The sequence below is a fragment of the Gavia stellata genome, chromosome 6 (genome assembly GCF_030936135.1).
Source record: "Gavia stellata isolate bGavSte3 chromosome 6, bGavSte3.hap2, whole genome shotgun sequence".
Lineage (NCBI taxonomy): Eukaryota > Metazoa > Chordata > Aves > Gaviiformes > Gaviidae > Gavia > Gavia stellata.
The window spans coordinates 9,734,763-9,806,851 of NC_082599.1; the positions used below are offsets into that span (position 1 = coordinate 9,734,763).

At 44.4% G+C, this 72,089-nt stretch overlaps 1 protein-coding gene across 1 annotated transcript; it reads right to left on the reverse strand.

Moving 5' to 3' along the window:
- Window positions 1-4,894: 4,894 nt before the first annotated feature.
- SHH (sonic hedgehog signaling molecule) lies at window positions 4,895-14,618 on the reverse strand. The gene is made up of 3 exons (XM_059818974.1): window positions 14,310-14,618; window positions 9,178-9,439; window positions 4,895-5,601 (listed from the first exon to the last, which is right to left on the reverse strand). The coding sequence occupies exons 1-3, from the start codon at window positions 14,616-14,618 to the stop codon at window positions 4,895-4,897; spliced, it is 1,278 nt and encodes a 425-aa protein (XP_059674957.1).
- Between the last annotated feature and the right edge of the window lie 57,471 nt (window positions 14,619-72,089).

A 72,089-nucleotide genomic window follows, 5' to 3' on the forward strand; every position in this document is an offset into this window, starting at 1 on the left:
CAACATAATTCCCTGTGCACCCAGATCATCTCTGGATGCCGCTCTTGATTTTTTTTGGAACCAGGACAGGATTATTAAACTCATATTTCCTGGATTTGCTCGCTTCTTTTCAGTACTGAAAACCAAAATTATTTAAATACGTAAGCCTAAAATATTAAAAATTATATTTAACAATCTTGGCATAAACAGTGCCTGCGGGCCTCATCCTGCTCCCATCAAAATCTGACACAATCCCATCGCTTGTAAAGATGCACTTTTTAAAGAGGTTTTTTTCCCTTTTAGGCTGCGTAGACCAAGGATCGCATTAACACCGCTCCGTTGAAGAGTCTGAAATGTTCTGTATGTGGAAAATTGACCTTTTGGGGGGGGTAAAGTTTGCACTAGTTTTAAGGCAGAAACTGCTGAAGAAAGAATTTCAAAAGCTTGGGAAATCTAGTGCTCCCTTATGGCTTGCAGTAATGAGTAAAATAAAATGCTCTTTCTGATTTCCTTCCCCCTGTGATTGAAATAGATGTCGTACTGGAGTTGCAAAACTGCTGCCCAATTATCACCCAGCTGGCCTGATTTACATCGCCTGCTCAACCTCGGCGTGATGTGAAATGCTCGGGAGGGCCAATGTAAACGTATTTATAGCCCAGTAGGATATGCTGAGCTCTTAATATAGGGAGAATAATATTATATATGTTTACATATATGTGCGTATATATATAAAAAGATACAGCTAAGCAAACTTTCATATGTGAGGGCACAAAGAGCTTCTGGCCGCGGCACGGCACAGCTACCAGGCTGTGAAAGACCTGGTTTACTCCAGTGCTTGGCTTGGATTTTAATCGAACTGTGGATGTGACCCTTTTTCACTGGCGCATCCAAGCTTTCCTTCGGTTGGTTTACGTGGCTTCTGAGCACCGGGGCACTGCGTGAAAGACCAGTCAGATAAACACGAACTAGCCCCAATCTCATTAGGGTCACTTCTCACATTGGCTTGGATGGAGGAGGCTAGGGAGGACAGGCAGCTGCTGATGGGCTGACCTTCGGGGGATCTCTGTCTCCCCACAAAACCCAGCCAAATGAGTTGGCTTTGCAGATCCATGCGGTATTTCACAGGTAAATGTTAGACTGTCTACGTGGCTCTAGGTGGGAGAAGAGGGAGGTTGCCACCACCACGTGAAGTGGCATGGGCACAATTCCTGCCGTGTTGGAAGGGTCTCGTGCCAAATCCCACAGGACCGGGCGCCGGGCTCCCCACCCCTTGTTTCAATGTCACCAGAGGAAAAACCGCAGAGCTGCGAGTGTGCGATAGGAATGCCGTCACATAACAGACATTTCAGGAAGTCTCTGTAATTTCTTTAATTAGTCAGACAACAGAGCACAAGGATAATAGCTTCAAGTACATTCTTAAACATTATTTTAACAGTAATAGATATGTATTTAGTCATAAACTATTCTGTAGCCACCACTATGTGTACATTTTATACAAACTATTGCCATACTTGGACCCTGAAAACAGACGGTGACATCTCCTAGACGTTTTGCACAATGTTATGACAGTACATCCTTCATACGAGAGCTGTAGCTATAGGTTGGATCGGTCCATCTAATGAAGCACTTCTAATGCATACCACGGAGGGGTGATCCGGACGTGAGGCGCTGAAGCAAGAGATGTAATAAATATACGGTGAGAGAGAGGCATACAGTCACTTGAAATACGTGCGATGGAGAACACGGCACAGCATTTCTTTGCTTGGTGAAACAGGTTGATCCTAGCATAAGACAGCATCTTAGCTTCTCTCACACCCCAAAGCTCTGAGCTCATCTCAGCCTTTAGGTGAAGATTAAATGCGGCAATGTCTGATATGGTCCCTACCGCGGCACGTACCCTGCCCTGACACAAGTGTGGGCTCTGGTCTAACGGGTCTTTTTCATCTCAGTTAGGATTTAGACCGAAGCCCCCAACCCAACGGCTTTAAGTTTGATCACTGACATCCCTAAGCAACTCCACCACCTGACCTCTGGAGAAGGTGGGCTCCAACACGGTTGGTTTTTGATTGTAAAGGCTTTACAAAATGCCAGCCGCTGTTCAGAGGTAGGGGTAAGAGAGCTCAGATGCCCAGACGCCGCCATACAAAGGCCAGACTTTTACAGCAGAGACTCATTTGTTCCACGATCACATTTTTACATGCCCCAAATGAGCTGTGTTTGCAGCCCCCAATGCACCAGCAGACCCCAAAGACATGGAGGCGGCAGAGTCCAAGCCGGGGCAGGTAGCAGGTCCCCGGCACCCACCAGGCCGTCCGCAGTCCCTCGCGATGCCCCACACCATGTGGGCATTAGGGTGGCTTGGTTCCTATCCCGGTGGTCCACATGGGCACTGCAGCACGCCGGTGGTCGCACCGAAGTCTCACCACCCCAGCCATGTCTGAGCTTTGGAGGGTGGAAGTGGCCCTGGACTAGAAGCTGCTGGGAAGGAGAGACCATATCCATCTGTTAGGGCTTGACACGGGGGTGCTCATGCCTGGGGCTCGGCCACCAGCTCCTGGCACCACTCCGGAAGCTCTCAGGCTTTCAGCATGGAAGAGCATGGTCTACGCTCTCTGGGGGTGGCCCCAGTCAGGGACGTCCTGGGAGGCCACCTGGAGCTGCCGTCCATCCCAGTGGAGGATGTGGCTGCGTCTCTGGAGCAAAAGGCTGCCAGATGGATGAACATCCTCGACCGGCGAGTAATGGAAACCGAAGAAAAGGTGAGAAGACATTCAAGGAAAGCTCCCTTCCGGCACGGTCCTGTCGCAGATGCGCACACACAGGCACACACAATGTTTTGCAAAATTTTTAAAGGGATCCTGGAAACCACCTGGGGAGGAGCACGCGGCGCAGCAGAACCTCACTCATCGGCACTCGTCAAGGACGAGCCCCTCGGCAGGGCTTGGGGCTGGGACCAGGCAGAGGATGCAGCACTGGCCCCACCACTTGGCTCCTAAAACACTTATCCAATACATTCACCCATCAATGGCTCGGGACGGACTTCGATGCGTTACAGCTAAGGAACGTCTCTCAGAATAAATGAACACATTTTTTATCCCTTTTTTTTTGTTTTGGTGCAAAGGGTGTTTTGTTCTTTTCTTGGTGGCCCCAAGCCCCACATTGTTACTCAGGCAAGGTGGCCGGTGAAATCTGGTGGCCATCTCCTTCTTCCAGCATCAGCCACATAAATACCGGTTAATTCGCCAAAGTCACTGTCTCTCCCCCAAACTTCCATCTTCTGGGCACCCAAATTAAAGCAGATTAAAATCCTGGTGCCGCCACAAAGTGAAGGCAGTGGCCTGCCTTCAGATTAACATGCTTCAAAGGGCAAACTTGGTTTAACGCCCTCAGAAATCAATTTTAAGAGCCGTCTGCGGTCTCTGGACCAGACCAGGAGGTGGACACGGAGCCAGGGCTGGAGCTGGAAGAGGGGAGCATCGCCTGAGCGCGGACGGGGAGCTGGGGCTCTGGCGAAGGGAAACCGCCTCTCCCAGTCGCTCGTGCGAATAAGTGAGGTTCTGCTGTTAGTACAAGAGATTCCAGGTTACGCGCAGATGTGATGGATTTGTTTCCTTAATTAAAGTACCAAAATTAAAAGTAATAAGCAACACATCTAAATAAAATAACGGGCAGTCCTTTAGGCATCACGTTTCCTAAACCAATAAGCAAAAAGGAAAAAAAAAAATGGGATGCACCAGGAACTCTTAGTTATTATATACTAACCAGACTGTGCATGGCACATTTTATTTCTATAAAACTATTAAAACTATTACAAAATATTCAAAAATACATTTTAGTAAATTTACAGCAGTTATTTCTCAATTTATTAATGCAAAACATCCTTTTCTCCCCTCTGTACAAACTACCGTCTCCATCGTCACAGAATTGCCGCCATGTGCGCTTTTTAAAAAATATTATTTTCTAATAAATTTTTTTTGAAGTTAAAAATAACAAAGTTTCTTACGGTTTTTGCAAATAAAAAGTTTGTGTAACAGTCTTGACTTCCATGAACGTGGCCAAATGGTGTTTTTACAAAGCAAAACATGGAAACAATACAGGAAATGACGTTACATTTGAAACTATTTAAATTAAAATAATATATTCTCATATTTTACACTATTTCAAAAAACGAAATGTGATTCAGTTAAGTATTGATCTCTCAAAAAAATCTAATTTACAATTCTGTGTATAAAAATATAATTTACGGACCCCCATGAAGTTTGTCTTTTTTTGTGTGTTTGTTTGCTTGTTTTCAGAATTGCTGAAGTGAAGGAGCAATGTAATGGAGAGATGGGAAAGTACAGAATTTTGCTTTCTGAAAGTCAGGACACACGTGACGTAGAAAAATAGACTCTGCGCAGTTTTGCTTGGCCTCACAAAATAATTTTTTCCCCTGTGAGTACAGTTCACATGATAATAAATTATCAAAGAAACTATTTAAGGCTCTTGAAGGTCCGGTTCATATCATTTAAAACATCTATTCAAAATACCAAAGAAATAAATATCCAGGAGAGGAGCAAAAAAAAAAAAACAAACAACCAACAAACAAAACAACAAAACAAAAGAACAAATAAAAATATATATATATTTATAAACTAAACAGAACAGAACTTCCCGGGGTCTTTGTTTCCCTTAAAGTCTACTTTGGACTGTCCTACTTAATTATTATTATTTTATTATTATTATTTTTAAGTCTTAATCCGTGCTCTCTTTTAAAAATATGTAATTTTTTTTCCTTTTTTTTTCTTTCAGGTTTTTCTTTTCTCTTTTTTTTTTTTTTTTTTCCTTTTTTTCTCCTTTCTCTCTCTCTCTCTCTCTCTGTGTCTCTGCCTCTCCCTCCGAAGCTGGCGGGCGGCCGGGGCAGCGCACGATGCTCTCAGCTGGACGGCACCACCATGCCCAGTGGGTGCAGAGAGTCACTATCCAGCACCCAGCTGCCGATGCGGTAAAGGAGGCGAGAGTACCAGTGGATGCCAGGGGTGGCAGGGGCACCCACCGGGGCCCCCCCGCTGGAGGGGCAGAGGGCGGCCAGAATCCCCTGGAGCAGGCGGAAGGGAGCGAACGCCCAGTGCGCCCAGCTGTGCTCCTCGATGACGGCGTAGCAGGAGGCCAGCACTCGGTTGATGAGGATGGTGCCCTGGGCGGTGAGCGGGGCGTACGCCCCAGAAGCCTCCTCCCGCAGCGAGACGCTGTGTACGGCCGCTGGCAGGAGCTGCCGCCCGCCCTCGCCCAACACATAGACCCGTTGGCCTGGCCGTACACGGCTGGCGAAGAGCGCCCGGCTGCTGGGGGTCCCCTCCTGCGACTGGTTGTGTTGGGGGGCAACGAAGAGGAGGTGGGCGGCCGTGAGCAGCAGCCGGGCCCGGGGCTGCCGCGTCTCGATGACGTAGAAGAGCTTGTGGGAGCCGTCCTCCCGGTCGAGGAAGGCGAGGAAGTCGCTGTACAGCAGCCGTCCCTCCGCATCAGCCACCAGCACCCGGTCCCCGGGGCTCAGGTCCTTCACCAGCTTGGTGCCGCCTTGCTCCAGGTGCACCGTGGCCGAGCCAGGGAAGCAGCCCCCCGATTTGGCTGCCACCGAGTTTTCTGTGCAAGGAGAGAGGCACAGTGGGGTTAGAGGAGGCACCCTCCGGGCCAGGGCATGAGGGCACGAGGGCATGAGGGGGCATGCCACTTCCCCAGCCACCCCAACCCACCCAAGAGGCACCGGTACAGGATGCAGCCTCTCTCCCCTCCAAAATTCCTCCGTCCTCATCTACGAACATGCCCTGTTTGCACTCAGCAGGTCAAGTGAGAGTCCCCTTCCTGCCAGATTTGAGCCGGTGCATCTCCCTCTGGGTTAGGAGTTACAAGGGTGGTTTTTCTCATTAAGGAAATGGGCCAAAATATTTCCACTGAGAAAGCTCTTCCAGAACAAATCGTTTCTGGAAGAGCTTCCCACATGGCTACTGTTTGTCCTGCACCGACACCTGATGCCAGATAATTCGCAGGCTTTCAAAGCCAGATGGTTTTACTGGCATAAGGTTTCTCCTCTAAGTGAGTATCCATGCTCTCAATGCTCGGGGTCCCCACGCAGCTCTTACTCAAGGAGCCCATCTAGGGCAGCAAACAGCAGAGAGCAGGAGGAGGCTTTGCCCTGAGGAGTACATGAATTTGCCCATCACCTCACTGGAAAGCAACAGCCTGGATTACCCGAGCCCCCTCCATTGGCCTGTGCATGACCCCGTGCTGCCCCCCAGCCCTCGCTGCCCTCCTGCTCGGCACGGTGGCTGCTGGGACACACGTCACCCCCCGGTAACACCCCTGCCTGGCATCCCCAGCACTCCAGTTCACTCCTCTTTCCAAAAGAAAGCATCTCCCTCGCCTCTCCCACCCCACTGGAAGAAGGATGCTGTTCCCTGGCCCAGGGCATGTGATCCCCGGGCAGCCCCACGCCTGTGCCAGACCCACGCACATCCCTCCTTCACCTCCTCCAGCTCTTGGAGTTACTCAGAGTTTAGACACTAAATGCTGTTGTCAACTGCTGCTGCTTTCCAGTGCTACCGAGAGGAGCAATCACAGGTTTAAAGAAAGTTTCTCTTGCACATCCCTTTCTGGAAGCTCAGCCATGTGCGGGGCGGTGGGAGAGGAGCTCTGCCCTGTTCCAGGCTGGTCTCTTACTTAACCGAGGGACTCTGCAGTGTTCCTAAAAGCTCTGATTTTCTATATGTTGGGTAGTAGCCCACAGTACGTCACGGTAGCAAGTGTCTTTGCTACATCTGTTGACATTCCTCATCCCTCCCTTGCCTTTCCCTGCTTTCTCCCAGTTACTCCCTATGCCAGTTTAGAGTCCCGGAGATTTATCTCCTAAAGGCAGCCAGATTTTGTATTTTGCCTCTGTGGCTGGTACTGAAGCTCTTATGATTTAAATAAATCCTTGGAGTGTCTCCTAATGACTTTCTCAGGAAGGACAGGAAGGGCGAAAATTAGACCGTTATTGATTTGCTAACGACTTTATCACTTCTCCTTCAGAAATGAAGCAGCGAGATCTCCAAGGCCTCTTCAGGGAGGACATGGCAACAAACAAGCTATGTGCTTTATGTGGAGCCCTCCGCTAGCAAACTACACCTTCCTACAAGCCGGCGGTAAAGGTCTGGCTAGAGCTTTGTTTGCATATTCAGGGACTTGATGAATAGATCTAGTAGTGTAGCAGCTCTACAAACATGCCAGTGAATTGGCAGAGGTGTGAAAATCTGCTTCTTTGAGCAGTGCTTGTTTGGGTTCTCTAATTAAAATCCAATAAAGGATCAGCATTGTCATTCTGATTCATGTAATAAATGCAGACACTCTTGGAAGAGAGGACACTTCCATTTTTTTCCCAGCTTCTTCCCCCCCTTTTCTCTCCCTCCCTATTTGTTCAGGTGCAGAAACCCTATGTGCCAATTCACACACATACTCTCCAAAAAACCCAGGACCTTCCAAGCACTATTTGCACAGCAGAGCCACTTTTCCAAGGCACTCAAGATCTGTATTTGAATTTTAAATGTAGAAGCTTGCTCTAAATACTTGCTGTAGCGCATTATCAATGTCCCTTTTACCACCCCTGCCTCTCCCTCCTCTGTCCTGGTGACAATAATTCAGGCCTTGGGGGAACTCTTCTTTGCATTCCAGTCTCTGGGATCATACTTTTTGCAAACAGAGATCTAGATAAAGAATCTTCCTGCCTGGCATTATGCGGTTTAATCTTCTCATAAGATGCTCTGTCATGAAATGAGGTTTGGACAGTTTGAAATCAGGCTGAGCGGGTGGAATTCAAGCCTGCTCCCTTGCAGCCCGCCTGGTACAGTCACACGACCCTGCCTGACACCCTCTAAATGTTGCCCCCGAGTCCGTGTGTGCCGAATCTCAATGAGCAGCTTGGGGTTACTCCTCTCCTATGAAATACCCGTGGGGGTGGATTAAGGGGTGCGCTTGGGCTAAGGTCATTGCGCGCCACAATCGGACACCTTGCGCTATAAAGCCCATCTTCGCTATTGAAAGGGATGTTTCATATCACCGCACAGCTGATAGCTTTGCAGGGCCTCTTTTTGGCTAGAAAGGACCGGGGAGCTGAACAAAAGCGGCAGCAGGCGCTCAGGACAAAGCCTGAGCAGGCCGGGAGAGGTGCTACCTCGGCTCAGCCCCTGGGGAGCTTCGGGCTGGAGTGGGGGGATGAACCCCTCTTGCAGACAGGCATGGCGAGGCCAGGCCAGTTTCCCTGCCATGGGGCTGCTGGTTTCGAAGCAAACGGCTATATTTAAAGAAAGCTCATTATTTTCTTTTGCAACCAAGTGTTTCTTGACACTTCCAGCGGGCTGCTGGGCTAGAGGATGCTATTAGAAAGCGCTTTAGCTGCCATGCAGCTGGGTGGAGGGAGGAGGCAGGGCGGGGGGGGGGGAGCGGCTGGCACTTGCCAACTGTTTTGCTCCCTAAAAAAGCGTCAAGTGTTAAGAAAATGAACTCGGCGAGTCGGGGTTTTCTTGCGAGCTGTTCCCGGGTTGAGACAGCGTGTGGCGTTGTAAGCACAGGGGAGGGGAGGGAAAAAAATTATATGTATGTGTATCCCTATCTGGGAATTTCCTAGCGGCTACCCCTGCAGAAGGCAGGGGACCACGTTACTTATTTATTTTCCTGGCCGGCTCCCACTCGGAGATTAGCGATCGCGAGTAAGGCGTGCAGCCAGCGGGGCGGCTGGAGACGGCCACTAGTGCTTGTGTTGAACACGCTCTTCGGACGGGGAAAGCATCAGACCCCACGGGGGGAGGAGAAGGGTGTGTGGCCGCGGCGCAGCGCTCGTGGGAAGGCTGGGCAAGCAAATCACCCCAATAAAACGCTGTCAAAAAGTGCTACAGCTGGCTGGGCTTTTTTTTTTTTCTTTCTTCCCCCTTTCTTTTCCCGCTCTCCTTCCTTTCGCCACCCCTGCGCCGGCGGGATCACTAAGAGGCTGCGCCCTCGGGGGCTCCGCTCGGCATCCCCGGAGGAGCCTCGACGGGGCGGGCAGGGCTGATGGGGACCCTGCGGGGACGGGTAGGAGGGAGCCCGGGCGGCACCGGGCAGGGCGGAGAAGGCTCTGGGGGGCTGAGCCGTGGCCCGGGGGTGTGTCCCCCCACCCCGACGTGTCCCTGGGCAGGCTGCCCGCCTTACCTGCTTTGACGGAGCAGTGGATGTGCGCTTTGGACTCGTAGTAGACCCAGTCGAAGCCGGCCTCGACGGCCAGGCGGGCCAGCATGCCGTACTTGCTGCGGTCCCGGTCCGAGGTGGTGATGTCCACGGCGCGGCCCTCGTAGTGCAGGGACTCCTCGGAGTGGTGGCCGTCCTCGTCCCAGCCCTCGGTCACCCGCAGCTTCACCCCGGGCCACTGGTTCATCACCGAGATCGCCAAGGCGTTCAGCTTGTCCTTGCAGCGCTGCGGGAATACGGGCATACGGGGAAGGGCGCGTTGCGGGGGGGCACTGCTGCAGCGAGGAGCAGACCCCCCCTTCACCATCCATCCCCCCAGGGCCGCATCCTGCCCTCCCTCCCCGGCCAAATCAGCGGCAGTCGTCCTCCACCCCCCCGCAAAACGCGCCGCAGGATGGGCCGAGCCCGGGCTGAGCATCCTCTCCCCCGCTGCCAGGGAGGGACGGGAAGCAGGTGAGGAGGATGAAACTTGGGGACACGGGAGGAAGAGGGGGTGAAACACCGCGAAGACCCGCCGGGGCGAAGCCGCCCCCTCCCCCGGCACCTGCCGCAGGGGCAGCGGGACCCCCCGCCCCACCACCGGCGCTGGGGTGTGAGTGTGCCGGTTGAAAGCCACCTGCACGGAGCAAATTCCTGCCGCTAAGTGCCCTGTCCCCTTCCCGAGAGCGAAGTTTCTGCCGAGAACAAACACTCGCCATGTGTCTCGGAGTCACGGATTCCCCCCCGGAATGTCTCTCCGGGTCTTTTCAGCTTAATTCTGTGTTGAAAGGGGTCTCAATACATGTTAACAGCCTTTATGTGCTGGAGGGAGGGGTGGTTGGGTTTTTTTTTTCTCTCTCCCTTCGTCCATCACTCATTAGAGCCCTCAAAGCAGCATGGGCTGGGAGCATTCACTCAGCTTCAAACATACATCCGCGCTCGCCTACAAAGCCGAGCAAATCCATACAATAATATAGCTCTTAGTGGGAAGATGAAAAGCAAGGGAGGGCCGAGGAGGGAAGTTAAACGAAGCAGGGATGCTATGCAAGCTAGGAGACCCTTTGTGTGGAGTGAAACCTTTTCCAACTCCGTGGACAAGCACTACAGGGTTTTCCATCGCCCCTCCGGAGCCGCCGGCCTTCCCCGGGGCTGACCCGGGCCCTGCAGCACCGGGGGCCTGAGGGCACCGAGCGAATGAGGGGGACGGGATGGTGGGGAGGGAGGGGAAGGGGGGCTGCAGCGGTGGAGGGGGGTAAGCTCTAAATGAAACCCTGAAAGTCTGGGGGGGAGGATTCCTATTTTAGCCAAGGGCGGGGGATAAACAAACCGACGGTACAGGAAAAGGACCGGCAGCCCCCCAGAAACAGGAACTCAGCACGGACAGCAGTGAAAAGTGCTTGACTAAAGGTACAGAGTTAGAAACACACACGTTGCCAACTTTTTTCCCCCTTTTTTGAGAGGAAAATAACTCGTGGATATACAAGGTGTGGGTCGCTTGATGCAAATATCGACGTGGATGGATTAAAGCCACGCTGGGATGCAGTAAGCTGCTCTTCCCTCACTTTTGCTGGCCTGACTGGGATGCTTGGCCTTCGGCAGGACCATTCTCCCAAGTGCTCTCCCAGCACGGCCGGTAACAGACCGCAAAGGCCTCCTTCATAGCTCCCGGAAAGGCATAGCCCCTCCATCATCCCGGCGACGCTACTTTTAGGGACGTGACAAGTTCGCTCAGCAAGAAAGTTCCCGTGTGTCTATCAACAGCCATAAAAAGCAATTCCGGCAATACACAGGTCCCCGAGAGATATAAAACGCAATCGTGAGCTCACTTTGGACTCTCTGGCCTACCGTTCTACGGAAAGAGCCGGGTGTTGGGGTTTCGGCACCGCTCCCGGCAGCAAAGCGCAGCAGCACAAGGAAGCCGGGTTTGATTCCCCCCCCCCCCCCTCCCTCGCACACCCGAGAGGATGGATACGCTCCTCCGCCGGTTTACAGGGCCAGGGGGGCGAAGGATCAAACGTCTCAGCTGCTGATAAGGCGACAGCCCTGCGCGACACGGCGATGTCTTGCCCCGCCGCTGCGCACGGGAGGCAGCGGGCGCGGAGGGGCGGGCGGCGGTGCGGGCAGCGGGGCGGGCAGCGCCGAGGGGCTCCTGCCTCTCCGGCCCTGCCAGCACCAGCTCCCGGCTTCAGGCGAAATAAAGAAGAAGAAACGACCTCCTAAAGGGCTTTCCCCCCTTTTATACTGCCTGAGCGGGATTGTCAGAGTCAAAAGCCGTGAAGCCCAGACTATTTATTAATTCATTGGGTCGTGTGCCACAAATCAAGCCCAATTCTGTTCAGCCACCGTGAAGCTCAGCAGGGCTGCCTCCACTAACGCTTTGTGTGGAGGCAAAGTTGTTCAACAAGCCCTCTCCTGCCAGCTCCTAATCTCTTCACAAATGAATTGCTTGAAGGAAACACTTAACAGGTACCTGTCAGTGTAAACAACCTGGTGGGCTTCCTAAATGCCAAGTTGATCTCTAAATTCCTCACATCACGCACCGGTTGTGTGCCTGCGTTACACGAGATCGCTATTTTATTTCATACAAATTCCAGCTTTATCATACTGACCTGGCCTCCTTATCTCTCCCCCGGATCCAGCCAATGGCTGGGGTGGGGGGGAGGGAGAGGAGGAAGGGGGGAGCCTTCAGCAAACTGCTGTTGTCACCTGCAAAGTTGAGAACCTGACTTACCCACCTCTGTTTGCGTTTCCCCCCCTCCCCTTCTGGAGTTAATATTAACTAGCGGCTAATGCATTCGGCAACTATTCTGCAAGTTTAACGATTCTACTCAGGGAAGATCTCTCCATGGTTGAGGGGCTCGCGAAGCAGGCGGTTAAGGGCTGCGATTTAACGAGAGGTTGCTGGCCGAGGGAGAGAGGGAAGGAGAGAAAAGCGAGGGAGAGAGGGAAGGAGAGAAAAGCGAGGGAGAGCGAGAGGGAAGGAGAGAAAAGCGAGGCAGGGAGGCCGGCGGCAGGACGGCACCTCGGGGCGCTGCGGACCCGGCCGTGCCCGGGGCAGGGTGGGCAAGGGCAGCCCCTCCGGCCCCTCCCCAGCCCCGCTCCGCTTCCCCGCTCCCTGCCTCGCCGAGGGGTGCCGGAGCCCGGCTCGCTCCCCTGCTCGCTCCCCTCTTCGCCGCCGGGTACCCGGCGTTGCGGCCTCCCCGTCCCCGCCGCCCCCAGCCCACCTCCCCCCTTTGTGTCTAAGGCACGGGAATAAGCACTGAAGGAGAAAGAAAAAAAAAAAAAAAGTATTTGTTTTCGTTTCGTTCGTCTGAGGGAAGTTGACAGAAGGTCAGGAGTTCAGACGCTGCCAGCTAATGCAGCGAGAGCGGCCAGCCGCGTAGCCGGCGCGGCGTGCCCCGGGAGAGCGGCGGGGCCGGGGTCAGCCCGCACGCCGCCCCCGGCCCGCAGCCCACCTCTCCCGACCGGCTGCCGGCTCCCCCCTCGCCCCGCCGCGCCGCTCACGCCCCGGCGCAGCCGCGCAGGGAGGGATGCGCCGTGCCCCGGCGGGAGCCCGTCCCCCGCGGAGCCGCCGCCGCCGCCGGGCTGCGGAGGGAAGGGTGAAACCCGAGCCGCGCGATCGATTCGCCGGGGGAGTCAGTGGAGCTGAAAATGCGGGAGATGCGGCTGACTCGCCGCACGCCTCGCACCGGAGGCGGCCAGGGCGGAGGACCGCGGGTGCGCAGCGGGGCGCGGACCGCGCCGCGCCCGAGCGGGGGACCGACGCCCGCTCCGCTCCGCTCCGCTCCGCTCCGCAGCCCTGCGCGGGGCAGCGGCGGGCAGCGGGCGGCGGCGGCCGGGCAGAGGCGCGCCGCCGCGCTCGGAGGTACGGTGCGATTTAAGGTGGTCGGGAGGAGATGGTGGCGGCCGCCGGTCCCTCGCCCCGGGAGACCCGGCAAACGTGCGGAAAATCAGGCCGAGGAACGGGGAGAGTTTGGGAAATTCCACCCCCCACCCCCCCTTCCCCGCGTCCACTCCCCGCCTAGTCCTTCCAGGCGAGTCCTCTTCTCGCACTGAAGGTGGGGCTTAAATGTATTAATATTAAAAAAGCGCTGTTGACCTATATTTGGAGGAAACCCATTTCCAGTGTCTAGATTGCATGTAGTTTCAGAAACTCCGGGATTGGCAGAGCAATTGACTTCACCGAGCTCTCTCTTGAGCGTGAATAATAATTACGAGGTGACTCTCGGAGAGGTTCTCTCTCCTTTTTTTCTTTTTTCTTTTTTCTTTTTTTTTTTTTTGCATAAAATGGTTCCGCAATCTGATTCCACCCGAGATCCAATATTTACCCAGTTGTAAACCTTGTGCCATCAGATTTTTTAAAAGAGAAGGTGATGCAATGCCGATAAGTTGCAAGTCCCTCCCCTATGAAGTACCAGAGCATTGGTGGCGAGCATCCTTAAAGAAATATCAATATATTTACGCTCTGATGGGCACAATTGCAAATGATGGTATTGCAATACGAGCTATATAATACGGAATCAGGAGAGGAATGGTCGATCCGGCTTCAGCTGCCTTTTGTGAGTGCACGACTGCATGCCTACTAAATTTAGAATACGCTCGCGAGGAAAAAAATAATAATAATGAAGGCTAAAATGAAATGAAGCAAAAAAAGAAAAAAAGAAAGGAATGAAATAAAATCTCTCTAAAAAAATCAAGTCAGCAGGCGTAGCAACCGAGGACTGCGTTTGTAATAATGAGTGAGTGGCCTGGCGGTCACTATACACTTGGGGTCCTCTGAGCTGTATGCAATTCGTTTGATCAAAGTGCATCCTTGGGGACAAATGCAAACAGCAATCTCTAACCAAGTTACAGGGAACGCCATGGCACGCTCATGACTGTAAGTATCACACAGATTCCCCCACCAAATATCTAGACAGCTCCAGCTCCAGCCCCTGCTAACTTGTCTGGATAGATGGTATTTACATTCAATGGGGGAAACTAGCCGAGTTTGGAGGGGCGGGGGGAGGAGGGGGAGAGGGAAAGGGGGGGCTTTCAAAAATACTAAGACAGATGCGTCCTTTAGGATTGCTCAGAGAGGTTAACAAACACAAATACAGGTATCTCTGTGGCTCTACCTGAGTCATCAGTCTGTCAGCTCCCGTGTTCTCTTCATCCTTAAAAATAATGTCAGGGTTGTAATTTGGGGTTAGTTCTTTAAATCTCTCGGAGTTTCTTGTGATCTTCCCTTCATATCTTCCACTGGCCCCTAGGGTCTTCTCTGCCACATTGGGAATAAACTGCTTATAGGCTAAAGGGGTCAGCTTTTTGGGGTGTCTCCTTTTTCCAATGCCCCTGCCTGGTCCACAAGTCAGCCCAGAGGAGACTAAAAGAGCGCAGATGAAGCCCACCAAGAGAATTCTTGTCAACAGCAGCATTTCGTCCATTGAATCCAATTACTTCAAAGCTCTCTGTGCCTATCCCTGGCTGTCTCTCTAGAGCTCTCTCTCCTCCTATGTCCTTGTCTGCTTTCTGAATCGTATACTATCCACCGATCCCTAGCAAGACAGGTGCTGGAATGGCAGGCTTTAGGTCGCTGATAACGGAACACATCGGAGTTTGGTCGGGAGACAGCAATCGAGAGACAAAAAAAGGGTCTGAATTTAATGGTAGCAAAGCAAGACGCTTGTGAGAGGAGTCTGCCTTTAGTTCTATATTATAGCTGCCAGGGCCGAGAGCTGATTGGCCAAGGCGAGACAAGCTTGTCTTCTGATGTTTTAACCCTCAAAAAGGCAACAAATTCTTGAAAGATTTTTTTTTTTTTTCCTTTTACCTGAAGGGCTTGGAGCTGAGAGGGGTGGAGATCGCGCTTTCTTGGGATAACATCAATTACACGCTGGGTTTTTTTTTTTTTTTTTTTCAAAAACTTTCTTGGCAGAATGGTACATTTGTCAGCAAGAGGAACAGATGCCTCTGTGAAAGAGGAAAAAAAATAATAAATAAGATTAGCAGGCTGCCTCAGTGCAAGTCAAGTTTCTAAGGGCAGTTGCGGTTAAATAAAGTGCCGAATTATCGGGGAGCCGTGCAAATAGAAACCTATCGGGGAAATATTAACGCCCGGGGGGGGGGGGGGGGATGCCATTTCAGAGCGCACCCACCTAAGTGGCTTTGTAACAGGTTTCTTCCCCCTGAAAAGGAAGACTGCTCCCCCTCCTAAAGACATACATTTTTAAACACGCTCGCCTTTTAGCTGATAAATGACTACTTTAAAGGCAGAAAGAAGTAAGTCTGATGCGAGGCGGCAGTTGTATGAAGTTAGCGTCTCGGACTTCTGTATCACACAACTGCGATGTGGAGAGATCTAAATGGCACTTCATTTTCTTTTTCTTTTTCTTTTTCTTTTTTTTTTTTTTAATAAACCCAGGACTATCGCCCAGCTTAAAATAACGTTGTATCTTCAGAAGTGCATGAAAAGTCAACTGATTAAAAATAGATGGTCTCCCGAGCAGGCTGGGGCTATATTCTTTGTTTCTTTGGTCGAAGGCGAAGAGGAGCATTTTCGACTCTTACACCTCCTTGCGGGGTGTCATTAAGTTTTTAAGAAAAGCATAGTGTTGAAAGCATCCGCAAATACAATTATCAGGGATCGATCCAAGCAAAGTGAATGGGAAGGGGATAAGTTTAATGTTAAATTAATTGTTATCTCATGCAGCGTGGCAAGTGATGTCTTTATCCCGATCTCCAAAAGCAACTAATCAGACAAAGGTGTTGAGAGACGAGCAAAATCGCAGAGATGGGGCTGATAGAGCAGGTTAGACAGAAAAGCAGGGTCCCATATGAACAAACACTTCTCTGCCTGTAAAGAGCTCATTTACTTTTGCTCCTAAGAAAATACAGCTTGTCCTAGGATCTAGAAACTTTCGGGAGTTTTTTAGGAGTTCTAAAAAATGCCAGGACGACGTGCTGAAGTAATTCAAAGTCCACGCGCTCAGAAAAACAAAAAAAATCAACTTTATTTCAGTTTTTTTTTCTCTTTTAAAAAAGCTCTTTGGGGCGAGCAATTATATGGGAGTTTTCCCGTCTGTGACATCGAGCTGAGTCGTAATCAACTTAAACCATGTGAAAATGGACTTTAAAATTAGTTTGTAAGTGGTAAAAAAGTTGTATATCCGTAAACTGTAACAAGCAGGGCAGCACGGGTTTTCAAGGGACAAAGTGGTCTCTTTACGTAAACTTTAGAAAAAAGCCGAAAGAAGTGATCCGAAGCTCTCACACCGACTCTAACTGGGGCTCTTCCCTCTTCTTTAGCCTATACTTTTCTTCTGTTATTTATACTTCTTTGAAGAGTTTCAGTGAATCATTGATTCCTCTTTCCTCACTTTAAATTTAGGAGTTTTGACTTGGGAATGGGTAAAAAGTTAGAAAGTCAGCAGCTTGTCTTCCAGGTTTTTATCAACCAACTTAGTTGCAGAAACAAGTTGTCTAACAGCTAAATACCTGGTTCATGCTATTAAAAAACAAACTGAAGTTTTATCTCCCCGTCTGCGTGCATGTGAGAAGACAGATACAAGGAATATATAATTTATACAAAAGAGGGTATGTTCTTTTGATGTGGTTGCTTAAACAGCATGACTTGATATAACAGTTGATTAAACAGTGCCAAGGAATAAGAGCTATTCTTAATGGTGTGGGATACTGCAAATCTTTTATCACCCCTCTTACCTTGTCCCCCTCCCCAAGGAAAGATGATCGATATCCCAGGCACTAGACGGGTGGACATCGCAATGAAGAAGTATAGAGAATAAGGACAAACTCCCTCATTATCAGATTGCCATATGTACAAAGCAGTCACCCAAAGATTAACAGGAAAGGAAAGGCAAAGAAGGAATTAATTAAATGCAAGTAATAAATGCGCGGGGAGGGGGGGGGAAAGGGAGAAATCAAGAAAAGTTGTAACTGTGGGAAGCTTGAAATCACCCTCCTATCAAATTAGATGTGAAAGAAAGCAGAGCTGGGGGGTGCGGGGAGGCTCTGCTCAGTTTCAGCGCAGGCTGGAGCTGGCCGCGGCCCCGCCGGGACCCGGGCGGGGGGAGCCGGGGGGGGCCGGGGGGGGCCGGGGGGAGCCGGGGGAGCCGGGGGGAGCCGGGGGAGCCGGGCCGCCGCTCCCGCCCGCCCGCCCCGCCGCTCCCCGGGCCTCCGGGATGCGCCTGCCTCTCCTACCCACGTTAAGCTCTTCTTTTTCTTCTTTTTTCTTTCAATGCCAAAAAAACCCAACAAAAAGACCCCAAAGCAAGTCCCCCCAAACTCACACCAGCGGGTAAAGGCACGGGAGCGCGTTCCCCTCCGACGGGAGTCCTGTCCCTGGCACCGCCGGCCGCGCACACCCACCCGCCCCAGCCCAGCGCTGCTGGAGGGAGCATCGGTGCCCGACCTACACCCATCCCTGCCCGCACTCCCCTTTTAACAGCAACAACAGCAAAAACCCCAAACCAAGCAACAACAACAGCCACCGCTCGGGCTCTGGTGCCTTCTTCAGAGGGATTAATCCCTTGGTTGTGGATTCTAAAAGTCGATGTTGCGTCTCGCTGTCCCCCAAACCTGCAGGCCGCTCTTTTGCTCCCTGGGGAGGGAGGCTGGGGCTGTCCCAGTCCTCTGAGGGGACCTCCGCACCCCTCTGCCCATGCCACCACCAACCAAAGCTGCTGCCCACCCCCCATGGGGAGCAGCCCCCAGGGTCCCTTCAGGGCTGCCCAGGGTGAGGGTACCGGGGAAGGCCCCCGAGTGCAGACTCACTTGCTCCACCACCCCTGCCTGCACAGCTGGGTTCCTCATGGAGCTGCCGCCGGGCTCCCTGTCGGGCTCCAAAGCCCTGGTGGGGTGGTGGGGATCCCCTTGGGTCATCTGGACCCCTGGTCCTCCTGGGTGCAGCAAGCACCACAGTCCCAGGAGCATCTACCACTGACCCCACGGAGCCCTATTTTTCTTGCACTTGTGCAAGCATCCACCACAGCCCCATGGTCCAGCTTTCCTCGCTGACGTACGGGCTCTTCCAGCGGCTCTGCCAAATCCCGTGGCAGCTCCAAAGCTTCCCTCACCCAGCGGGGTCATCCTTGGGGCCATGGGGCCACAGTGGGCCATCCCCATGGGGCCCAGGCTGAGGAGGGGTGGCAGTGGGTGCACCCCAGCCCAGGCCAAGTTATTTGAGCATCTCAGTTATCATTTATCTTCTTCTTCTTCTTCTTTTTTTTTTTTTTTTTTTAATGTGGACTTGCTGCCTGCTATTTGCTCTGCATAAAGCCAGGGAAGGGTTCAGACCGCACAAGAGCGGTTGCTCATTGGCCATTTTAACCTCCCTGAGTTTTCTTGTGCCAATATATTTTGGTTGATGAATCCCAAAATACAGGATGTTTCCCTTAGAAAACTGGAGAGGCAAATGTTTGTGTAGATTTTAACTGTGTCTTAATTACTTACTACCCTTAAGAGCCACTGTTTGTGCTCGCCCTTAATACACAATTTTTTAATAAATTATCCATTTTTAGAGTGTTAAAGCTTCATTCTCATAGCCTCTTTGCACCTGTGATGTTTCCCAAGAAATTTGGGACCGAAGCTATCATTGACAGAGAAGTAAAACATGATGAACTTCAGTGAAACCAGAGGTTATGCTAGAGTAAAGCTGGTGTAAATGGAAGGAGACTCAGGCTTTTCATCTGAAGCTTTGTTTGTTTCTTTTATACACTTCACCCTCCTTCATGAAGATGTTGAACTATTTTATTTAAAGGAATTGCTACACATCCCTTGTTGCCTATCCTGGTGGTATTCCAACATCTATCTTGAAAATCAACTTAGAAATTTCAGTTCAGAATTACAGGCTAGCTGGCAACTCTACCTTTACAGTGACAAGCAGAACAGGTCTTATTCCTTGGAATTTCCTTCCAAAAACCCCAAACCTCTGGCACCGATAAGAAAAATTAAGCTCATAGTTTTCCAGCCATTTTGGTTTGTCAGCAAAATTCAGGGAGTGATGCAGCTGAAGCCTGGTATCTGTTTCGATACGCCCTTAGCCTGGCAATAGTCTATACGCATTTCTGCTACAGGAAAAAAATATTCTGTGCATATGGAGAGGCAGAAAATGGTTGCTTTCCAGAATAACAGTGTCTGCGTGCATTGATTCTGCAGTTCTCATATCTCTCTGTTGTGGATTAATGCTCATCATTGGCTTGAATATGGTCAATAAAGCCTTTCATCACACACGCAAAAAATAATGTAGGCAGCATGATTCATAAGACATTGTTACCTATGTTTCATGTGTATATTTGCTGTTAACCCAAACTTTAAAGCAGAGTTTCCAACAGGATTCATATGTCCTCAGCAGGGCAATACATAGTGCCTGATTTTGTAGAGAAACCCTTAGATTTCTCTTTCAGGTCTTTTCGCTTCTCCTTGAATAACCCAACATTTTCCCGTATTAAAGCCCCAGCTAGGAAGGACTACCACTTCATTTTTCCTTCCCGGTTTGTGATCTGCATCCCTTTTCAGCCACTTCCTTCTGGTCGTGACTAGGGAAAATCCCAACCGAGATGCTCCTGTCCACACAGGGAGGGTGGGAGGGAAGCAGCCACTAGGGGAGCTCCATGTTGGGAGTAACCTCCGAGCATCTTCCTCACAGCTTACACAGCTTTCTGCAGTCCCCAGGAGTGGAAGTTTGAAAGCAGGTGTTAGGTTTAAAAAAAAAGCAGCAACAAACCAAATGGACAGGTTTTGGAGCTTTATCATTTTCATAGCAGGCAATTTTATAACCAAGCCTTTGAAAGTTATTTTCTTGTCCCTCTGTACATTGAATTGTGATGTGTCCGTATATGTGTGTGTGTGAGCTTATCCAAGTGCACGGAGGCGAGAAGTAACCACGGCACATATTTCTTAAGGTTCTGATGACCCATCAAATTAAGAGATATTGAAATGTAGCTGTTTAAGCACCAGCCGTGAGTACAAGACTATCCAACGTTTAGTCCTGGTTGTAACGCTGACTTGCTTTCCTGGTCATTGGCAGGGGACTTAGATCCGATGTTTGCATCATATAAACATTGCTAAGAATAAACCTTCAAAAGAAACCATATAATTTTCTTCTTGTTGTTGTTATAAAAATTATTCACTGGCGTATTAATGGTTAGTATGTTAATTTGGGTTTTGGTTGTTTATCTAAGGAATTTATCTGGGCAACTGAGTCAATGATCATTAGAGGCCGTGGGTGTACGAAGAGCCAAAATAGTTTTTTTTCCCATGCAGATCAATTCTGGCAGGTTCTTACTTGGCTGTCTTGGTGTCTCACCTATTCTCAGATGTATCTCTGAGTATGAAGAAGTTATTTATTTTAACAGGCTTGCTCTCATTGCTTTCGCTGCTGAGGATAATTGAAGCTAATACGAGTGTGTAAGTTTAACATAAAAAAAAAGAGCCTGTGATGTTTGATATATAACAATACTCTCCACAAATGGTTAATGGAAGAATTACCTTTCAGCAAGATCTATATTTTAAGGTACTGTTTTCTGTCCAGAAAAAAAAAAAAATGCAGATACATAAACAGCATTGCGAAATGCAAGTAACGCTAGCTGCCTGACTTGCACTGCTCTTGCATTTGAGGGGAAAAGTGCAGAGTCATATTTTGGAATATCAAGTGATAATACATCTCTCGGTCTGTATGATATGACAGCCAGACAGGGGATGCTAAGAGAAACCTGAAGGCATGAGATAAATTCAAACTTAACTTGCTGGCTCTTGCAGTGTGAGGTTGGCTTGCCCAAAGTACACAAACCAACAGACTGGATCAAGGCTCTCTGTTTGGGCAGAGAGCAGAAACAAAGCTTGCCCTCTAAAGTCCACCTCATAGCCAGAGCCAGCCATGGTAACCACTGTATTCACTGGGCCATGGTAGCAGGAGAGGTATGTGCATGATTGTCTTAGTTTTTCTTGTTTCCTTACATTTGCAGACTATTTTTGAGCATAGTTTACATGTTTTCTTTCTTTTTTTCTGGCATATTTACACCCCAGCTTTTTAAAGTGCTTTGTTCATGCCAGTCAGTTTAGCAATGTGCTTGTTAAAACAGTTCCTAATATATTGTATATGACTGAAAATGACTTAATTGTTCTATTTCTTTCTGACCCCAATAAAAAATGTCCGTGATATTGTTTGAGTCGCTTTCTGTTCACAAGCGCCTACATATATGTCACCGGGTGACTTTGAAACACTTCTTAGAGACATCAATTCAATTGCTCTTATTTATTTATTTAGATTTGTAATAATGACAGTAAATGGCCATCTGAATCAATCTGGGCACTTTGCAGTCATTAATACTGCAGCATCGATATCACATAACACAATTATAGTGCAATAAATTACCCATATGCCTCATCTGTTGCCCAACCAAAATGAGAGCTCCCCGTATCTACCACATTGCTCATTTATGTCCTTTGCCTCTAAAACACCTTGATAGAGGAAAAAAGGGCTCTGAAATGTTCCTGAAAGCTTGACAAAACCCTGTCTTTTCCAAGCAAAGAAGCAGATCTGAGAGCTCAGGAAATTACGTGTGGGATGCTCCATCAGCTAATATGTCCTCCTGAACGGAAAAGGGCCCAATCCTCTGCAGAGTCAACTGATGAAGTTACTTATATTAACATCAGAAAACCTCAGAAGGATGTCTTTCATCCGTCACATCTGCAGCTGGATTGTGTGACAGTTCAGGAAGTCTTTTGGACACTCATCTCAAGCCATGCGGGGCTTTCTAAGCTAAAACTAAAGCCTTGAATTTTGTGTAGAAACACGTGCAAACCAAGTCACTAATAACAGTTGTGAAATCCGTGTGAAGCCAAAACTAGAAGCAGGCTGCCACACTCAGCATCATCTTCAGTGTTTGGGTTGTTTTCAGAAATAATGTAACAAAATGCCCATTTCAGCAGCTTAATCTTCGTGTATGGAAGGACTGGGTAACTGCAGAAAGATTTGCATCTAAACCCCACCATCCTCTGACACGTGATGATGTAAGGAACTCTTTAGTGCAGCTTCGTTCTGGGCATGCAGTAGCAGCATCGATCATTTTTACCTCAAATGGCTTTCTGAAGCATCTTTCCTGGGCGGCCAGAGGGAGGGAGGGTTCCTGGGTGCAAAGGGTCCTTTGTTCAACCACAAAGCTCTGTGCTCCCATGCCGTTGTGTCATGGGCTGGAAGGGATCTTTCCCCAGGGAAAGGGTTCTTTCTGCTGAAGGTGAACCAATAATTTTGCAAAAGGAGTAGCTTGAAACCTCAGTAATCCCTGGATTCAAGAAATTGGAATCCTTTTCCAATTTCCCACAGGATCCCCTTAGAAAACCTATTAGGATGGCAGACTTGACCCTGGTAGGCCTTGATTCAAAGTCCTCTGGATTCAGACAGAGCCTTTCTGTTGTTTTCAGTGGGTTTTGCATCACTTTGATGTTAAGTCCATTACATTTGTGTTGCTCAGAGCAAACTGCTCTTGGTGCTGTTAACAATTCCTCAGATTCATACATAAAAGCAGAGAGGTAACACAATGGTTTCATAGCATCAAAGTAGCATGCCCTGCTCCATTCCCCGGTGAGATTTCCTTGGGTAACTCAACAAGCAACTCTACAGGGTAACAAACTGTATTAACTATTCATGCTAGACAGTTATGTCTCCTTCACAACTGCGGCAGTACTGCCCAAATCTGCTGTAACGTGACAACTAATCTATTGGTCAAATTTGTTTGTAGAATTAATCAATTTCAATCAGTAATTGCCTTTGGGCAATAGTTCAATTATGCCCTCATCTTCTGGCTCTCACTACCGTAAAAATAGCTAAGTAAGTTTTGAAGAGTAATACACCTCACTAATGCTCAGAATCAGACAGTGTTGATGTTGATGCTTATTTTATTCATAAAACCATGTTTTCTGCACATGGCTTCTCTCTGGGCATGGAGTAACTAGTAACTAATGCATTGACAACACTGTAGTGTACCCAGCTATATGTAAAAATAACGTTAATGACCAAAGAAGGCCACTTCTGAGGAGTATGATGTATCTCTCACTCCAATGCTGAAGTTATGAGAACTTAGCATCTCTTAAGGTTCAAACAAAAGAAACTGTTTTTCTTTTCATTTCAGCTTTTCTCTGTGTATATTTTTCTATATAGAAGAAAAAAATTAAATTTGCTGGAAGTGCAGCGTTTTCTTCATAAGAAAAAAACACATTCTTGAAATATTCATAATAAAAAACAAACCAAAAACCCCACACTCTATTACTTCACTCAGCCTTCCTTTTGGAGAGCAAAATAAATCATAATTTATGCATGGAGGCTTGAAAATCAAAATAGTCACAAAGTAGCATAAGGGCAGCTTGACAAAATAAGGCACAGACCGTAGACTAGAAAATAAACCACCATGTAAACAAGGTAAGTGACACAGACAATTGGGCACTGAGAGCTTAGTGATTTTTGAGACAGGGGAAAACATTTCACTGATATAACCTAAGGGAATTTTGAAATCACTCCAAAATGCACTACCTGAAGACAGGCAATTTTTGGAATGCGTTCATATTATGTCATTATATCTAAATATGCTGAGCAAAGAGCAGGATAATATTTCCCCTTCCTCGATGTTGTTAAAATGAATTCACTTTGGGGCAAAATTACGCAGCTTTAATCAGTATTTTTTTGCCATTAGTATCCAGTTGAGTCCCAAGGCAAGTCAAGTAGGCTGCAGACATTGGTGCAGCTTGATATTGCTATTTTTATTCATTCTGTTTATTGTGGCAAAGCTTAGAAGCCAAGAGAGAATCAAGCACCATTTTACCAGGCTCTGCCCAAACTAATCCAAGAAGGTCTCTTCTCAAAGAACCTACCCTTTTATTTGTACTGTTTGTACTTTACTTTATCTGCGTTAAGACCCATTGAAGTAAGAGGAACAATTCACAGAATGAGGCATATTAAGATTTCCAGTCTGACGCAGCAAAATGAAACTTCATAAAAGTTGTCAGCTGCTGTTAATAGGACGTAGTGTGAGAAATACCTCACTTGCCTTGGCTGAAGGTCTCATCCATACATTTTAAAGCTTTCTGGCCAACCTCATCTCTAGATATTGCTGAGGCAATTATATTCAGAGTGTTTCTAAAAGGACTGGATACTTACATAATTGGAGTATCTATGCTGAGTAGACAGTTTTAAATGATGTGCGAGCTTTAGTAATTTTTGACAGAAAGTTCCATTTATTTTCTGGAGCCAGGAGGAAACTCTCTCTTTAAACACATTGTCGTGTAAATACCCATTTTGAGGGTCAGCCAACAGTAGTCACTGGGCCTGGCTGGAGCCAAGGAGGGAAGGTTTTAAAGACCCCTGGGGATTTGGTAGCACAGAAGCCCTTCTGAAGGAATGACTTGTGTATCTGCAAGTTCCAGCACAAGGTTGAATTGCAAAAGCTTCACAAGTGACTTCACAGTGACTGTCCGAGGGGGTATCCTCACTCATGGCGAATGTGTGAGAAGAGGTTTATGGGACAGTCTAAGGAAGCTCATGTTGCTTGGTGGGTGCAGTAAGCTAGAAGAGCATGCGTGGCTAGTTGTGGTAGGTGAGCTGCAGCGTGGTAACTAACTCAGCCTTGTCAACACAGTACTTTTTTGAATCCTACAGATCCATAAGTGGCTTTTGAAAATGTCACTTAGGTATGAAAATGTTGTCCAAGCTGTTCAGTGAACCAAGAATCAGACTGCGGATGGCAAGTCTTCTATGGAGGAAGGAAGCAAAAGAAACCCCCCCGCCTTTCTTCCTTCAAGTCACAAACACCACATAGAGAATGGATATCTTTAATTTGTATTGCCATTTTCTAATCTGACATCTTGAAGTTCATTATGTTAAATTATATTTTCACTAGAAATAAGGATTATTTCAAGCTGTGCTTATAAGATATTATCAGCTTCCAAAAAACGCCTGCTAAGATCTTAGTCTTCTGTACATGACAGCCACCTAGAAAAACAAGATTTTTTTTTAATGTTCTTGCACTGTACACTTTTTATTTCCTGTTTAATGCATTTATTATACATTAACATAATTACTTTAATTTATTACCTTAGTAAATGTCAGATCCATAAGAAGATGTCAGCGTACTACGTGCATTACACTGCACTCATTCTGTTTAACAAAGAGCCTCGAACAAATGATCAAACTAAGCATCAAGTTTCTACTTTTTGTAGGCATTTTTGAGCGAGTATTGTGCAATAAAATATGCACTTGTAATTAAATTCTGACTTTGTTTATACCTACGTTCTTCTGTTAGGATCCATGCAGTCTGAGACCTGCAAAGCCATGTCCAGCTGGCTGGGATGCTGGAAAGCCCCGTGCTGCTATTTCTAACTGTAGTACTTTTAATATATAAAATGACTCTCACAGCCTGAATTTAAGGACAGGGTTTTTTTCTTTCTTTTTTCCTGTTTTTTTTCCTAAAGTTCATAAATATTACAACCCTCAAATTTGCTATTTAATCGCCCCCCAAGATTCTGGTTAGCACAATTATGGCATAGAATCAGAAAGGATCCCAAGAAGTTTATCTAGCTTTACTTCTCATGACAGATCAGGATCACCTATTTACACCTATAGATGCCTTCACTACTAAACATGCAGCTTTTGGAACAAGTGCATGTTAGAGGCACTGGCTACAACACTATGCATCTTCTGTTGTGATTCATGGAGAGACAAATGGAACAACCCCTTTCAGCCCTTTTGCAGATTCCCCAGCAGCAGGTACTTCATAGGTAAGTGCTGACCATGCACTCTTCTTAGAGGAGGGCTGAAGTGTTCTTCTATATCCTCCTCAAACTCCTTGACCTTTTTATGCAATCTTTTTTCCCTTAAGGAAGATACGTAGCTTCCTGTTGAGGATTATATACTTCGATATTTTTCAAAAGAATGTATTGTGAACACTGTTCCTGATCTGCATTGGCAGAGTTCACTGGAATGACTCCATAGAAGTCATGTTTAGTTCATATACCGTCAATAATTATAAAAGTAATATGCTAACCTGGCATATTCACATACCATATAATTTCAAAGATTTACCTCTGATTATGTTAGTGCAGCGCATTGACAGGTTCTAGGAAGGCAGAGTTCTTCTCGACAAAATGTTTGTACTGTGTATTTCCATAACACATCACAATGAATTTGGAGAGGCCCTCTTAAAACAATGCATAGTGTCAGAGATCTATACTACAATATTTAAGATGTGTTAAGTTATGCCTGCTTTGGATTTTCCATAGAATGTCTGCAAAACAAAAAAGTGTTAGGGGTTGAGATCAAAGGAGAAGAAAGCTGTCAGGATATCTGTTGTCTCCAGAATGGAGAGAAAACACAGTGTTTTCTTCACGCTGCTCACCGCACTGTGGGGAGAGTGCTTTGTGTGAAGGATGTCTGCTGAACTTAGGGACACTTCTCTGTACTCACCTGTTTGACTAGGACTCTGTTAGACCAGATTTTCTATATGTGCACAGACCATAGAATGCCCCCATGAGGGTTATTGGAGCCTGTTCAGGACACTGGTTGAGAGGGTCCCTTGGGAGATGGTCCTGAAGGGCAAAGGGGTCCAGGAAGGCCGGACCTTCTTCAAGAAGGAAATCTTAAAGGTGCAGGAGCAGGCAGTCCCCATGTGCCGTAAGAAGAGCCAGTGGGGAAGACGACTGGCCTGGCTGAACAAGGAGCTTTTGCTGGGACTCAGGGAAAAAAAGGAGAGTTTATCACCTTTGGAAGAAGGGGCAGGCAACTGAAGAAGAATACAAGGACCTCGTTAGGTCATGCAGAGAGGGAATTAGGAAGGCAAAAGCCCAGCTAGGGCTCAATCTGGCCACGGTCATAAGGGATAACAAAAAATGCTTCTATAAATACATTAACAACAAGAAGAGAGCCAAGGAGAATCTCCATCCTTTACTGGATGCGGGGGGGAACGTCGGCACAAAGGATGAGGAAAAGGCTGAGGTACTTAATGCCTTCTTTGCCTCAGTCTTTAACAGCCACACCAGGTATCCTCAGGGTATTCAACTCCCTGAGCTGGAAGACAAGGATGGAGAGCAAAATAGGCTCCCCATGATCCAGGAGGAAGCAGTTAACGACCTGCTATGCCAGCTGGACACTCACAAGTCTATGGGGCCTGATGGCATCCACCCAAGGGTGCTAAGGAAGCTGGTGGAGGAGCTTGCCAAGCCATTCTCCATCATTTATCAACAGTCCTGGTTAATAGGGGTGGTCCTGGATGACTGGAGGCTTGCCAACGTGACACCCATCTACAAGAAGGGCCAGAAGGAGGATCTGGGGAGCTACAGGCCTGTCAGCCTGACTTCTGTGCCAGGGAAGGTTATGGAGAGGTTCATCTTGAGGGCGCTCACAGGGCACGTGCAGGACAACCAAGGGATCAGGCCCAGCCAGCATGGGTTCATGAAGGGCAGGTCCTGCTTGACCGACCTGATCTCCTTCTGTGACCAGGTGACCCACCCAGTGGATGAGGGGAAGGCTGTCGATCTTGTCTACCTGGACCTTAGTAAAGCCTTCAACACTGTCTCCCACAGTATTCTCCTGGAGAAGCTGGCAAATCGTGGTTTAGACAGGTGCACTCTTTGCTGGGTAAAAAACCGGCTGGATGGCCGAGCCCAGAGAGTCATGGTGAATGGGGTGAAATCCAGTTGGTGGCCGGTCACAAGCGGAGTCTCCCAGGGCTCAGTTTTGGGGCTGGTATTGTTTAATATCTTTATCAATGATATGGACGAGGGGATTGAGTGCTCCCTCAGCAAGTTTGCAGATGACACCAAGTTGGGCGGGAGTGTTGATCTGCTCGAGGGTCGGAAGGCTCTGCAGAGGGATCTGGACAGGCTGGATGGATGGGCCGAGGCCAACTGTATGAGGTTCAACAAGGCCAAGTGCCGGGTCCTGCACTTTGGCCACAACAATCCCAGGCAACGCTACAGGCTTGGGGAAGAGTGGCTGGAAAGCTGCCTGGCGTAAAAGGACCTGGGGGTGTTGGTCGACAGCCGGCTGAATATGAGCCAGCAGTGTGCCCAGGTGGCCAAGAAGGCCAACGGCATCCTGGCCTGTATCAGAAATGGTGTGGCCAGCAGGAGTAGGGAGGTGATCGTGCCCCTGTACTCGGCGCTGGTGAGGCCGCACCTCGAATCCTGTGTTCAGTTTTGGGCCCCTCACTACAAGAAGGACATTGAGGTGCTGGAGTGTGTCCAGAGAAGGGCGACGAAGCTGGTGAGGGGTCTGGAGCACAAGTCTTATGAGGAGTGGCTGAGGGAACTGGGGTTGTTCAGTCTGCAGAAGAGGAGGCTGAGGGGAGACCTTATCGCTCTCTACAATTACCTGAAAGGGGGTTGCAGAGAGGTGGGTGTTGGCCTCTTCTCCCAAGTGACTAGCGACAGGACAAGAGGAAATGGCCTCAAGTTGCGCCAGGGGAGGTTCAGGCTGGGTATTAGGAAAAATTTCTTTACTGAGAGAGTGGTGAAACACTGGAATAAGCTGCCCAGGGAAGTGGTGGAGTCACCATCACTGGAGGTGTTCAAGGAATGTGTGGACGTAGCACTGTGGGACATGGTTTAATGGGCATGGTGGTGTTGGGTTGATGGTTGGAGTTGATGATCTTACAGGTCTTTTCCAACATTAGTGATTCTGTGATTCTGTAATATTGTTTATGAGAGATCATAAATATTTCCTCTCCAATGAACTTAATTTATTTTTGCATCTGACAAAGTTTCCAGAACAAAAATATAAATTTTCTAAAATGCAGACCTCAGCTCCAAAGACCTATTTCTAAGCAGCAAAGCAATAGATATTTTTGCACAAAATCTGCAGATCTTTTTCTTGACGTAAAAATCCAACAATTTTTCTCTGATCATTTTTTAAAAAATAATGTTTAAAATGGTTCTGAGGGAAAAAAAAATTAAATTAATAACTTAATCTCCAATCCTTCCTCTCTCAGTTTGTTATTGGAATGACTGAAATCTCCCAATCCATTGCATTTTAGACAAGACAATTTGCACCTATTAGGTGCCAGCTAGCGGCCAACTTCCATCCAGTGCTTGGGGTGCTGCTACCAGTTCTCCCAGCTCTGATCACCACTGGGTTTCTCTCCTTCACCATGGTTCCTGGAGCAACAGAGGCCTGCAGGTAACAACCTTTGCCACAGACACCTTTGTGGATGATTTTTCATGTACTCATGAATGGAAATATACGTTTTCAACTTATTTTTTTCTGAGAACTCTGTTACGTTCTTCTTTTCTGAGAAATGCACAGGATTTGAACTTCAAGACATTCAAAGAAGTAATATGTTCAAAATAGCATGTCTGGCTTTTCCTTTCAGAATGGTAAATTTTACTTACTCTGTCTCAGTTGAAGACTGAAAAGGAGCATTTTTCCCTGCTATATAAGAACATTTTCACCATTTGTAAACCATCAACTACCAGACTGTGAAGGACCTCAGTTAGTTAGGATGGTATTTGGTACAAAGGTGTAGTTTTTATTTCGGATTGGGGTCCTGTATCCTCTTTTGATCAGAGACTAAAAACAGAGCAGTTCAACCTTGCAAATGTCTGTTGCATGATCTAAGTGCTGTGGAAGGGTGTGGCTTGGCTCAGAGGAGGCCCCTATCCCTCGGCGGACAGAGAACAAGGCACAGGTGGCAGTGGCCTGTGGGATCTTTTCCCAGGTAGCTAAGTTGGATTTACTTGGCCTCCTGACATCAGCTAAAATTTTCATTACGTCTTCACAACCTCATTTTGAGGCCAGTCATGGAACAAGTCTGCAGAAGAGGAGGCTGAGGGGAGACCTTATCGCTCTCCACAATTACCTGAAAGGGGGTTGCAGAGAGGTGGGTGTTGGTCTCTTCTCCCAAGTGACAAGAGATAGGACAAGAGGAAATGGCCTCAAGTTGCGCCAGGGGAGGTTCAGGCTGGGTATTAGGAAAAATTTCTTTACTGAGAGAGTGGTGAAACACTGGAACAGGCTGCCCAGGGAAGTGGTGGAGTCACCATCACTGGAGGTGTTCAACGAATGTGTGGATGTGGCATTGTGTGACGTGGTTTAGTGGGCATGGTGGTGTTGGGTTGATGGTTGGAGTTGATGATCTTACAGGTCTTTTCCAACCGTAGTGATTCTGTGATCCTGTGAAGAGAATATCACTGAGAATGCGTTGTGGGTAACCTGTTTTCATGCTTTCATCTTCTTTCTGCTGGGATCTCTCGATGCATCCAGGATCCAAGGAGGTGTGCTGGAAGATACCTCTGTTACTTCCACAATTTGTGAGCTTAGTGTTACAAAGTGAGGTGTCCTGGGCTTTCTTCAGTGGATTTTTGAGGTAAAAGAGACTCACACAAATTAGTAAAGCATACATTATGATGAATGCCCACCACGTCTTTGGAACCTATTCTTAGTTACATCCTCTGTGCGAGTGCTTCAAGCACCTTCAAGTTTCAGGTGAATGCTAAGACTAATTAAAGATAGTTATCTTGGTGCTATATCTTTTGAGTAAGGTACAGTAGAACCAACCTTTGCAGGAGGTTTCCAGTAGACCTGGGTCATTAGTTTTCAGTCACAAGTGGCTAGCAGCTATGAGGTCTTTCTCTAAGCAGAGACTGTTAGTCATGTCAGATTTTATTCGTTTTGTGATGTGGATAAGCACCCAAAAAGTAACAGGCTGAGACCAATAAAGTAATTTCATTTTTAAGATGTAGCAGATTCGAACGTGGCTTTTATACTGAAATCCCAGGGTTCAAACCAGCTGGTTTCACCACATTCTTGGTGCTGCCCCCTCCTTTAACCCACAGTAGCAGAATCACATGTAACAATTTATGAGCTCGTGTTCTCCCAAGAGCTTGTGTTTGTTTGCTTACTGTACCTTTCTATCTATAAAAAAATTAAATAAATATGTTTAAATGAGTCAGTCATTATTGAACTGGGAAGCAGATCTGAGTGTGACAATTAAATGTAACAGGTCCATATTGGGGTAGAGGGAAGTAATGCAAAAAAACCCTAAAAAACTTTAACATTTTCACATGCCAGAAAAACTGGCTTTCATGTACTTTAAATGAAAGAAAGGTAAGACATGTTTGGAAATAAAGCCGTAGCCATCAAATTCACTCTTCAAGTATACTCTGTTACAGCAGCATGATTCCTTTTATGATTGTATCCATCATGCTGTCAAAAAAAGAAATCTTATCTTCACTCATTACTAAATATACAAAGAGCTGGGATTTCCACTTGGCAAATGCTCCTGTTTACCTGAAGGCTCGATTTTACCTGCACTTTGATAAAGTTCATTTGCAGAGATAGACTAAACTTTTTAATCCTTAAACTACTTGAGTTTGTAAACCAAGTTTTGCTCTGAAGTAAGCAGCATGTGCACAAAGTTGCTATTTTCTTTAGCAAAACTAAAGATTTTATTATGGAAGGAAGCCAAAGGGCCCATCTGGATCCGACCTGTCTGAGTTGTGAGTTATAGCTCCTGTTTACAACAGCTCTGCAAAAAGAAGTCTAGGTGAGAATGCCTTCCATAGTCATCTTCAGCCTTGTCTTCTCAAGTTCTTTTTTTTCAGGAAAAGTCTATTGCTAATGGAGACAATCTCTTGGCATCTGTCATCCCTAGAATGCTGAGACCTCTTTAACAGTCTCTCTCATCACCTAAACCTTACAATAGAAATATCAGAAGAACTTTGCCAGTTTAAAAGGCACAGAATCAGGCCCCTCATGTGCCAGATGTGTACTTTCCTTTATGACGAATGTGAACAATCCTCTCGGAACATGTTGATGCAGATGAACTTCCTGAAGTGAAGTATTGCTCCGAGTGCCCTGGATTGCTTCTCTTTCTGTTGCATCCTTTTAAAACTAAAAGAACATTTATTATTATTACTATTATATCTGTTATAATGAAAACAACAAACCATCAATGAAATCATGATCCTATTTTTTTGAGCCACGTTTAAATGTGAAATCACAAACAACTCTCTACCTTGTTATTTAAAAAAATACAACAGGGAAAGGGTGTTACTGTAACTCAAGCGCAGAAGTAATTTGCACAGTGGTAGCAGTGATAATGTTCCCTGTGATTTGGGACTTTACCATCTGCTTTAGTGGTCACTACTGTGTCTGTGTCTCAGGTTGACAGACCTTTATGGCCTGTATTTATCTCTATATCTCTACAACCTCAACTGCAGATCATTTGTTCTGCCTGAAACCTGTGTCCTTTGATTTACAGTCTTGGAGCTATGTGGATATTTTTATTTCTTATTTTTCATTTTAGTATTGCCCACTTCCCTGCAGAATTCAGTCTCTAAACTTCACTCCAAAGCCACCAACTACTACAGCAACCTGGTCCTTCTTTGTCTAACATGGCATTGCACCAACAGCTGCTGCCACTGAGGGCAGTGCTAAAATTCACCTGGATTGAAAAGGAAGAAGAGTTAGATCAACATAAAAAAAATTCCACCTCTTCTTTTTAATACTTCTTTCTTGTCCTTAGTATTAGCTTCTATTATATAACATATATCCTCTATAGCATTCAGTCTCATTCATTTAATGTTCTTAATTCAAGAAGTTAATCCCAGGTCTGGAGCACTCTTTAATGACCGTCTTTCCAAGCAGGTACAGTCTGGCTAATTTAATCACCTGGTTCATTGATTCTTTAAGGTCACTGGCATACCTGTATGAGCAACTCTCATCCACATACTAACCCTTTTGAGTTTTGCCCTCCTATCCTAACCTGATTTCACACGGACTTAATCTATAGGCCAGTTGTTTAACAACAGAGAGGCTTACCTGCAACCAATACTTAGGTATGATGGTACGCTTTTGTACGGTGCTATATCCAAAAGTCAAGAATTCTGATTTGCTTACACATGATTTCTCTGTAGTTATGTAGACTATCTTTAATTAAACAATAGCTTTCTAGGTGTTCCCCTGCTGTGTTCCTGATTAACGTTTCCAGTAACTTCCCAGTTTGTGAAGGAAAATCTGCAATCTGTTATCAATTTTGTACTACCATTGACTGAAATTCTTTTTCTGTAATAAAGCTGGACTTTGCGAACTCTAGAAGATTTTGCTGTGTGACATGTGCGCAGGTGCCCACACACACACACAGAGAATTAAAATCTGCAACTCACTCCCAACTTGTCCCCAGCTACTTGGCAAAGAGAGATCGCATACCTTTATCTTCCTAATGACCTGCAGAACATTGGGTGAATGCTGCAAAACCCATGAAGATTCAAAATATAAGAACAGATATGTATAGCGTATGCTGTGTGTCCCCTTTATGTTCACCCACATATATTCGGTTGATTGTCAGGGAAGGGCATTTCATATAGAAACCCTTGTGGAAAGCTGTGTTTTCCCCACACCTGGCTAATTCCACAGCGAGTGGTATATTTTATACGGGACAGAAGGCAGTTAGAATGATAATATTCAGCAAACTTCTTTTAAGAATCCTGACATGAAGGCACTTAACCCAGGCAAGGATGAGAGGGTACCTTTGTAGCGCTCACACAGAAAATTGCATCATTCTGTTTGAGAGTCAGGGTGGTTTTTGGCAGGTGAGATGGTGCAAGCAGACAGTGCTCGTATTCAAAGGAGCCCCAGCATTTCCAGGTGTTTCCTGGAATAGTGTACTTCTGTCCTTTCCCCACCCCGTGACCCGGAGTGGGTATTGCTCACTCCTGGGCCCTGCTCCTACCTGCCCTGCTGAAGGTTTAAATGAGGAAATTGCCATTACGTAGTTGAGGTGAGAGCTGGTTTTTCTAAAAGGAATGATACTAAAAGTGGCACAATTGCCTCCCAAAATTCAGTAACTTCTCTGTTCTGCTGGGTCCCCCAGCAGAGGTGAGCCCAATTGTCTGAATGATGTGAGTCCTCAGTGGAAGAACTTGCCCTGAATTTTTCCCACCGTAAAGCATAATGGGAACTTCAACCCCTTGCCACATCAGGATGAAAGCAAGAGCCAGCAGACTTTTCACAACAAAAAAAAGGCAGAAATGCATACCTGACAGCAGTCTCCGCTTGCTCCTGGGCTGCAGAAGGCCGCAGGAAGGCCTTGCTTTGCCTGCTGGAGAGCAGAGGGAGAGGATTGGGTTTCCCATATTTCCAGTGTGTGTCCTAACCACTGAGCTGTTTGGGGAGTGAATTTTCTCAGTCTTTTTCCTGTGAGAACTTGATCATTTGTATAAATAATTCGTCACCATAGGGACAGTATCCCACTTTTTTTTTTTAATAATCCCTCATTATGTCCTAGCTAGTAGGTTATTAAGACTTTTATTCTCTCTTTCTCATATACGCACGCACATATTATTTTGATCAGAACCTCTGCTCTGAGATTGTGCTGTTGCTAAATGAGTGTGATTTTTTTTTACAGACACTGTTTTCACCTAACTGGAGGTTTGCAATGGAAAAATATTTTGATCAAACCGATTTCTGACTATGGGTAGGTTTATGCCATCAGGGAAGAGGAATAATGCCATATCGTGTGATCTAACCAACCCGCATAATTCGTATTTTCAGATTAGAAAGCAAACTAAAAGAGAAGTGTGCAATGGAGATATAAGTGTGCATATATATGGTATACTAATAATAGCATTTGTAGACATTTTGATTGCTTGTTTTTCCACTAATTTTGTATATGTTTCTGTGTTTTTTTCTTGGGAATGAAAAACAGGTAGCTAAGCAGTGCTTGCTGCCATTCTGACTGCATTGTGCAGATGATGTGTCCTCCTGTCTTTGCGTATTCTTTGGGTGAAATATTTCTCTTTGAAATTAATTGTTTTGTTTTGTTTTCTTTGCCACTGTCTTTAATGGGACCAAATATTTCACCCATATTCTTTAGTCTTGCAAGATCCTCAGGGTAAACTAAATCTTGGTACATCTATTCCCATTGAGTAACATACTCCTTGAGCAATCCCATTGGCTTCTGTGAGACTATTTGGGACTATCCAATGGGAGCAAAAGTACGTGAGTCTGGCCCCAAGGTACTTACACACCTCCTCGCTCAATGGCACCTCAGTTTCGGTCAGTGCCTGTGGGTGCTGCTACATTGCAGCATTTAATAATCAGTTTGTTTCAATTCTCATAGCGAAATTTTTATGAATAGTCTATTAGGAACATGTAGAAATCCAATCTGTGCAAGTCAGAAGATATTTAAGAAAATGTCTTCCTATGGATACTTCACAGAAGAAGAAAGGATGAACTCATCCCAGCAACTATTTGCTTAGTTCTTGGAGATTTACGCTTCCACGTCAATGTTTTAAAGATTGTCTGAACTTGCAGTGGACTCAAATGTTCTATATTTTCATCCGAGAGTTATTTTCTGTGGGAGAGACATGTGGGTACCCTACCACCTGCTTTGTGATGGTGCTGGGCTCATCATTCTCAGAAGGCTTCTCTGCTTCTGCTTTGTTCAATCAAATTGTTGGCGATTCTGGACTGAGGCTAAGAACAAACTTTGTTAAGTTTGTTTTCTTTAACAAGAAGAGTAACAGAAAGGCCAGCTTTTGCCATGCCAAGTCAAATATATAAAATTTCAAAGAGGCAGGTATGCTGAGGTCTTGAAGATACTGTCAAGGCTGAGAAGTCCAATCACAAGGGATTCATCTCACCTAGGTTTACCCACTTAACACTTTGAGTTATCTAATCTAAATGGGTTGTCTAGGGTCCCCCTATTGTCAGTGAAAAGAGATAGAGTGCAATGAATAGCCTTCTGGAGGTGTTTATGTCTCTCTACACTGACTATAGGTATAGCCTAGACTAACTGGTTTAGAGTAAATGTCTAACTTCTCATGGGCTATAGTTAGAGATGAGGTAAGGGGATCCCACCCTTAATTTCTAAAGGCCTCCTCTTCTTCCACCAGTGACTCAGGAAGAAAATAATATCCATGTCTACATTCAAGAAGTGTCTACACTAAAGGAAAATACCAATTTGTTGCAAATCCTGGCCTAGGCTGAGGGTATCTTGGTGGGATGAAGCAGGAGCCAGTCACTGGGTTCACTAGGGGGAGCTAGGAAGAAACCTGTTAGTCTCACCATAATAATGGAGTTCCTGCTGCAGAATTATTTAAGAGAAGGTAAATGTGGTGGAGCGTCCTCCGAGGTCTCTTCTCCACCAGCTCACGGGCATAGTGCTGGATTTGTCATACCTAATTTTCCAGCTGGATTACAACTTTTGTCCTTTTCATCTTAAGCACTAATTTTGATTGTCTTTCCTGGATAAGACTTGACTTGTGTAGAGGAAAATGTGGTACAAGATAAGCATGTATCTGTCTTCAGAGAAACAACAACAACGACAACAATAAAATTATCTGTCTGTAAGACTGCTTGTCTGTCTCGGCCAGACTTTGGACACGTGGTCATTAACGTACCTCTAGGGTTATAAGACATATTATGCATGGGTGTGTACATACGTATATAGAGATACACATGCCCTGTATCAAGATGTATTTTTCTGAGGGCTCATCAACAAAAAAGGCTGACCTGTCCCATTTCTTTCTAACTCATCCAGGCCAACTCACATGTCGAATCAGCGCTCCGCCAGATCTACAGTATTTTCCATTTCAGTGGGGTGAGACAAGACAAAAATCTTGCTACTGAGATCACTGCTTTAGCAGCCTGTGTTCTGGATTGCTGAACTCAGATGAGCATGAACTTTTTACAGGAGCAGTCCCAGCTCTGCTGGATCTAGCTGGTTTCCCTGAAAGTGCATGTCTGCCTGCAAAATTGATATCCCAAAGCATTCTATTTTTATGCTGCGAGTTGCTGTGTTGAGATCTAAAATGTTCAGAATTATTTTTATTGGACAAACGCAAGTACTGAAATCATGAGGTTCTGGCAGGCTCCAAGCTCTGCCAGATTAACACTTATTTGTGCTTGGCAGACACAACAGTTTTTAATATTTTAGTTTTACTTCGCTAGTCTCTGCACAATGGGGATAATTCTTAGTGACTTGAATCAAAAGGTAGGAAGCATGCAAGCACTACTGTGAGACTTTTAACTGAATGGAATTGAATAAACCATTCTCTGATCAATTTTAACAGCAAAAATGCAAATTTAATTTTGGACGCAAACTTGCATTATTTGCTGCAGCTTGTTAGCCAGCTGAATTATCTGGTGTGCTGCGTGTCTCACTGTACAGCTGAATGATTCTGATTTATTTCCAGTGCTGGTTGGGGGAACGAAACCTGCTCTCTGTAATTCAATGTAAAAGCCCAAATAATTCCATTGTTTTGAGGGAAGTTGTGTTCTGTTGACCTTGGACCTTCAGTCCCCTTCCTGCAAAATATGGGCTCAGAGAGATAGGTTTAGTATTTGCTTCGTGCGATGAGAAGCGGGGGGGTGAAGAAGGAAAGGAAAACCTGGATCATCTCCAGCAGTAAAAGAGCTCCAGGTAGATCATTGCCAGGTTCTTTTCTGCAGATAAGCTTAAATAACTGTTACACCCAATGAATGCTACTGTGACCTGCAAATGCCACAGTGTGACGGAGCCCCATAAAAGAGGTACAAACGAGAGGGAAAACAGAGAGAAGGATTGTGACCTGCAAAGGACCAGTTCCCCTCTTTTTTTCATAACGCTGGTACAAGTTTGGATTAATTCTACCAACATTACCATAAGACTGCAGCAGGACTGCTGAGCCAGGACTGTGTTGTAAAGACGAAGTAATACATCCTTTTAAAGGCTGCTCTTGCAAAATGTTTTTTTCTTGGTGACGTGTTTCTCTGCCTCCTGATTATTATTTCTTGTGTGCATCTGACATAGAAGGATAGTTGCATAAAATGCAAACTGAAACCACGGCCTCAGCAAGGATTTGAGCAGCTCGGTGAGCTCATCATGGCTCAGCAGTCAGGCAGAACTATAGATTGTAATTTACAGCAGAGTCCAAGCTCTGAGCAGCAGATTCAATTTTATAAGTGCCTTTCTGGTTCAGCCTAGGTAAGAGTCTCTGGAACAGACATCCTCTACATGTCCTATAAATAGTGAATGGTTAAATGTGTCATTCGGCTCTCTCACTACACATCATTGACTGCAATGCAAAGCACATACTCGAGAATAGCCAGGCTCACCCCCCTCATCAGGTACCGGGGTATTTATTTATTCCTTATTGTCATTACAGGCAAGTAAGAGGTTTGACCTAATGTAACAGAGAGGTGGAGGGCTGATTATTTTATTTCCACAGCTGTTGCATTGCTGTAGTTTAGAATATGTTTCTAAATCATCGCATGCTGGCATGTTATTATAGCTGGAAAGTTATATCTTCAAGGAAATATATTTTTGTTTACTAAAAAGGAATACGAATAGCTAACTATCTTATCAGAAAGTCTGCCTTAAGTCCAAGAACAAGGTCCACCCAGATACTGATTAATATCAACAGTATTGATTTTATTACTCATACTTTATAAATGTCATTGATATTCTTGAAGACTGCAAACATTTGCTTTGTTGTGCTATTGTCTCAGTTGGAGTGTAAATCTCTCACTTTTGATATACACACAGTGATTATTGTTCTGGTCACTGTTTCATGACTGGAGGCATTTTGATGATGATTTATGGGGTTATATATAGTTGGACTATAAACTTCTGATTGCAATTAAAAACTAGTTAAATGAAAACTTTCAGCTTGAAGGCAGTGTCTGTTTATCACAGCAAGATAGAAAGGACTAAAATGTGATATTTTGAAAAAAAAATTGATAAATAGTTGGGTTTATTTTTCTCTTTTCATACTACATGGCAAAGGAACCTTCTGGAAATCCGTATTTTCTGCAGATTTTCCAGGAAGAGTATTTTAGAAACATGCTACCCTACCACCCTTGAACAGCTACAGATTTCTTTTTCATTATTTATATGCCCAGCGTGTGCTCAGCCCAGAGAAAGAGACCTTCTTCTCATGTTTTGTCAGAAGAACTGGGGACCAACAGAACAACCTGGGGTGCCCCCGAGCGCTCCTTGCTGTTGAAGTTACGTAAATCCTGTAGGTCCTCATGAAGAGGAAGATAACTTTATTTGGTATTACAATGAACGAGTCTCCTTCCATTTTGGGGTTCTTCAAGCTAGTTTCCCCAAATACTGTATTTCCATTTCTACCAGTTAATAGTATTTCCCAGTATGGCATTAGCCTGGGATGTTATTGTCTATACATGAAAAATATTACCTCCAAAATGCTCCTGAGGATGCTGTTATGTGATTACATAAGGGGTCTGGAGCACAAGTCTGATGAGGAGTGGCTGAGGGAGCTGGGGTTGTTCAGTCTGGAGAAGAGGAGGCTGAGGGGAGACCTTATCGCTCCCTACAACTACCTGAAAGGGGGTTGCAGGGAGGTGGGTGTTGGTCTCTTCTCCCAAGTGACTAGTGATAGGACAAGAGGAAATGGCCTCAAGTTGCACCAGGGGAGGTTTAGATTGGATATTAGGAAAGACTTCTTCACTGAGAGAGTGGTGAAGCACTGGAATAAGCTGCCCAGGGAGGTGGTGGAGTCACCCTCACTGGAGGTGTTCAAGGAACGTGTGGACGTGGCATTGTGTGACATGGTTTAGTGGGCATGGTGGTGTTGGGTTGATGGTTGGACTTGATGATCTTACAGGTCTTTTCCAACCTTAGTGATTCTGTGATTCTGTGATACATTGGCCAAGATAGAAAAAATTTGGGGTTGAGTTTGTAAGGTGTAAGCAGTGCAAGCAGGTGCAGGCAGTGCAGGAATGCCATTTAAACCTGTGTGTTCGCATACGTACATATAGGTACATGTATGTGTTACATTCTCATACCACTGTGGCTTATATGAGGGTGTATGAATCTATACTGTTCAAGAATTATTTCACTGACAGTGAGAAGAAGTTACTATACAGCTCATCATATAATTGTATGTTTTTCTGAGTCATTAGAAAACCCACCATGTTCCCATCACTTTTCCTTCTCTTTTGTGTCTCATGGGTACAACTGTGTTGGCCACCAAAGACTTTTGCCCCTGATGGGGAGGGCTAGAGGTGAGAGGGGTAGGTAGGCAGGCTGATTTTGAATTTTGCGTACCATTTTGCTGTTGTACCCTGTCAGCCTTGATAGGAGAACTGTCACTACCCAGTCCCATATTGTTTGCCCAGCATTATGCTAGCCTTTTCATCTATAGGGCTAAAGTTACAGCCCTGGCAGTTACAGCAGTTTGTGAAATATTATTTCTAGGGCACACGGACATTTCTGATCTGGAAACAGACCAAAAAGGCACAGAGAGGCTGGGCTTTTCCATGAGCTGTCTACTGCTTAAATCTCATAATTCTCCTACATTTTCTTTTGCAGTAGGGATTTCACACAGGTTGGTGTAATTTGGTATATCCCTGCCAAATGCTAATGTCCTGTCTAACCAGTGGATATGCTGGAGCTGTGTCTTTTTCCTCTCTTTCTGTTTTTAGAAGACCACTAGAAGAAGTTGTATATACCCCCAAAATACATACATACTTGCTCCACTTTATTTACTGTGTAAGCAAATGAAAGACAAGAAATTGTGCTTCTAAAGGTGCATCCCTGACTCTAATACAGATGTTGCATTAAGTCTTCCCTGTAGAAAATTTATATTTTCCATCCTCAAAGGCCTTTTTAATCTCTAGAAGAATAGGCTTGAAAGGGAAGGTTATATGAACTTAATGTCTGCTTAGCTCCTCTGTACCTTGTCAACTTGTGGTCTTTTTTGGAGAACTTCCAAAGAACAAAATTTGACATTTGTTGGTATCTCCTGTTCACTTTTTCTGGACCATATCTAGCACCAGACATGGGCTTGAGAGGAAATGTTATGAGGTGTTTACAAGATCTAACAAGATGTTTTTCACTAGCTTGGGTTGATAATAATATGCTTGTCTATAATGAACCACATCCTACTGAGTGTGAATATTTTGAAATGAGGAGAATTTTTTGAGCATACTGTTTTCTATAATTCTGGTACCTACTTCATGTGCCTAAGGCACTCAGATCACCTGGTGTGTACTTGGATATTGACCATTTACTGATGAGTGTTCAAGGACGTTCACAGTCTTGTGCACGTGCAGAAATGTGAATTTCCTTGAGGACATCATTATTGCCTAAAATGGGCAACACTGACACACAGCTGACAGTCCTACCACCTCAGCTTTATTCCACTTGTTTCCTCCACTTGGGTAGGGCATTTTGGTGATCAGACAGTTCCACTGATTTTCTCTTTTTTCCCTTTCTGATGATCACTGAGCCAGGAAGGATCCATGGCTGCTGTAGTCTCCTTAGGGAGAAGCCACCCAGAGAGTATGTGGACTGTGTTGTTATGGCTTCCTATTCCTTACACTTAAAGGTCAACAGTTCTTGGGCCTCATACCCATCTGCAGAGCTGTGGGGATTTTTCTTTTCTGTTTGTCCTTCCAGTACCTTTCTTTCTAAATTCCAGCCACCTCCAGAAAATTCAGAGTGGGCTCTTTGAGTGACCTTCTGTTTCACCTGGCCAGAGGATCAAGGTCAGATTGTGAAGAGCTCCATTGCATTGCTATTTAAGTAAGTTTATTGTTAAACTACCAGGTGCATTTGAAAGTAGTTAAAATCAAAGTACCTGAGGGAAAGAACACCAAGAGTTAGTAGATTATTACAGGTAGGGTATACTTGGAGATATATAAAGTAAAATCTCTGTACCCCTCACACTCCTTTTTGGGGACCTGTTTTTGTCACGGTGTTATTCCTGCTTCATACTGCTGTAATTGAAGTGAAGCCCTTTCAATTACTCTGTTGTGATGGGAGAGAGCCATCAAAATGAATTGCGGGGGCTCTTCATGGGTTTTAAATGTCAGAGCTAAAACCCTCCTAGGACAGAAAGCAGCTTGATGTTACCAACTGTCATGATTTTTACCAAGTCTTTGGGACAACCTCCTGGCCCCACTGGGATCAAAATATTGAAACATAGGTCAACTGCAGTGGGGTTTGATGGTGTTTTAAACATCAGCTATGAGAGTCATCTAGGTAAGAACTTAATCTTTTCCTTCACGAGGAAGAAATAAATTTTGATGATGCAAAGGAAAACTAAACTGGAATGAAGCCTACCAGTACAAGCATCAGATTGCAAAGAAAAATAGCTTTTTCTTAGCCTGAGGTTTGCAAGCCAGACTTCTGTTTTCTGAAGCCTGACTGGTGATTTTTACACACACATAGCTGCTGATGCAGTAGGATGGTTCCACAGAGGATAGTTGTGAAAACTGACATCAATGGGCAAGCTACCCCAGCTTGGGGTCCATGAACGTTGGGCAACCACCTTAAGACTTTGCAGTGACGCCAAATGGCAGGGCATAACGTATGGGAAGTTACACCCTTAGACCCAGTGGCAATCAGGTACATGAACAGTTCTCAGGGGCTGAGGTTTAGTGTTAACCCAGGACTAGGACTATATATATTCTCTTCGTGATCCACAATGGGATGAATCTGTGGTGTTACAGGTCTGCACCTATACTGTTGTTTCTGCTGGAGTATTGTATGGGCTTGGGCTGCTTTGTAACAGGCATTTTTAGGAAAGCTTGAGAAATAGGCTTCAATGTTTATTTGTGCTGTGTTTGTACAACTCAGGCAATTTGCAAAATGCAATTTGTCTGGTGCTCTTCCTCTTTCGCCCCAGCGTAAATGCAATAGATCCTTCTGACTCCATGGCAGTGAATCTCTCTGCTTCAACTGCTCTGTTTTAGAACGTCTTGGTTTAATGAATTGTCACTGTTTTCTGGATTTTTACTAACAAATACTGTGAACTGACACACTAAATGAAGAACTAGATGAAACCTGCTATACGGGTATGAAAAGCTGAAAATTCCTCTTTACTATGACTATAAATTCGCATCAACTTTTCTTAAATAATTGCTCTACGTTGCTGTTTTGTGATTAGTCATAGACTCCTGTATAAGCCAGGACAAATGAAACCAAAGTAGCTAATGAATTAGGCAATAAATACCTACAAAAGAATAATTTTAATAAAAATGCTAAAAGAGCAATATTGTAAATAAAGTCTCTGTCTACACAAATCAAATAGGAAATAATCTTGGAAAAATCTGAAAATGAGTACAAGCGCTACTGACTGTTACTCAGAGCAAAGAATTATTGATCCATGCCTGCTTCTATTGATTTTATGTCACTTCTGTGATTTAATCATGTTTTCCTTGTTATCTCTTTGCAGTCTTTCTTCTATTGTCTGGTATGACATCTCAGCCAAGGCCTTTCAGCCTGTGGTGGTGGATCAAAATAACTTTGCCTTCCATTTGCATTGTTTTAAAGAAATGATTAAACAATCAAGCTTAGGTGATTCTTGGACAGGATTACACAGTAGAAATGCATCTCTGAAAAATGAAAACGCCTCCTTCTTTTCCTTAGTCAGAGATGAAGAAAGGTTGTGAAATGCTTCTGCAGACAATTCAGTATGCAAACCTATGCAAAAGCGTCTAAGCGCTTTGCTTTTGCATTAATCCATCTATTCGTTTCTTTTTAAAATACTCAAATTGTGTTAGGGCTTCTGGTCACTGAAGTCTATGGGAGCAAATTTGCATGTGGGAGAGACAAAACTTGCATTTTATTAAAGCAGTATGGCTACTGTCACGCAAACTTCTCTCCAAGATAGTACTGTGCTTTTTCTACAAAGTGCTCAAATTTCACTTTCACAAAAATGGCTGCAGTGAAGAGCAGGATTTGGCCTAATTCTTGACTTAAGTTTAGAAATACACGTTTGTGTTTATGTTTTCGTTATTGGTCTTGAAGAAAAAAAAATTCTAGAAGAGATAATGTCTTTGAAAGAACAAATATGAGGTATATATTAATAGGTATATACAGTGAGATATATATTAATAGATCAGCATTTAGATATCTACTGCTCTACAACTCGCTGTTTTCACAACATATTTCTTGACTTTTTTTTTTCAGTTTTGATTAGAATGTTTTGTGCACATAGTTGCACACAACTGGCAAAATCCTGTAGTTCCCTCACATGCACTTGAAATTGTTAACGTTTCTTGCTTTCTGGATCTATTTTCATAATGGAGTACCTACCTTTTTCACTCTTTGTGTTAAGATTCCATTTAGGAAGGGTTCAGAGAGGTTTAATATAGAGTCAGTAGATTTATGAGTGTGTTACATACATAATTATTATAGATGGTTATAAGCACATCAAAAGGAAATGTAATAGATGTTTGTAAGCTCTGGTTACATGAAACCTGTTGGACTCTAACAACTGAATCACCATTTATTAAACGTACCTTAATAATCGATCATAGCCTTATTATAGCTTTTAACATAATGCTCAATTATTTATTTTTCCATTTGAATCTGGACTTTTTAACCTAATATGCATAGGCCGTAGTAAATTTCACACCAGGAGAGGGTTGCATTGCCAGTGCATGGGAATTAAAGAATATTATGCAGGTTTACACCACCCAAAGGTCTAGTCCGTGCAAATATATATATACACACAAGCTTCTCATGTTCTTGTTTAAACCTCTTAATGAGATTGTGTTACACTGTAAGTTCTACGACAAACAGAAACATGCTTTACCAGATTCATTCTTTGTAGACCATAATGTTGCATGAGTCCATGGGATCTTTTTGTATAAAATGGGCCACGCAAACCTTTCAGCTCTCCTCCTTACATCTTTGAGCTGTAGTAGAAAAGATGTCGAAAAGTGTCTTGGAGACCACTAAACTTCTGCCCATCAAAATGGGTAGGGGCTGGTCTTACGTGATGTGGCGACCCAGTTGGCTTTCCAGTGGACATCTGTGGCAGACAAAAGGTCAAATTGGAGGCGGAAATCAGAGTGGGTGGGGAAAAAACAACACATAAAAATGCCACTGTGCTACTTGTTGCCCTATGACAAAGATAGTGTGGGAGGATGGATTGGAAATGCAAGTGAGACCTTCCCTGGGCATCCGCAAGTTGTTCTTTGCAGCGGCCCAGCGTAACTTTTGTGTTCTAGTTAACAGCATGTGCTCTAAGCCTTCAAATATAAATAGTTACTGGTGACTCACTCAATGTAATTCTTCAGCTATGTCAGTGGGATGCAAGGGTGGCCTTATGGGTAACGGCATGGCTTTCAGGCAGGAAGTGCACATTTTATTCTTGCCACTTGCCACAAGATAAGTCATAAGGAATTTCTTTAATCTTTCAATTTGTAATTTTGTGAAAAAGAGAGGAAAAATGTTACTCCCTTCAGAGCAGTATTGTGAATTCATCCGGAGTCAGCAAAGCATCCATTTGTCTGTGTCAGGACTGCCAAGGGCTGCCAGGGCCCCACTGCCCACTTTGCTTATGCCAGGATGCCCAGGAGCTAGCCTGGCTGCTGCTGCTGCTGCTGCTGCTGGGACTGGGGCTTGGGCCATAGCAGCTTTCCTGCTGGGACAGGGCGAGGTCCCTCTCGGGAAGCAGCACGCACAACTGCCCCGACTCCTTCCACCACTGCAGATCAACAAGCCCAGGTCTCCTCCCATCCCTGGTACCTCCACCGCTTCTCTACCACTATTTCCCACGCAAAAACATGCCTGCCACCCTAATGCTCCTGGCCCTCATCCTTGGTCTAGCAATATTTCATTTTACAGGTGGTGCTGAGAAGCCTTGGGCTAAGTCAGGTCAAACTCTTTTGCATGTGTGACCTCTTGAGAACTTAGACTTGCTTGGGTACTTCAGGGATTGCTGCGTTCCGGAAAAGCAGATGCGGTATAAAGCTATGCAGTGCGGATATGAGCTATGAACTATACCTCTCATATCAAGCATATCTGGAAAAGCATAAATTAAATAACTCTGTAGAATTGTTCAGCTTTGGGTGGGAAAAGATGCTTCGTTCTCTGGGATTTTACAGCTGCTCATTTTATTTGCCTATGATTACTTAAAATTGTATAGACCACAGGACAGTATTTGCTTTTGAACCTCAATCTCCTTTTCAGAAGGAGAATAGGGTCACTCAGATGTTGAAGTTAGAAGGGGTTGCACTCACTCTTTACTGCTCTTTGTATTTCAAAGTCTGCATAACTCGGGCCTGAGCAAGCAGAGAGCATACTCTGTGCAAGACAATTACACAGTAAAACCTGAAACAAAAGTTTTGAAATCAAATCATCAACTGCACCATTGTTTATTTGCTCAGGGGAAAGCAGGATTTAACATTTAAGAATGCGGAGCTGACAAAAATGCAGTATTCAGAGCATTTTAGGCATGGTCAGTTTTTGGTCAAATGCTAAGTTGATTTAATTTGCACTTTATTCAAGCTGAGACTCCCTTATGACTTAAATTTGCTTTCATTTAGCTGTGTGTAGTGTACGTCCCCTGTATGTTTCCTCTCCCTGTGCCTCACTACTCCTGAACGATATAATTCTGACCTATGCGTCACATAAGCAGAAAACTGTGAATCAAGGAGCTACACTCAATGGAAAGCTTTGCCCTGTTCCAAAGCAGGGCTTAACCTCCCTCTTCTTTCTTGCATGTTTGGTATCAGAGTTTTCAGATGGCACATTTCAATAGCAACACACAGCTTACTCCCATATATTCAACAAATAGGTTATTGTCAGTGTTAGGCTAGGGTAACAGATAAAAAAGGGCAAATATTTTCACAGCGCAATAGAGAGTGCAGGTCTATTGTAAAGCTGAACTCCTCTCACGCAGAGGAAAGACTTGATATATAGTGAGAAATCCTCACAGTGCATGTGTCTAGCTGCCTCCCCTAAAAGGCTCCCGACTTGATGTAATGTCTATATAGATGCTATTCTTTGCAAGTTCACTTCAACAGCTACATCCTGGTATCGAGTTTTGTTATATTATACTGCCGCACTAACACTTACACGTTTTGTTCTTGCTGATGAACGTCTCCTAATATTGAGTTATGTATCAGGTTATTGCAGGAAATCTGAGTGAAGATGTAATATTTCACATGCTTACCTTAAGAGGAAAGAACTGCTAATATCATGAATAATTTCTCACAATAGAGATCCAAGCTGTCAGCTCCAACTATAATATCTGGGCCCCAGGGGAACTCAGGTTTTCATCTGGAGGTGTACAGATCCAAAGGAAAATTTGGCAGTGTTATCTTGACAGTGGTGGAGAGTTCTACTTCCTTACTCCAGAGTTCCGTTAAATACATCAATAGATACACCGTATTATGAATTTTTAAGCACCTCTCCAGAGACAGTACTTAATAGAGAATATTTGAGGACTCAGCCACTGCAGGGTTTGTTCGGTGCCTTAGAAATGTTTCTGCTGGGTAAATTTCTGTGGGAGTAGAGTTCGGCCCTTTATTTTAATCTGTCTTCTTTCAAGATGAATGTGTTTGTTCTTAAGGTCCAGGTGACATTGGCAGATTCTTTTAGCGTCTCCAGACACCATGGCTGGAAGATACTATGTATTTGTTTTAATGTGTAAGTTTTTTTTAGCATTGACCAAGACAAAAGGAAATGTTCTGCTATTTTCAATGTTCTTACCATTGTCCTTAAAAAAAAAATCAAAGTTACACAAATAAATTATTTCCCTTTTGAGGAGAAATGAGAAGACTGTGTGTTCTTAAAGAGAACATGAGGGCAGAACAAGATCCCGGGACGCCATCAGCATGGACTCTAAGTGTGTGAAATACTTGCTGCCATTGTTGCAGACTGGATTTCTCTGAAATGACTCACAGATGCGAACAACCCAAAAGTGCTTTCTGCCCTACTTTTTAACAAGAGACAGGAACCACCTTCAGCATCACCTGCAAGAAATGGGCTTGATTTTGCATGGTGGGGTGCAGAGTTGAACTTAATGGCTGCTTCAGATCCTACAGAAGTCAAGAGGGCTCCACAGAAACTTTTGAGCTTAGAGGTTTGCTGGCAACCTCAGAAAGCTTCAGAGACAGGGTGGAAGAGTCCAGCAGTGGTCATTTGGCAGTCCATGTGATACTGCAATCATTCCTACCCTGTATACCAACAAATACATGAAACTTTGTCATTTAAAGGGACTGAAATAATTAATAGTATAGAATTTGCTTCACTTGCCCTGACAAAGGTCCTGCTCTGCAACCTGAAGTTCAACATTTTCTGGCATCTCAGTAGGGGAAGTGAATTTTTTTAAATGCATGACTTCATAGTGTATAAAGTCAGCTCCACCATTAAGCTTAATATATGTCATTAATTATGTCAGAATTCTTTAAAGCAACAAAATTCTTCCCAGTGCTATGGTTCAATGAGAAGAGCTAGCTTTTAAGGCTGGGTAAAAAGACCATTTCAAAAACCAGTATCTTATTTTGCTATTGGGCATTGCTTTGTCTTCGGTCTCTGGGCCTGCTGCTCAGCTGATGTAAATGTGGTAGATTTTTCACTTGCTTGTGCCAGCTTATTCTGAAACTAGCTGCTGTATTTAAAAACAAAATAAACCACTGATGACTGTATTTTTGGTGCATGTACAGAAAGCATGTGAAAATAAGCAAAGAAAATGAACTTGCAGCTACATTGAAAGAAACTAAAATGCACAGAGGGCAGTAAGCAGGAACACACACCACTTCTGCAAGGAAAAAGCTTTGCACTATGATGTAAAGATCAGCCAAGGAGAAAATGGTTAAAGAGGCAGTGAGACTCATCGGAGAGGCCAGTGACCTGATGGCAGACACTCAGAGGCGTCTCACATATCCATATGACATTTCTTGAGCTAGCAAACATGGCAAGGGCAAAGACATGTTTGTAATTTACAGGTAAAGAAAGGCTGTATTTAAGCTAATTTATTACCTAAAGTATTTCTCTGTGTCAGTGTAAGCTTTCAAGCCAGGCTTAAACTGCAAGATCAGATACTGCTAGCAAAGCTGGTATGTTAGAACTGAAATTGTGCAAACCCTGCCCACTTACACCAGGTTCCCTGCTTGAGTCACTGCAGTCTTCTTGTCAGCTCTATAAAAAACTGCTTATAGGCTCAGAGAGATCGATCTGGGCATCTTAAACATCTCTGCATAATCATGGCTGGTGGCTATTTTCAGTCTGCGTATACTTGGTGTGAAGTGGCAGCATGAACCTGTATCCAAGCTTGCATGCGATAGTATCGAACATTTGACTACTCCCTTCAGTATGCCACCACTGTCCTCAGGATGTTTGACCAGGCAGATGTGTTTGAACCATATGTTCTAGCTCTTCTTGCCAATCCAGAAATGCACATCTCTGAAAGGTTCAGGGTGTTTTGGCTTGGCCTATCAAAATGTGTTTGATATGATAGTGCTGGTTGTTTAGAGTTGCTTACGTGTAATAACTGCACGCATTTGTTTTCAGATTAAACCTTGTTTCAGAAAATTTGTAACAGTTGTGATGTTTTTTCTTTCACAACATAAGGAGGCTGCTTATGTGTTGGAATAAGAAAGATGTCCTATGCAAATAGTAGCTCTCTTATGCATGGAAGAGTAGTCACTCAGGAACGGTGAACAGAAGCGTTTGAAAGAGGAAATATCTACCTCTCATTCATAAAACATTGAAGTTGTCCTAAAATGTGAGATCTGGATTCACGGGGTGGGGGGGTAGGCTCCTAAGCACTATTGACTTAACAGCAAATAAGGGTTGGTACCTGGATAGATTTAGCATTATGGCTTAAATTAAGCAAAGCATGCCTAATAGAAAACAAGTGCCTTATCCCATTGCAATCAGTGGGATGTAAGTACATGCCTGTGTTAGACACGGAGGGAGAGACTGCTGAATTGGTGCCTGAGTGAGGGACAAAACTGGTTTATTTATAAGCCCTCTATTTATAGCTTTTGCTGTGTTGGAATACACTAATTCATTTTAAGTGCTCTATCTCTGCGAATGAGCTCATAGCTCTCGAGAAGGTGAAGTTCTCTGTCTGCACTGCCTTTTCTGATGTGGTCCTGCTCTCATTGAACAGGTCTGAGCCTCTCACCATGGGAAATACCACCCAGGAGCGAATCAAAAAAATAGGCATGACCCATAAGAACCTGTTAAATCAGGAATATATACTAGGAGGGCAAGAGTGTACTTTTTTGCCATGGGAGAGCTGGGCCAGCAGGGCAGAAGTAACATTGTGGAAGGGCTTCGTTGAAGAAAGCTTGATGCAAGGGGAGCAGCGCACGATGTGGGACCCCTCCATGGAAATGCGCCGGGGGCTGCAGGGTCGGAGTGAGCCCTGGCACACAACGCAGAGCACATCTCTTAGACTGCGGCTATCACCACAGGTTTGCTGGTGTTTGGGCGAAGGCAGTAGAGACCATTCCCTCCCTGTGACCGGGTGGTCCCTGGGGAACAGCACGGGGGAAGATGCTGTCCTGCCAGCCCTGAGGTCACCCCAAAACCCTTCACATGAGCCTGTTTATTAAAGCCTTTCCACGCATTTGAAGATTTGGCCCACAGATAGCAGGAGGAGTAGTCTACAGCATGATTCTTGCTGAGCACCACTTGCCTGTTGAGTTAGGCTCCGTACTGGGAGAAAAGCAAAGCCTTGGTGTGATACTGGCCTTATCGACGAGATAATCACAGAATCACAGAATCACTAAGGTTGGAAAAGACCTGTAAGATCATCAAGTCCAACCATCAACTAACACCACCATGACCATTAAACCATGTCCCACAATGCCACGTCCACACGTTCCTTGAATATGGCTGGGCAAAGACAAGCCCTCCACCTCCAAGGAGCAGAAAGCGTAAAATCAGCTGAAGCTGAGGCTGGAGGAGACGCAGGGGATTTCTCTTCCTCCCCTTTAAACAAGAGCTGCATGTGAAGCCATTGTCCACATCCCTGGCGACATATGCACACATTTCAGGACGTCTACTTCAAAGGACGCACCCCTGGAAGCGGGAGGAGGTGTGTTTCTTGTGGGGCAGGCTCCTGACTTGCATCTCTTTCAGGGAGCTCTGAATCATTATTTGATCCTGGCAAGCTTGGCAAAGGCGGTTCTGGGCTGCCCCCACGTTTTGGGCTCAACTCCTTCCTCGTTTGTGGTCCTCTCCTAACAGCATCTTGAATTTCCAGTTTGGCCCTCATCTAAATTTGAAACTGGACCAACCAGTCAAATCCCATCCCCAAGCCAGACAACCCCTAAGAAAACCCCACAGTCCTACTTTATTAATGGATATGTTTTTAGGGAAGTCCTTGTTGAGATGCCATCTGAAGCTCCAGGAGAGGACGAGCAAACGGAAGCGGGTGACAGAATTATATGCAAATTTCGCTGTATAACCACAGCCTCCTGTTTACAAACCGCACAGCCTCACCTTTGATCGCTTTCTCTTAAGCCCTGAGCACATAAAAGCGAGGAAATTAGACATGGCAAAACATGTGCATTCCCGATGCTTGTTCTTTTCCAGAAATAATGAGAAAGCAAAGGTTAAAAAGGGCTCCAAAAAAAAAAAAAAAAAAAAAAAAAAAGAAACAAGAGTTTGTTATTTCTTTTTAAAAAAATATTAATACCAATTTGGGTAAAGTGGTCTTCTCTTATGTTTCTCTCTCGAACACAAAAGAAACATTTTCAGGAGCACAGAGGATTTTTTCAATGCAGCCTGCTCTTGGCTTTATCTTTATTTTCTATCAAGTAACTGAAAACGAAACAAAGATCTCAGACATAGGTACATCTTTAAGAGAATTTGCTCACTCTTAACTTTGTTTGAATGGGTAAACCTCCTCACTGTTTGCCCTTAAAGCTATTCTAACAGAAAGCTGTTTTATCAACACTGGCTGCTCAGTAAGGAGAGGCATTTTCTTCCACCTTCAGAGCAGTTTTCTATGCCACTGTTGGGGGGTGGGAAGTTGACCTTATGTGGACCCTCAAGACAAAACCAGAGGCTTTAAGCAAGTGAAGAATAGGCAAACACTAGCCAGCAGTTGCCATATACAGAGTACACTGCTGAAAAATCCCAGAAATCTCACTGATAGAGCGTTACTCTGTGACTGGATAGGGCTTCTCCCCTTGTAATTTATACATGTGTCAATAGGAGATTACGCCTGTAAGGACAGACTTGGCAAACTCACTTCTAGTGTTTGCTACGAAATTTTTGGGGAGAAAAGTAAAAGAAGTACTGCAGGTATTTTCCCCAGTCTTGGTGCCTCGGAATGATGAAACTGCCTCTGGAGCTGTTTTGTAAAGACTCTTAAATAACGAGTTTAAACAATTTTTTTAAACAATAGGCAATTTTCTGTGCTTTGTGGGGAGTGGTTGTCGCTAAGAGTTTAATGTTAAAATCCACAGAGAAGCAGATATGCAACAAATGGTCTGTTCGTAATTATTAATTGAACAAAAGTCCCTAAATCCAAGTATCTCTGAATTTTGCAAAGTGTGAGAAGCAGATCTGAATTCTTCTGACCCGTGTCTCAGGGCTATGAGAAATCATCAACAGTTAAACAGTGGGCTTAAAAATAAAACTTATACCTGCATTGCACAGATGTTTTGATTTCTCTCAAGCCTGTTGGGAACATGTTCAAGATAAACCGAATTAAGCTACTATTTAAACTGTAGCAAGAATGTCCACAGACCTTTTGCAGTGATTTAATGGAATAAATTGAGGGAAAAAAAGTATGGTAAACTTCCTGGTCTTTTCCCAGGAATGGGTTCATGGTTGAGGCACTAGAATGGGTTTTAGGAAATCTTGATTCTATTTCTGGCTCTGCCAAGTCATTTATCCTCTCTGTGCATCTACTCTTTACCATTCAAATAGCCATAATTAATATATCTCTGCCTGGCATGTAGCAAGGGTGAAACTGTATTTGCTCAGAGATTAAATGCCATGTATTAGAGGAAAAACATAAACATGTACAGGTGGAGATTTTCAATGTACTAGCTGTTGCCATTCAAAAATTTCCAAATCCTGGAAATTTTACACACTCTGTTAGAAACTGAAGTTTCTAACTGCATTGGTATGTTTAGTTCTGCTACAAGAAAGTGCAGGGAGTTCTGTTGTAGTGAAAATGTTGTCCCACAGCTCTCCAGGAAGGACCATGGCAGTTTGGTGTTCAGATGCCATAAATCAGGGATATTTGCACACTTTCACATAAAAAAGAATCCAGGTCTCCATATTTGAAGCTTTCTCATGGACATGGGGATTCTCCAATGGATTCCAAAGGATTTTCACTGTATTTCAAGGGCTCAAGTATTAGTCTTAACCTAAGACTGCATATAAAAATAACTACCTCAGCATTCTAAAAAATGAAATTATTTTTAAGTTGATTTAAAGACAAAAAAGTTAAAAACCCCCTGATGCTGAAGTACACCTTCATCTTCATTCCCCAAGCTTAATTTTAAAAATCCCAAAGCCAACACAGCTGTTTCCATTATTTTTATATTTTTCATTATTGAATTTCAACATAGGTAATGCAAACATCACAGTGCTGTGATCTAGAAAGTGCAGCTTGCTCTTCATTCAGCTGAGATGACGTAACATGCTCAGCCTTGCAGCTGCATTACATAAATATTGCTAACGACGAGATGTGGGCTGCGTGTTAAAGTGTTATGTTAGGGTAATCCAAGGCAATATTAGTGATGAGGTTTTTCAGACATTATCTAAAATATGGCAGATGAGTGTCCCATCAGGAAAAATGTTTTTCAGGAGCAGGATCATGTATTGGTAATTCTTACTTTATTTGAACTGCTGCTGAAAAGTATGGAGAGAGATGTCTTAGTATGTGGAATCCAGTCATGCCTATTTGTGGATGGGGGTGTGGTTTACTGCAAGATATCTCAATATAGAAATGAATAAAACACTTTTTTTTCAGAGTTTGCATAATATTAGGGACAACCATGCAAACACAGGCTCTACTGTCATCAAAACTCTTAATCAAGGGCCTAATAAAAACTCTCCACAAAGTCAATGGGGTTTAGGAAGCAATTCATCTCAGCCTGAGCTAGACAGTTACAATAAGTCAGATGAACCGGTCCTTTTGCATCTGGAAGCAGACAGACAACAGGTAAGCTATGCATTGTGTCTGAACTGGTTTGGTGGGAATTTTCAGCTTTCTGGTCTTCTACGTGAACTCTTGCTCCTACAGAAATTGCTTTATGGTCTTTGTTGACTGTATGGAGGAAATGGGATCTTAGATCTAAAGGGCTCATTTGAAAGGCATGTATATGCACAAACGTACATGCTCAAATATTCACACATCACACACAGAGGCAATAAAATCCATAGTTTGAAAACACACTTTCAGAGCCTTCGCTACCACAGTATTACTAAAAAGATGCTGTCAGCTCAAGTACTGTAAACCTCAGTATTTTATTTCTCTAGATTTTCAAAAAGGAAATAATGCCAGAAAGGCATACATTTTCTGCTGGCTTTTATTATTTTGTTTAGTTGGGACAATGATGAACAGCAGAATCCTCTGTCTCTTTCTTCACAATCTTTTTCACAGTCACTGTAGATTTGATTTCAGACTGCACTGGGTGGTGCTCATTCAGACCGACTGCTTTCAATGGGAATTTTTTTTTTTTTGTGTCAAATCACATCTATTGATTTAAGAATTTGCCACAGTGGGTTGCTGTTGTTTTTGTTAATATAAATTAAATTTATAATCTTCCCTTAGTGCTGAGTAGTGGAAAAACATCTTTGTTTTGAAACTGAGCTCCATCAAATCACAAATCCCACTATGAATAGAGGACCGAATGATTACAACAGCCATATGTTTATAAATGAGTAATAACCTTTACATCAGCAGAGTCCTTCACCAGGAACATCACAGATGGCGATATTTACAGTAGTTCTCTCTGAAGGGCTGACACCTAGGGTGGGTGAGCCTCCGTTAGCACAAGCAATCTTAAAATTGCAATTTTTGACCTTCCAGGCCGGACAACGGAGGAGTTTCATTTTCCAGAGATTTTTTTGCCTCCCTTCTGTCATCAGTTTTGCCACGCTGCTTAGTGACCTTCCGGCACTTGACCAGTTGGCGATTTTCAGAATGCAGGAAAATGTTCATCGAGAACAATGCAAATCCAAGTGCCAGCTTTCCTCAATACCCTGCTTTTGTATCTGTACAATTCAAAACCTGTAGGAGTTGGAGAGATATAATACTGCAGCAAGTAGGCCTCTAAACCAGCTATTGAAAATTCATATGTTTTGATGAGATAGCACATAAAACAGTGACTGGCACCAAGCCACAGCCTGATTGCAAATGTTCATATTTGTTGGCAAAAACGAGTCTTCTGTGACCTCCCAAGGTCACCTCTCCAGATTTCTCTCTCTGATTCATCAGTAACGGTTTTGTCAGTGTGTGCAAGCACACAACTATGAGCTCTTCTCTTTCTCCTCTGCTGGCGGAGTGCCACTTCTGAGCAATAAAGTTTCCGGAATTGCTTCTGAATATTGCCTGTGACACTTGCCCCGCTCCGGCTCCCGCTGCTTGCAGAGAGATGGCAAGAGAGTGAGCAAAAGCTCACCCACGTGCGACATCAGAAAGTCAGCTGGCTGCCGGAATGCCATGCAGTCTACAAAAATGTTGTGAATTTGGGGTGTTCTAAGGCCGAGAAATTCTGTCCCAGGAGGAGCAGTGTTTTCTGAATGGGGAAGGGGATTTGGATGCCTGAGGCACACTGAGATGCCTGGGTTTCTGGAAGATGCATGAGGCTTCTGCTCTTCTTTGACCAGTCGGGTTCTGCCAAGGTCCAGTTTCAGCACCCACCAGGGCTGTCTGTGTTTTCAGTGGGCAGGGACCGGGAGAATTTCTGAAAAAGACTCCTCAACTCCCCAGCTTGCACTTTCATTGGCTTCATGGGCAGGTGCATCTTTCCATACAGTCCTTGGACTGTCCCTTTGCAGTGCTGGTTAGCTTGTGATGAGGTGGTTGTTTCAGGAGCACTGTATGCAAACGACAAGGTGCTTCCCAAATCCTGGATCTCCACACCCATCACCCTGTGGAAGAAGAACCTGCCTGGACACTAACCACTTTCTGTATTTGTTTCCCTTGCTGCCCTGTTGGATTGTCCAACCTGAACTATTCACTTCGCTGTTGGAGCTGACCTCTCATGAATCAAAATCCTGGCACTGCCCGTTTCCTCAAGCACTGGAGCATTTTAGCCTAGGGTCTTCTCTGTTTTCACTCTGTTTTTAAACTCATTGGATCCTATTTACACCTTCCCTTGTCAGTGAGGCACCATTCATTTCCTCTTCACCATGGTGAAGGGCTCAGGAAACCAATCTTATGACTCAAGCTGTACATTTTTGTAGTCATTTTGTCCACAGTTAATCCAGCTCCGAGTCCCTTACTCCCTTCCATGCCTCAAGGTGAAACACTGGCCCTTCCAGTGAAATCAGCTAAGTAGAAACACCATAACTGCCACAGGTCCCCTGATGGTACCTTTGACTCCTCCTGCAGGGTTTCGGATTTAATGACTTGGAATGGGTAGCAGATACTAATGGTTTGCACATCTGTTACACTGCAGCTGGAGAGTGTGTTCCTGTGTTAGAGGCTTGTTTTCATGTACTGAAAGTAGATGGACAAAAATAAAGGCTCATTAAATATTGAAAAGAAAGGTATCTTTTTTAGTCAGAATATTTACTTCTCCTCTAAAAATCAAAGTTTATAAAAAAAAAAATCTCATCTCTTCCTTCTGGTATGAAATGATTGTCTTTAGCAAAGGAATACATCTGTGTTTCTTGGGGTCATCTCTATTTTGACTTCAGCCACTCATCAAACTGTTCCCTATTGTTGCTTTTTCTTCTCTCCTTTCCCCCTGCCCATTTTGCTTAAAAAAAAAGCTACCCTGACTCCTTGTGTATTGGAGAAGTAAGGAGACATGCATAGAAGACAAAGACAACAACATGGGAAGCTCCCTTTACTGTTTTCCCAGCCACCTCAATACAGAGATCTCATATGAGCTTCCTCCATCTTGTGGTGCTGTAAGATAATCTGGGGGACTCAGTCCCTTCACTGGAAGGGAATTCAAACAGGGCACTGCCCTTTCCAGCTATCCCCATTGCTTCAGTAGAAAATGTTACCTATCACTTAAAACCTTGCAGGTCTAGAATGTACCAAACAACAAAACATTTCAAAACACATCTAAATTACTGCCCAGCAGAAGAGTGCCTTAGTTTCTGTGCTCCTCTCATGAAAAGTGAAATCATGGTTTTGCTTTGTATTTTGAGACCTTGCAGCGTTATCTTCTTTGAACCTTCGGCACTCTTTGTTTTTCGCTGTTGAAGTGACACTGCAAGGACAGCTGTGCTCACTAAAGTTCTCGTTTTTCCCAATATTACATAGTTCTGTGCATAAAGAGCACCTAAATGTATTCAACCAAGTGGCCTTTCTTATACAGGGTACAAACAGGAAAGAATGAAAATGAAGTCAGATCCTTGAGAATCTGCGCTGGAGTAAACAAACGTAACAAAAATATTACCGTTACAATCAACGAATGCTGACTGAACTCAGTGGGAGCTATCCACATCCATCTGAGCACAGGCTTTGACTCGCCTTAGCAGTAAAGTTTAGACGTGAACCTGACCTTGAAAGTTCAAGGGTGTTCTGATTTAAAGTTCTAGTTTGATCTCATCTGCACTCGCAACAGCAGGACAACAACTTCTGTTTTCCCCTCTTTGTTAAAGAGGTCATAACTTGCCTTGGTTTTCAAAAGTTTGTTCTTTTCTTGGAAGAAAATGCAAGAAGAAAAAGAGCGTTGTTTTTTTTTTTTTTACAAATAGATAAAAATAGGAGAAAAGAGAACTGCAAATGATAGAAAATAATTGTTTTATCTGAGAAAAAAATGATGCTTTATTACAATAACCTGTTTTAGTGCACAGACCTTGTTTTTTTCCTTCTCTTTGTACAGCAGGCAGAAGATGGAATGGGGCTGACTGTGAACATGAATATAAAGGTATGCATGGATGTAAGACTTTATGAACTGCATGGGGTAGGAGTCTTGATTAGTGTTGCTGAGTAACAGATTAATTCCTTTAGCACTTTCCCGTAAACATGCCTGACTGTTTATACAGTCAGGGGCTTTAAACTGAATGCATAACTTGAATTCTGCCTCTCTTGTCCCTCTGAGCTGACATCATCTGTTTCTTCAGCCCATTTCTGATTTTTCTACTTTGCCTGCCCTTTCCCTCAGTGGGGATTTGCTCTCCAGCGGGCTTTGCAGGACTAGTTTGCAAAGGCTGTGTGATCATGGCAGAGCTTTGCCTGCATTTGCATCCTCCCAGCGATCCGGGGGCAGCACGGGGATGGGTGCCCGGCAGCTGGATGCTGAGCAGCCGCTCAGGGTTTCAGTACTGAAAGGGTTAGGGCTGCCTCCACTTCTGCCAACAGGAATCCTCCCATTGATTTTTCACTAGGAGCAAGTTCAGGCCCTTCTTCAGCAAGTTACTGACACAAGTATCACTGTTGATAATAGTGGCCCTGCAGCAGATGGAGCGCTTCAATTATCTTGGGCCCGTGATGAATGAGTGCTATTGACAGCTGCTGCAAAATCCATAGCAGACTGAGTACTGCACAGACAATTATGATATCGCTGCTAAACATATGGCAGGATTGGATCTCTTAAAAAACTACAAACTCAGGCTCTGCTGGCCTTGGGTTTGGTCCAGAGCCAAGTTCTAGGCTGAACTTGGTCACATGCCGTTGGAAAATCCCATAGGGGTGGCAAACTGGGGTCTTAGGACTTTGGAGCTCATTCTGCCTTTGTGGAATATTGTCTTTGAGTGTCATTGGTGTTTATTTGGTGTGAGAAAAAGTAAAGCTTGTTTTCCTATAATATTGCTAAAAATGTATGTGTGAATTCCTTTCAGCCTATTCTAATTCATCATAATACATACAGTACTACCTACAGAAGACTCCGTGTTTCAGCAGGTTGGTCAGAAGGAGAATGTATTCCTTTACCGACCAAGCCGAGGGGCCAGTAATATCCGTTTATTTTAGCCAGTTGCCTGCAGTTAGTATACCAGCCAGTGAAGCAGGAGAGCAGAGTTGGTTTTATCAGATGTTCTCTTGCTCATTCCCATCTCCCTTCTCACTACAAAAACCTGGTTGATTTGGGAGTACCCGGGCAGGCTTACAGCCCCCGGAAAGGAGCAGCACATGAACTAGGTGGCTCCTCCCTAAGATGATCCCTGCCTTCACCTAGAGCTGGAACGGAAAAAGGCAGGAGACCCTCTTGGCTGAGCGACAGTCACATCAGCATCGCAGCCTTTGAGATGGAGGCACAGCCAGGCAGAGGCAGTGGGGACCCTGACCACTGGCATTTCTGCACCACTCTGACCTATAGGCAGGTTGTGATCCAAATTGTCCCTTGAATTACACACAGGCACTGAGGGTAGACGCAGACAGGGACTGCACGTGCTGTCTGTGCAACCACACAGGAGCTTTCCCTCCCCACGGCTGGGACCGTCCCTGTTCCACTGGCTGCTTCGGAGGGCTCCCTGGATGCAAACTACCCAGCTGTTCTCTGTGGCCTCCTACAAACCATCTCCCATTTGCTTCATCTGGGGCTGCTTAGTATTTCTGAAAAGGGCGTGAGATGGCGACACATCCACCTTCAACCTCCATGGCCGCTTTGGGCACAACTGTGGCTGTCTCACCAGGGTCTGGACCCCAAGCCTGCACCAGGCTCAGCGGCTCACAGAGTTCTGCCTCATGGTTCTTCCCAAACTCTGAGATGATATCTTACAGACCTGATGAGCTTTTGTTTCACTCAATCCAGAAAATAGATATAAAATGCAAGTCTGCTTTTCCCTCTTTTTCTTCTGGGTGAGGATAGTTTTTCAGTTGTTTTGTTATATAGTTGCTGTCCTCCTTTGGCAGTGTTAACTATATTATGTGATTAACAAACAGATGCAGCAAGAGCTGTGCATAATAAATGTCCCATCAGCTCAGGGAATTAAAAAAAAGGTTGAATAACTGCTTTTTTCTTTATTTGCTGAATTAACATTTTGAACTGATCCTCCTGCAATGGGCCATATTCAGAACTCTGCATATACATTAGACAATTGAGAGCAAAATTTGCTCTTCATATACACTTTGCTTCTCCAATCACGTCGCATCTCAGTGCCTCCCTAGAAAATGTACGGATTTTTATTCTTGCTGTATTGTCCTTAACGCTTATTATCTCATTGTCAGCTGACAAATTTATGAGATCAAAGGCTTGAGCATAGCAGGCAACCACTACTCTAAAATATTAGAAACATAAGAGTGATCTTATCCAATTCTCTACTGTTTGGTAATTTGGGAGGGACTTTTGGATCCTATTGTCTGCATTGTCATTGGATTCTTTTTCATGCCAACTTGTTTCTTAAACATTATAAATTACAATACCAGGTGCAAGCATTTCTCAACACAGACCACTCTCTGAAATACATCTTTAATTGTATCAGATTATGTTTTTATTTTGTTTTTAATAAATAAAAATATGTGAACACACCTACACAGGGAAGGGATGTATAAGCTTGTTCGCTTACTTTGAAACCCACTTACACGCAGAGAGTTCAAAAGCTTGACTCAGACATCACTCTCTGCTTGGGGGAAGCTGAATAAAGAGGTGAGGAGGGGTCAAAGAGGGAAAAAAAAATCCAGCCAAAATGGGTACTGTAGATGACCACAGTTGATGTGTATTTGCACTGGACTCAGAGATATCCCTCTTTGTCTGAACTGAGCATTTGGTGTTGTTTAAATACTGGTACCTTATCTTGGCTACTAATATGTGGTGTCTCTTTCTCCTTTGTTCATGGCACAAGTCTTTCCTTTGGTTGAAAAGAGGAAAGGGATTACTGACAGGTGAGAGCTAAGTTTAAATACCAGAGCAAAAGGTTTGCAAATTCAACCAGTATTTCAAAGAAGTGCCTTGCCAGTTCAGACCATTAGCTCTGTTACCATAAAGCCCAAGCCACAAACCATTTCCCTGTGCCCACAAAACCAGAGGAGCCTTTGTGCCATGCCACTGCGTGGTCAGGTTTGTTCTCCTCTCTGTGCGTGGATTGTCCTCTCCAGTATCAGGCTCTCCTTGACCACCTCCTCCAAAAAACAGAGGTGTGGGCCCAGCCTGTTATAAAATATTTTACAGATTTATTTATTTTTTTAAAAAAGGGGTGTGGGGGAAGGAAAAGGGAATAGCCCATCTTTTGTGTCCAAATCCTGTCACAGTGGAATTTGAGGAGAAGCATAGATTATACAGTGTATTTTCAAAAGCACAGGTAAATGCAATAGATACATCTGCAAATAAAAGAAAACATGGAAAAATCAATTTTAATCCCCCTATCTACACACACAAGAAACAAATAAATGATTTGCTAAAACCAACTCAGAAAGAAACAGAGGAATTGGGGACAAAAGTGGGAATAGATGTGCCCGGAAGACCATGGCACTGCTTCCCTGCAAGGCAATGCCAGCCTCTAGTTGGCATTGTGCATCATTTCCACAGTGGCACATGGCCCATCTTCCTCTTAGAAAGCATGTAGGGGTTCAGCATAAATGATTGTGGGGTTTGAGATGCTTACCAAAGTCCTATTAGTAAAAACACCAATCTGATGTAAAAATATGTTCTGTTCCATCTGGGGTCAGATTGCATTTGTTATCATTTAAATTTAAAATGAGGCTAGAGAAGATATAAAACCCAGATATTCTAGGAACTGACACAGCCCCAGGTCTGACTTTGAACAATTTATCGCAGAGACTAGAGTTGTCAAGGGATCAGTCATAGCCTGTAGCTGAAAGTCATAGACTGTGAGCAGGAGAAATCCAAATATGCAGCAGGAAAAAGGAAAAAAAATAAATCTGTTATATTCCATTCTCTGTAAATGTAAGATTCTTGCCCTTGTACGAGCTTTTGCATTTCATCACAACTAAGCAGGAAAAACCCTTGAATTGTTCCCAGATAGTAAGCTGGGACCAGGAATGCATTTTTCCTGATTTTGTGAATTTTTGTGCAAGGGTGCTGATTGTTAAGATTAACACTGTAACCACGCGACACTTAAAATGCATTTTCATGATGAGGGCTGGTTTTGCCACTGGTTTTAATAGTCTTATCACTTAAATGGTCACAAAGGGGTTTAAGCATAATGTCCCTATTAGGATGTATGAAAGAAGTTCAAACCGCTGCTGGATTTACTTTTTCTCAGTCTGTCTGGCTACAGATTTGACCAGATTCAAGTGCATTGATTCGCAGAGCACAGACAATCTGGACAACCAGAAATCATAGGCACTTCGGGGCATATTTTTCCCTTCAAATCCATTAACTTTAGGAAGAGTTTCTACATGGGTAATGTAAGAGGAATAACAGACTTGTGAACTTAAAAAGATGTTACCTCGTTGCTGAGACGCTTTGAAACCCAGGAACTAAGCAAATGCTTGCAGTTTGGATTGATTGTAACAGGAAGATGAAATGCCACACCACACCAAGCTACGGCCATGGAGAGCTGAAGCACACCTTGCTCAGCCCCAGCACAGGGGGTGAGGGCTGTGCTGAGGCCAGGACACCCTCTCGACCCAGTACCACAGTCTGAAGATGCACTTGGGTTTTCCGCAGGAGCTGGGCTCCTCTGAAATACGTGGGGTCTGCTGCAGTGTCTTGGTGGATGTGAGTCGCCAGAATGAACTTGCTTTTTAACACTAGGAGATATAACGCAGCAGTCTGTATCCACTACGTGAATGATTTTCAGTGTCATAATAATTTTCTTTGGGACATATCCTGAAAACTCTTTAGAGCCATGCTCAGAGGAGGCTGGATATAGCTAGTTTCTTACCAGTCTCTGCCACCTCCCCGCAGGTGCAATCACCAGTGCAAAGGCAATTCGTCGTGCAGTCGGTGTGCTCGGCTCGGAGGAACCCAGCTGGGTGCTGCGGGCTGGACTTCTCCCCATCCACGTGTCTGGACATGGGTGGAGATTCATTAACTCTGTGCTTCTGTTGGAATTCCTCTGCTGTGCCAACCTCCTGCTATCTGATCATTTCCAGCAAATTTATGTGGCCAGTCACGTAAAATTACGGAAAACTCTGACAAACTAGGGCAAACCATTTATTAAACTCCCGAATGAAACAACTCACTGTTTCTACAGTCATTTAAATACAAATGGCTTTTCATGGATTCTAGTGAAAAACAAGGTAAGCTTCAAGAAATATATCAGTGACATTTATAACTCCACAGATTGGTTTGATGTCTTTTACTAAACGATGTCTTAGAAAGCATTTCTGTGTGGACTTCGTTTGTTAACGTGGTTTATGGCTCCATAAGCCTTACAAGCCACTTAGCGGATAGCCTCCTCTCTACCCAACAGAACAAGACTGATACCCATTTACTTTATGTTGATCAGCCCATATGCTAAAACTGATACTCTCTTCAATTGCTTCTCGCAATCTCTTTTCACTTTATGACTGTCAAATCCTCTCCTACTCATTTTTTAGGATCACAAATGCTACAGCCCCTGTGGATTCAGTTCCTACTTTTATTTTGTTTCCTTAACTTTATGCATAACTACCTATTCCCACAACAGTGGCTGCAGAAATCCTTCCTCAGCTCAGTATTGTGTCTCTGACAATGGCCTGTAGCAGGTATTTAGGGGAAGAGTGTAAAAGCAGAGCAACCATACAGTGATACTTTATTCTGGCACACCCTCCCAGCAGTCTGTGCCTTAGGGGCATCGTGAGCCAGAGATTGTATCTGCATCTTTGCGTTTTGTAACGCTCGATGAATTTTTCAGCCAGGAATTTGTCTAATTGCTTTTTGAGCCCATTTATACTTTTGGCCTCTACAACATCCTGTGGCAATGAGTTCCGCAGTTTAATTACGTGTCATGTGAAAAAAAATGCCTTGTTTTTTGTTTTAAATCTGCTGCTTGATAATTTTATTTGGTACCCTTCCTTGGTACCCCCTTTCTTGAGTGGTAATAGCTAATTTAGAACATACCATCCTTTTCTTGTATTTAGGATACTTCCTTTTCATATGTACTATCCTACATTTATCAACACTGAATTTCCTCTGACAGTTTTTATCAGCTGGTCAGTAAGTAACATGAAATCCTGCAGCAGCATGTCACAATCATCATTTGCTTTTACTTTTGGTGTTTTTTTTTTCTTTCCATTGCTTGTGTTGATCAGTTTGGTATCACAAAAAATTGTCATCTTGCTGCTCAGCTCCTTTTCCAGTTCATTTATGAATATTTTGAATAGCATAGGTCCTTGTGAAACTCCACTGATAATCCCCACCATGGTGAAACATGACCATCCATACTTAGTCTTGTTTTCCCATCTTTTATCTAGTTACTGGTCCACATAAGAATTTTCTTACCTACAAGTGCTCACTTTCCCTAAACAGTGTCAGTGAAGGACCTTGTAGAAAACTTTAGGACTCTACGTGCAATATGGGAACAGACATAGTGTCATGTTGCAGTGCCCTCTTTTTCTTTCTGGTCCCTTGACAATCCACATTGCAGGGAAGTTAGTTCACATCTTGGGTCTAAACTGGCCATCCACATGCAAAGTTTGACCTTAGGATGCAAGAGGCAGGGGCAAACTCAGGCATTTTTGACTGGGAGACCTCAGACTTGGGTACTCCCAAGCTACCAGCAATCTTCACACCCAAACATAAGCAGGGTGCTCAGCTAGTCCTTCAGAGGAACTTGGAAAGACCTGAAAATAACTCTAGCCCCATCTCAGTGTGTTCTGCATTACTGGGCAGATGGGCATGTCCACTCCACCAAGCTTGTGTCTCATGCAGTGTGATATCATGGACACTCTTCATTTCAATTTCTTGAGGCAGAGAGGCCCTGAGAAAAAGATGACACTCTCCCAAGGGCACGAACACTGTTCTCACACTTCGTGTCAGTTAACTGTTACCTACACAGCGGCTGCCCCACTGGTCGATATGAGCCAGGATCTCTTGCAGCAAAGGCTGTTGACTACAGATGCTCCAAGGCCTTATATTTTGCACCATCATTTATGGATGACAGCACCAGTAGGGAGGAGGAAAGGGGGAAAGATGTGTGGGACCTTTGATTCCTTCTCCCACTTTGAAGGTATTCTTGCTGGACGCTATGCCTTTAGGCTATTCTTTTTCCTTTTTGCTATATTCATATTACGTGCTTGGTTAGAATTTCTGGTTTGCTGGCCTGGCCAAGCCATTTAGTTCTCACTTGTGCTCTCCTTCATCTCCCAATAGGTTTTGGCCTTCTACAGAAAGTGTTCCCAGGTCTAGGCTATCTAGAGTCTGGATATACAGAGAAACTTCCCTGAAAAGGCAATGGCCATGAAAAGGGATTGTTGCTGGATACGCTGTGTCTTCATGATAAAGAGAAGATAGTAGGGTTGAAAGGGGCCTCCTAAAAAGCACGCTAGACAGCAGTACACTGTCTGTTCCTCACAGACTTTGGGATGGTGCAGGAGAATATTCAAGTGGGAGAAAAAGGGAGTGAGGTATGGGTCAGGAGAGGAGGAGAGAGTTCTTCAGAGAACAAGGGAGGGGAGTAATGCAGAGACAACATGGGCCCAAGCATTAGCTTTTTTGTGTGTGTAGCACTTACTCCTCTTCATATGTAAGTGGAAATGCCTTCCTGGGTTTCTCTTGCATACTGGGAGTGAGGACTGCCAGTGTTAGGCTGCATAAAAGCGGCCTGTGGGCCTGGGTCCTCCTGTATGCACTTCTGGACAGACTCCACAAGCTGGTAGATTCAGCCAGCTGCAGTGATGCTGATGGTATTGGGGACTTTGGTGTTTAGCCTTTTCTGGAGTCACAAGCATTGTTTTGAGCAAATCAGAGTCCATACTTCACCTCTAGTCTAGAGAAATTCTGGGCTTCACTAGTTCACTCAGTTGGGCCTTGATTATCTGTGCTGGGCTCTATGAGTACAGGGAATATAGAGCACAGCCACAGTTCAGGTGATTTCCTTGCACTGTTGATGACTGTGTCTCCTGCAGGAGAAAGTGCCAGCGGCAAGCGGATGTCAGTTCTTGGTCCATGGAGATTGCTAACGGTGAAATCATACCTAGTGATTGGCTGGGGCTTACAAAGACCAGCAAGTGATACTTCTAAGTGATGCTGTATTGGCCCTCTCTGGCTGATACTGCATGAAGGCATTCATCAAATGTCCCTTTCTTTCTTGCACCTGTGTTCTTGAGGTGTCATGTGGATGCTGGCAATAGGATACCAACTCTTCACACAGGACTGTGAAGTACAGGCATCCTCATGGGAAAGCTTTGCCTGCTGCTCTTGGACCTTACTCTTCAGGACCAGGTAGTCCAAAAAGTAGGTGTTTGTCTCTTCTTGCCAAAACTAGCAAACACTGAGGAACAAGGAGGTTGGATTGGCCCCAGCCAATATCTGCACCAAGGGAGGTAAAGAGCAACCTTCCACTTGCCCTTAATCACAGGAGAGCTGTGATTTCCACCACCGGACAGATTTGCTTCATCTTACAGGGATGCTTGTTCCATACATCCTTGGTGGTCTGACACTGCAAGAGTGACCAATTACAGCAGCAGAATCAACAGCAGGAGTACAAGGACTGCTCAGACAGCATAAAGGAGGAGATGGATTGGGCCATATCCCTGCTTTTGAGCATGTTATCATGATAGTGGTGTGAACAAGAACAAACTGTGAACACAGATCCATGAATCTATGTAGCACCGTGCCACAGTACATGCTATTTGATGGACGTGACATGTCCACCCCAAAAGACTCTGAACTTGGACAGAACAGGAGAGAACCAACGAGCACTACTTGACATTGAAAATACAGAGGTCCTTTCGGGCAGGACTGCAAAAGGTAGTGCAGATCTAGTCTGTATCTCCCATGTCAACATGCTCCAGCTATGCACATAATAGACAAAAGCTGCATGTGCTATCCCAACTCGGTTCCCTGATCCCCAAACATGAAGAACAAAATCCCTCTAAATTCCTTGCCTTCTACTGTGTGCTAAAATTTATTCACGTTTTTCTGGGTTGCCTTCATTTCCAGGACCCATAGGCAGAGGCACAGCATCTCACAGCGGTACATGTCTTCTGGCAGACTCAGTATCTACTGATCCTTTAAGCCTGAGCTGTTTTTGCACACAGTTCTTGGCAACAGCTGTCTTGATTTTTGATCCCTGAGGCCTTCTTAGAGATGTTGACTAAGCGGAAAGACCAAGGACAGAATTTTAGAAGTAGCCAGAGAATCCTGAATGTTCTCCTTTGTCTCCCCAAGGTTTCCTCTTATATCTCTAGGTTATGAAGTTTGCTGGGACTGAGTAGTCTATCCAGCTGAGAAAAACATTAATCTTTCAAGCTGCCCATTTTCCCAGGCTAGGAACACGATTCTCCCTTGACACTATTGACCGATCATGAAAATAGTTCTGCTGCATTTCTCCATCTCATCCTCACTTTTTTTCACCAAAATAGAACTGTCCCTTTCTTCCTCAGGCATGACCATTTTTGCCTTCCCTTTGACCACATAGTAAGAAACTGCTTCATTACTGCAAATTGACTGATCAACCTTCTTTCAGAGAAATCTGAAACCCATTGCCAATTATCTTTATGTGTCTCAAGTTTCAATAAGCTAAATATGTCTTTAAAATTAACTTCAATTATTTTAATTGAGTTGGAATAAATGCCACAAGAAAAATAGAGTAACAAAAAAAAAAAAAAAAGAACCCTATTAGCATGGTGAGTGAGTTCTTATCTCCAAAGCACATCCAGCACTATTTCATACCCAGTCCCTGGCTTAAATTCCAGGTGCAAAGCATGGGTAATCAAAAAGTTTTTCTTAACTCACCACCGCATCACATTCCAGACCTTAACTGTATGGTGACTGTGGTGTCACAACAGGCAGAACAGTGGAAAATGCTGGGCTATAAATAAGCCAGAAGCTGTAACCTTCTCTTCATTGGATCACATGCCTGTGCATCAGTGTCATTATTCTTGGCTTTCTTACCATTTTCCTGCTTCATGTTGGTCACCAGTACAGTGAATCCATTTTGCTGAATTTTCAGAGGCCAACATCTTGGTATTGCACCCTAGAAGAATGCTGGGGTATTAATTACCTGGGAATTTCTCATGATTCAACATGTAACCCTGTACCTTTGACACTGCGATGTTATTCCACCTTTGTTTTTCTCCTGTGCCAAAGGGCTTTATCAAAGAAATGTAACCGGTTTTAACAGTTATTCGATAACAAAGATCCTGCGTTCTGCTCATGTGGATCAGTCCAGAGAAGGGACTTAGGAGGTTCGTGCTTCAAGATCTAACATCAGTAGTTTGACAAGGGTATTGGCTACATCATCTGCAAGGAGGAAGGAGCATTTAAAAGCGGCGAGTTTAGGTCACAACAAGAATCAGACATTCTGCAGTGGTGAAAACGATTAGTGTTTCTTCCTGTGAGGAGGTGTAGTTTCAGGAATGAGATGTCTGCTCTGTGGTCGGTGAGAGGACTCTACATAAACATTTCTGATGAAAGGTAGCACAAATGGCTCTTATTTTCCTCCATGGGCCCCTTTATAAGACATCACTTGTAGATCAAGATAAATAATATATGAGTGCATGAGTGCAGGCATAGATCACACCTTCTCAGAGATCAGATGTTTCTCTTCTTTTAGAGGTTTCAGAGCCGAAATAAAAGCCAGCATTGATGATCTTATTGGTCATCTTGTAAGGTGCAGTTGTGCCTTGAAAATTAAATACATAATGCCTTGGGGGTGAAGGCAATGAGTTAACCTTGCATTAGATATTTGGATACAGTGAGCAAAAACTAGGCTATTTGTTGCCTTTAATCATAAAATGCCTTGGTTTCGAACTTTATTAACACTTATAGCAGTAAATAAACCTCTGTAGGTCTCCCTCTCTCCCTCTTAGGCCAGCCAATACTATTAACCACATCTTCTACTTTTATGTTTGTGATCATACTGTGCATTTGAAAGATCTCTTTAGCTTCCTGGTGTAACACTTAAGATGAGCCTGTCAGTGTTGGGGAAACTTATGGTATTTGCCGTTATTTGATGAGAAGAAATAGAGGTCTCATCTCTTTTAGCAGTGAACGTCTTTGCCCCCATCAACAGAGCTGTTCCCCTCCTCATCAGGGTGTCACAGACACCTTGGTGAGAAATATGGGGTGGTCGTGGTGATGTCTGCTGGCCTTGCAGCTGGTGAAGTCCCCTGTTTTCCATTCATAATCCATGCAGAGGACAAGAAGCTCTGGATTGTCCCCAGTGTTATTTCTGACAAATGCAACTGCTTCCAAATAGCAACAAACACTGGACCTCAGGTTTCAGGGACCAAGGAAGGAATTTCCCTTTGGTGAAGAATTGCATGCACACTCACAAATAAACACATAACGAAATAAAGAATATGCCCCATGGATAAAGAAAGGCCTCCAGATGGGACAACATAGTGTTCCCAGGTGACATGTTGGATCATCCTTGCCTGAGTCTTGACCGGCATGCCTTGTTCGTGGGTTCAGGTCATGCTGATTTCCAGATTTTGGGGTTGGGCAGGTATTTTCCATGAGGTTGGATTGCAAAAGGCAGGATCCTTTCCCTTGTATTGTTCCCAAGAAAGTGGCCATCTTACAGGGGTCTTTATCCCAATTAATCGGTTCCCTGCTAATGCAGGAATCTCAGGCTGTATCTTCTGTTCTTTGAGTGTTATACAGGAGGTCAGATGAGATAATTTGGTGGTTTCTTTTGTCCTTGAACCCTATGAAACTGTGAAATAAGAATTTAGAACATTTGGCTTGTACTCAGTGGAAGACAGAGTTGTCACTGCCGTAATTTAAAGAGAGTTGTGATGGAAATGGATGTAATATGCCCTTGAGAACTCTGAGATTGTATACCCAAAACAAATGACAGAGTAAGGGCGATGAGCAGAGACAGGCCACAGTGCAAAAGTTCTGGGGTGTCTGGAGGTAGGGTGTCTGTTCTTGCCCATCTCCAGACCCCCTGCAGCCTGTAAATTGGAGCACCTCTGCTGAAGTCAGCGAAACCGTGCCAATTCCCAGCCAGCAGATAATTTGGCCCTTAATCTTCACATGTGTAAATGACAGTCATAAACATGGAAAATAGCAAGATACTCCAAAAAGGTCATGTTGAGGGCGATGAAAGCACTGACTTGCACAGGTCTGCAAGCAATGTTGATAGGAAAGGAGTGTCAGGGAGAACGCATGAGTAACAAGTGGCAATAAGGAAATATTTTTCCTGGAAACCCAAATAAAATTACACCGAACAAAACCATCTCCTTCCCCAAATGAGAGAGCTCATCTGGCAGCTCTAAGAGTTGGCTCTTTATGATGGTGTTTAGCAGCACTTCTCTTATGAGAAACAGTGAGTGAAATATTCACCTCCTCTGTGGGACTTAACGCTTAAGCTGCTGGCATCAGGGCTAGGATTCCTCATTAAGCATGGTGCTTGGTTTAAAGTGTTTTCCACCACTCTCTGGTGAGGATAAATCTAAGCTAATGGTGGATTTGAGAAGGCAGCAGTTTTATGATCCAAATACATTGCGTTGTCTATGAATATAATCTATTTTTGTCAGTTACATTGGAAAGAAATAAATTACTCATCAGTCAATCCATTATTATTATAATAAGAGCACGGCACTACTTAATTGCATCAGTTAAGTGGATATGACTTTGCCAATGCTCATAAATGCCATTACATCAATCCACAGAAATGGACCTGTTGATTTATTAGATGATGATGGACAAAGAAGATGTTGCAATCTCTTTTATAATTTAACCTGTGCTTAAAACATGTAGGTGTTTAAGGCCAATACATGTATAGTTATTACCACAGAGAGGGAAAGTGAAAAGGGAATTGTAAACCATAACAACCTCTATCAAGTACATGTCTATTTTGGTATGTGTAATAATCCTGAACGTGCATTTATGTAACACACTGTATGGTACTTAAGCTGCTGTGGGCTATCATGTACTGTAAATCCACATTTAATCAAAGGACCCACGGTGTATGATTGAGTACTGTAAATTTTCTTTACTGTGGTGAAATGCAACTGCAGAACGACAGTTCCACAGATGAACTGCAGCCGTGCTGACTGACTAGCAATAATAAACTTCTTAGAGGAACTTCAGGTCCATCATTGGTGATTCATTTACCGAGTGCCTGTTCTCATTTACTTACATATTTTTAACAACAAATCATTACCCAGCCGTGAGCCAAATGAATGCAGTCCCAGTATTGATATCTTTACAAGGAATGAGGACAAGTAGACTGGTGTTGTGATTTGGTAATACACCTGCAATAGGTCTTCAGTTATTTTTGCACAATTCCATTCCACAAGAGAGGCCTCGTGTATGCTGGATAAAGGTCAGAAATGTCACAAAAATGGAAGGCACCCGGTCTCTTGTGAAAGCTGCTTCTATTTGCCTTTTGCTCCTCACTGCCTTGCTGAAACAATTTGGGTTTTATACCTTCTGTATTCTGCCTATGTTTTGGGACAAAAATGCTCTTTGAGAATAACCTCATTGGGGAGCTTTAAAAGAGAGGGTTCCAAAAGTCTTCTGCACCAAGAAGAAAGGCCAGGTTCTCTCAAGTGTTTGAGTCCCATTTCGGCACCTGACTAGAGCAGTCATATTCAACGAATTGCTCCCACACAAAGCCCTGGAAGCCCTTGGTTGAGAAGGTCTTTGAAAAGCTGGAAAGTCTGGCTATAAACACAGATCTTAGTTGTTTGAAATTCCCTCTTAAAACATCTGTGGGAAAATCTGCATAAATTCTAAAGTTCATATGCAACTTTAAGTAGCTGACAGAAATGAGAAATAGGCTGAAATTTAATTTGTTTCAATTAATTAAATATTGAGATTTGATATTTTTACTATTTGCACTTTTGACTCCCCAGCGGGTATAATATTATATTAGGTTTCTCAATAAGTCTTCTAATTATAATGCATCTTATGAAGTCTAGAAGGTCAGCATCTTATTAGAAATAAAAATTGAAACTTTGGAATAATGCTGAACACTGTAGCACCTGCAAAGCTGCCGTGCCTATGTTATCAAAAGCCAGACTCTTGTGCCCATTATTGAAGCTGAATAAATAAATTTCTT

Bases quoted from the DNA above. Each gene is read 5' to 3' on its own strand.
- SHH (XM_059818974.1), bottom strand. From the start codon at position 14,618: ATGGACGAAATGCTGCTGTTGACAAGAATTCTCTTGGTGGGCTTCATC. The intron at 9,440-14,309 runs GTAGAGCCACAG...GTATTCCCGCAG, and splicing joins CTGACAGACTGATGACTCAG to CGCTGCAAGGACAAGCTGAA. The intron at 5,602-9,177 runs GTAAGGCGGGCA...CTCCTTGCACAG, and splicing joins CCACTGCTCCGTCAAAGCAG to AAAACTCGGTGGCAGCCAAA.